The 51828-nt window shown below is 34.1% G+C and overlaps 8 protein-coding genes across 8 annotated transcripts; 2 read left to right on the top strand and 6 right to left on the bottom strand.

Moving 5' to 3' along the window:
* Nucleotides 1-1506: 1506 nt before the first annotated feature.
* LOC111019947 (uncharacterized) lies at nt 1507-4929 on the bottom strand. The gene is made up of 6 exons (XM_022296467.2): nt 4731-4929; nt 4488-4616; nt 2382-2638; nt 2016-2106; nt 1856-1922; nt 1507-1768 (listed from the first exon to the last, which is right to left on the bottom strand). Exons 2-6 carry the CDS (start codon nt 4490-4492, stop codon nt 1715-1717), a joined length of 474 nt encoding a protein of 157 aa, XP_022152159.1. The 5' UTR covers nt 4493-4616; nt 4731-4929; the 3' UTR covers nt 1507-1714.
* A 5924-nt stretch (nt 4930-10853) lies between these two features.
* LOC148208843 (uncharacterized) lies at nt 10854-12143 on the bottom strand. The gene is made up of 2 exons (XM_088117806.1): nt 11505-12143; nt 10854-11422 (listed from the first exon to the last, which is right to left on the bottom strand). Exons 1-2 carry the CDS (start codon nt 11689-11691, stop codon nt 11175-11177), a joined length of 435 nt encoding a protein of 144 aa, XP_087973932.1. The 5' UTR covers nt 11692-12143; the 3' UTR covers nt 10854-11174.
* Nucleotides 12144-13535: 1392 nt separating this feature from the next.
* On the bottom strand, nt 13536-17760 carry LOC111016045 (phospholipase D alpha 1). Its single transcript, XM_022291295.2, has 4 exons — nt 17499-17760; nt 17158-17256; nt 14428-16327; nt 13536-14129 (listed from the first exon to the last, which is right to left on the bottom strand). Exons 2-4 carry the CDS (start codon nt 17248-17250, stop codon nt 13696-13698), a joined length of 2427 nt encoding a protein of 808 aa, XP_022146987.1. The 5' UTR covers nt 17251-17256; nt 17499-17760; the 3' UTR covers nt 13536-13695.
* A 2074-nt stretch (nt 17761-19834) lies between these two features.
* Nucleotides 19835-22925, top strand: RBL5 (RHOMBOID-like protein 5). Its single transcript, XM_022291309.2, has 5 exons — nt 19835-20362; nt 21142-21305; nt 21849-22024; nt 22220-22476; nt 22580-22925. The coding sequence occupies exons 1-5, from the start codon at nt 20061-20063 to the stop codon at nt 22650-22652; spliced, it is 972 nt and encodes a 323-aa protein (XP_022147001.1). The 5' UTR covers nt 19835-20060; the 3' UTR covers nt 22653-22925.
* A 2436-nt stretch (nt 22926-25361) lies between these two features.
* On the top strand, nt 25362-28649 carry LOC111014776 (uncharacterized). Its single transcript, XM_022289598.2, has 8 exons — nt 25362-25820; nt 26100-26212; nt 26709-26780; nt 27012-27047; nt 27377-27422; nt 27646-27733; nt 28063-28120; nt 28299-28649. The coding sequence occupies exons 1-8, from the start codon at nt 25742-25744 to the stop codon at nt 28347-28349; spliced, it is 543 nt and encodes a 180-aa protein (XP_022145290.1). The 5' UTR covers nt 25362-25741; the 3' UTR covers nt 28350-28649.
* Nucleotides 28650-28702: 53 nt separating this feature from the next.
* Nucleotides 28703-31828, bottom strand: LOC111014763 (O-fucosyltransferase family protein). Its single transcript, XM_022289582.2, is given in 7 exon segments — nt 28703-29158; nt 29161-29675; nt 29825-30046; nt 30269-30357; nt 30465-30535; nt 30883-30962; nt 31556-31828. Coding segments are annotated over 7 exon segments (1323 nt in total). The 5' UTR covers nt 31687-31828; the 3' UTR covers nt 28703-28943.
* A 679-nt stretch (nt 31829-32507) lies between these two features.
* Nucleotides 32508-37235, bottom strand: LOC111014749 (uncharacterized). The gene is given in 8 exon segments (XM_088118019.1): nt 32508-32985; nt 33178-33240; nt 33854-34044; nt 34047-34115; nt 34867-35021; nt 35408-35679; nt 36257-36399; nt 36499-37235. Coding segments are annotated over 8 exon segments (1473 nt in total). The 5' UTR covers nt 36821-37235; the 3' UTR covers nt 32508-32727.
* Nucleotides 37236-38132: 897 nt separating this feature from the next.
* Nucleotides 38133-41432, bottom strand: LOC111015329 (BEL1-like homeodomain protein 7). Its single transcript, XM_022290329.2, has 4 exons — nt 40321-41432; nt 39737-40110; nt 39582-39642; nt 38133-38844 (listed from the first exon to the last, which is right to left on the bottom strand). The coding sequence occupies exons 1-4, from the start codon at nt 41062-41064 to the stop codon at nt 38410-38412; spliced, it is 1614 nt and encodes a 537-aa protein (XP_022146021.2). The 5' UTR covers nt 41065-41432; the 3' UTR covers nt 38133-38409.
* Between the last annotated feature and the right edge of the window lie 10396 nt (nt 41433-51828).

The following is a 51828-nucleotide window of genomic DNA, read 5'->3' as shown; positions in this document are numbered from 1 at the left end:
CATTGTGTAAATTTAGAGATAAAAATAGATATTTGTAAATTACATAAACTAAAATAAACAAAATTTGGAAGTACAAAAATTGAAATAAATAAAAAGACAAACATTTAGAGATCAAAAAATAGTATTTAAAAAAAATGACAAACTAAAATAAATAAATATATATATTGGAGATTTAACAAAAATCTTAAATTCATATTTAACTTATATGAGATTTTAAAAATGCAATAAAAATCTTAGAGGATAGAATACAGTTGGTCATGGAACTTTTAGAATTGTTTTAGAGTGTATGATAAATGTGTTGGAAATTTAATAGATACCATATTTAAAGTTTAATGAATTTATTACATCCAATATTAATAATTTAGTTGTTTTAAGCTCAAAAAATAAGTTAACAAAACAAAATCCATGCCAAAGGGAGAAAAGATATTCGGATGCAATTTTAACCATTAAAGATAAAAAGATGTAATGATTGAAACAAAACAAACGAAAAAGTAGATTAAAATGAGATGAAATTAGAAATAAAAGAAAAAAAAATCAATTTACTTTTTTACCGTAGCAGGAATCAACGGCGACGATTTTGAGATTAGCGAAGTTCCGTCATCATTATGAACGGCTGAGATTATGATCCTTGTAATCCGTGATTGAAAAGACCTTGGCTGCACTCGTTTTGTTGGTGTGCAAAATATTTTTTACTGTTCCAATCATAAGTAAGAAATCCAATCAAGATCCACGTGTCAGAATCGTGTGGCGAAAGTGGGCCCCATCCCTTTCTCCTGACATTGACAAGTCTTATTCTTTCGCAGAGTCTTTATTTGGAAAGATTGGGGCTATGGCTGTCATTTCTCAAATTGTCCTTGGTTAAATTTTCATTTTCAATTTGTCTAAAATTTATCCCCGAATATTTATTTGATTGATAATCTGTAAATAGAAATCAAAATAATGGCGTATTTGATCTCTACCTTCAATTTGAATCACAATTTTAAAAATTATTCAACGTTGTTAAATAATATATTTGTAAGTTAATTGTAATTACCAATAAATATTCAATTCAATAAAATATAATATTAATTTATTTATTAATATTTTTATTATAAATTTTGTGAAATTATTATCTTACGATATTATATAATTTATAATGTATTATATTTTACATGTATTAATTTTAGCAAAAAAAATTAAATATGTTTAAAACATGAAACACTATACTTATAAAAAAAATGTTATCAATTTAATCTAATAATACATTTTAAAATTCTAAAAACACTTAAAACATAAAAATAAAGGTTGTTTTTAGAATTTATATTATTTAAATGACAGAATTCGCATGCCAATTAGCCTCTAAAATATCGTCTATACTATTTTTACCTTCTTTTTTTTACCTTTTTAACTCAACTTGTCAATAAAATATTTTTATACCAAAAAATAACAGATTTTTTTATGTTTTGTTTTCGTGAAAATTTATGGTTAAGGTTTGTTTATCATCACTTGGAGCAAAAGGAAAAAAAATGCAAAAATAGTATTTTCCATCATAGCTGATTTTGATTTTTCTATAACAGAGTTATGATATAAAAACTCTACAGCAATATCAAACAAGGCATAAAGGGAACCAAACCAAGCATCAAGAATAGGCAGCAGGGAAAATGTTCATCTGAATGCGTTTCAGCAAAATACAAGGCAAAGAAAAAGGCCCACTGCAGCTCATTCTTCAAAATAATCAATCATACAACCCTTCTTGTTCCCATACATCCACAAGAAAATCTACCATTTCCTGCACGTTTTGAGCAAACGTCAATCTACGATTAGATTCAAGTCTGATTTCCAGCAAATGAAAGAGTTTAGATGGGTCGAAACGTACGCCGAGTGGGATAGGTTGACGGAATAGCTTGTTGCTCCCTAGTAAATTCTCATAGGTTGCATTCCAACTGCAAGAGGAACCACCCAAGTAGGACTATCAGATCGACATCAAAGTACCGATGTTTGATTTTATTGATCTGGAATAATAGAAAGAAGCTTACTCTAACTTGGGTTCTTGGAACTGCGATGCTCGGTTCTCGGACCGTTTATTCCCCGACCAGCATTGCCTAGTTTGATTCCACAGAAGAAGGCCTACCACCAAGATCCAAATATAGTTACTTAAGCCAATGTCATTCTTCAATGCAATGGGATAATCACATAGAAAAATTAAAGAGACTTTCGGTTTGTAAAAAGGTATAGCAAATGAACAGATTGGTGAAATATGCACAAGAAACTTAATCCATTAAATCAATCTATTTACGGTCCAATTCACAAAGTGCAGTTTGGCTCATGATTTTCGTTCTAAACTATCTTGTGCACAACCAATTGAGCGACTGAAGGTTCTGAGAGAGCAGGGAGAAAATCACCATGATTTATAAACTCCGAAGTATTGTGTACATTGCCTGAGCTACCGTGCGGATCGTGCATCTGGTTGATTGTACTCATTGATGACATACTTCCTTGTGATTGACCAGCACTGTTGTCCACATCAAATGTACTAGTAGTCCAGAAATCCTCTGATATGCTGGGTTTCTTTAGTCCACGACATTGAATCGGTAGACCTTTCAATGGATTATTCCGCTTAGTTCTTAGTTTCGGCTTCGTGCAGCTTCCAAGACAACCACTGTTCTGTTACAAACCAAACGTGATCATATAACTGATAAATACCGGCTCAAATATTCACAAGACACCTGAAATTACCTTGTTTCATCAAATCAGGACCAGGGAACTTGAAGACACTATTCATATTCATCACATAAATAACGATTTTACAGTGGAATTAATTCCTTAGTTCATCTTCGTCAAACAAAAAAGTCTTCCAAGAATCAAAACTTCTTCAAAGACGTGAAGGTAATACTAAAAGGCAGATATCTGCATTTAAAAAGGAAACGTTTGGGAAGGGACTGGAAAAGTTGAACCAGATTTGACTACATATTGTATTTTTCTGTTATAAATGATAGCATAATTATGATTCATAAACAAGTAATCACTTCTTAGATTTAAAATTATCATATGGTTAATGGGAAACCTGATGATCTATATTAAATTTAAAGCTACTGAGTATGATGCAAATAATACAAACTACCAGAGTATCAACAGATTGAAATGGTTTTGAATGAACAAAAGATTATTGATGATAGATGCATCCTCACGAACCAAGGTTTAAGCTTAATGTCCATCCGTGCATTGAAGTTAACAAGTGGGTAACACGGGGTCATTGATACTAGGCATCTCCTCAGAAACTAATTATAGAAAAGTAGCCTACCATGCAGTAGGTGATGTGTTAAGATAAATTAGGTGTGATTACTTTTTACAGCAGACTTGAATTTCACCTTACTGTTTTATTCATCTATTCTTAACCTTTCTCGACAGCTAGGTGGCAGAAAACTATTGGCCTTGCTTGGTTTTCTGTTGTAGAATCTTGTAAAGGTTATGTTCATCATTGAACCAAACATATATGATATACATAGTAATCTGGAAATTCTGCTACGCAATATTCTTATAGAACCTTGTCTAGATGGGTGGGTGCATCCGAGATATACATCTGATCTAACCTGCCAATCCCTTCCAAATTCCAACCATGTAAGCTAGGGAGAAGATGGCTAACAAATAGTTTGATGGGACACTCAGAAAATAAAACATGAATTGTATAGTATCTGAAAGATTTGAGAACTTTAAGTTTTTAAGATGACACAGCATTTTGCATCATATGCCAACATTCCATCACTATTGATATTTGCACAGCTGAGACAAAATCAATGAAAACCCCAATTCTCACATAGCAATAGTCATGGCAACAACTTCGTAAAATCATCACTAGATTCGAAAACTTTTAGTTTATACGTAAAGGTAAATTTAATATTTACAATACGTTCTCAATGCTCTGCCTCACATGTGGGCTTAGATGTTAACACAAAGCTCAACGTGTGAACTATTAATATGAAATGTGGAAAAATAACATTGAAGAAGTTTGAACTTGAGAAAGATACCATGTTAAATCAACACTACACTTAGAAGCTTAAGTAGTTAGCTTTTCAATATAGTCAACAAACATCAAGCATGGCCAAATATAATGGAGAATTTTTTTTAAGCAAATTTAAGCATAAAGTAGCAAAAAGTGTGAGATGCCTTATCCTTTAATCCTTTTAATTAAGCAATGGAGAATACAGCCGCACCAGGTAATCAGTTTGTACAAGTTCTTAAGAATCCTTTAAAATTGAGCTAAATTATTAGAATCTTAATAAAAGAAGCTAAACCAAACCACACCATTTCCCCCCCTTCTCTTCCGATCCTGTTTGCAGTCAAAAGCAAACTACTCAAGTGCTGAATTTCATTTTGATTCCTCCCAATACACCCAAGAACTTAATCTATTCTAAAAGTGAATCGGGCAGAAAATTACCCAAATTAGCACTGCAAAAACAAAGAGGAGTCGCCGAGACAAAATCATCAAAAAATATAATTAGAAAACTTACCCCATGAATTCAAAATACACAGAAGACCCACGACGCAGGAGCCTGGGCTGCGAAATTGGTAAGGATTTGCAAGGGAAAACAAAATCAAAGGAAAATTCGATTCCGGGAAAGAAGATCAAAGAGCAGCTCCTGACAATCAGAAGACCCATGGTATGAACGATAATGCACTTCAAAACCCCTCAATTGAAACAAAAATGGAAAATTGAGAAAATTGAAGTTTGTTCAAAGGAAAATAAGAAATACCCTTGAAATTATATGTCACCGTCTATCACTCTCCGACCTCCCTTCCGGAATCGAAAGCTCCCCACTCTTATCCCCGCTGCCTCTTCTTCTTCTTCTGAAACTTTCTTCTCTGTCAACTGGAAGGGAAAAAAAAAAGAAGAAAGGGAATAGAAAGGAGACTGGAGAAAGATGAAAAGCTTTACTTTTATTCCTGCAAACAGGGCTCGGCTCAGCTGCTCTGCAGTTTCCTTTTCTTTTTTTCTTCTTTTTATTTCCCCAATAAATTTTAGTAATTACCACAAGAAAAAAAAGAAATTGTATTACAAATAATTGTAATATTCGCACCAACGGGACTGATTAAGTATTTCGTCAACTAAAAGGTAGTGTGTTTCAAATGCGACGTTTCTGGATAAAATGATAATTCTTGATGGAACAGATTTCGATTAAGCTTGGAGAAGTAATAACTCTAAATAAATCTATCTTCTATGGCAAAAATTGATTTCAAAGTGGTGTGAAAATTTATTAGTGATTCAAGGAAGAAGATAGATTTGATAATGAAACTCAATTGATAATATTTTATATAAGAAGAAAATGCATAAATACGGAAGTAGAAGGAATCATTCTTATGTGACACAAGAAAAATGGAGTTGTTAATACTTTAATGGTTATGTAAATTAGCACTCAAAAATTTGAACCGAAGAGTACCTGATATAGGTGGAAAGAATTATTCATAGACCTTTCCATTTTGAGTTGATTTCTTTTTTTTTTTAGTGTGTTGAAACCCCACCCCTAAATATTTTGTACTAAAAAATTGGATTTATTTTTTATGTATACTAGAGATTTGAATTTGATATCTATTTGGTCTCTCAAATTCCAAAATCTAACCTAGTTAAATGAAGTATATTTTTATTAATTTTATATTATTTTTAGCTTAAAGTGTTTTTTCTCTCTCTCTCCTTTTCTCTCCTCTTTATCTTTAGGCAGGTCTCGCTACCCCGTACACATCCATATCGGGTTCGGGAGCCTCCTCAACGGGAACTTCTACTTCTTCCCGTGGAGGCAGATCGAGATCAATGTCCCACCAAGGGAAAGAGTTTGAGCTCGATGCGCCTGAACCCCGAACCATCTTGACCTCGGCTAAGTCCGGGAAGCCGCTTACCGTCCGTCCACTCATCCCAAGAATCAAAATCAAGTCCTTTGAATTTAAAGAGAATGCGAAAAGCTAAAATCAAAAAAGAGATTTCTTTATCATAAAAATGAATAAGAGGTTGAGCTCAACATGAAACCAAAACCTTTTTTTTTTATGTTGAGAACCCCAAGAAGATCTCGTACTCTTTCATGTGGAATCAGCTCGTCGAGTACCGACGTCTCCATTAAAATAATTTTAAAGATTAAGGGTTAAAATGAAACATTTGAAATAATATAAATATAATTGAAATATATCTCAAAGTTGAAGGGCATAATTGAAACCACTTTTATGTCATGTTGGATAAAAAAAAACTTCCTTCCTGAAGATGGAGGAGGAAGCTCCTCCTCAATTCATGTATGGTCCAATAGCATATAAACAAATGTACTTTTTTAATTTTGTATAATTTCTATATAATCCACTCGTCTATATACTATTATACCATATAGAAATTAAGGAGGAAGACCTTCAAAAGGGAAATTTTCTCCGTGGGGTAGTTCTTTATTGAGGGTTTCTCCGGCCTAGATTTAATCCTGCGATTTTAGTGAGAGAATAAGACTTCATAAAAGCAATCTTATACATGTTTTTCTTTTTCTTTTTAAGTAACAAGTACCTCTATTTAATACAACTTATTATCACTGTGTTATATTAATATTTTCTTCTTTACAATTGAAAGTAAAATGGAAACTTCAACATTATTATTATTATTATTTTGTTATCCATCTCTTATTTTATTGAGTTCATGTCACGTTTGGGTAATAGTGATAGCACAGTTTAATTAACAATCTCAAAAAAGTTGATTAATCAAATATTCCGTCTCTAATCTCGAGAATAATTTTTTATGGACTCAAATCATTTAGAATTTTAATTGACTCACACAACTAAACAAATAGTTGATCCCTTCTGCGCCTTTCGATTGTAAATTTAGTTTCAATGATTTTATGAAAAGTTAAATTTTATATTTAAAAAAAAGTAACTTCAATCGTTTTAATAGATAAATCATCTATTAAAAAAAATATTAATTAGAATATTTTTACTGAATTTTATTTTTTAATAAATTATAGGGGAAATTTAAAGGGTAATATGACGTGACAGGGAAAACATGGCATGATCGGATGGTTGACACCTTTCTAACTGTGATGGGTTTATCTTTCCTTTTTCTTTTATCTTTTTCTTTTTTGTCCACTTTAATTGATATCATGTGAACCGTCCAAATGATATCAATTTGCCAAATATAATTGGTGGGTCACATGCATTTTAATTTACTTATAATTTTATATACATCCACCATATATTATACACATAATAAGAGTTTACATTAGGAGAAAACGTACCTCTCTTGAATTGAGCATTACTCAGATGCCATAATCATTATTTGGGGTGGAGTAGCATATGTTGTTTTGACCAAGGGGTGAGCAATTTTCCAAGAACGAATCCACTTTACTAAATTTACGAGGTGAAGGAGCGATAACTTCGAAGCCTAAAATATTTAGAGCAGTTTAATATTGTTGAAGATTTTGTGTTGTACAATTCATTCAAATGAAAAAAAAAAACCTTAGGCACGTAACTCAAAAATCTCGAGTGTCAACTTGTTTGAAGAAAACTCTTTTAGAGCCTCGCACAAGCTAAGTTTGTAAATCAACAACAAAGTCAGTTATGGAATAGTCTTTTGGTTTGATTTCTCGTTCTTGAAGACTTTTGGTACTAGATTTTATAGCGTACCTGCTTTTATTAATAGAGAGAATATGAAATATCTCATTGTACTAAGTGGATGATATCCTTAATGTTGATAATTTCAATCATTTCATTCTTATGATTGTTCAACTTAAAAAGGAAAAAAAAAAGAAAGACAACATACTTCTTGATCATATTCTTACCATATATAATATTATCTACTTTAAAATTAAAATCTCTCTAATAGATATACTATTACTTTATTGACACGACCCGTCTCCAAACACCTACTAGTTCTATAACAAGTCGTGCCGACCATAAACCCCAACCCACTATAGAATCTATAGTTAAATTTCTTTCTAAATTTCTAAAACTAATTTAGATTATTCTCTAATATATATAAACATAAAGTGTAACATAATTCAATTCAGAAATAAATATTCGCTCATGACTTCTAAACATGCTGTACAACCACAACCAAACCGTGACTTCTTCCCCTTATAAAGAATTCTTTTTTTTTTCTGCAAATTCTACCACCCAGGTCTGTGATAAAAAACACATAAATTGAAGCTAACTCATCAATACGTATATTTATGGAAACCAGAAATCCAAGTTCAACGTCTATTTTAAGAGAGTTCACAGGCAAAGCAACAAACCCAAATACCATTTCTCTCCGACCTCTCTTTCTTCCCAAACCCTCGAATGAAAACAACTTAATTACCACTTTTCATTAATTATTGTTGTTGGTTCTTCAATTCCGATTCCAAAATCACCATCAACTTCTGATTTCAATCTCTGTTACTTCAACCATCAAAATCCCTTTTTTTCGTAGCTCTCTCTCTTCGATTTCACAACTCATAAATGTTTTTTTTTTCTTATTACTTCCTTTCTTTTCTTTTCCTTTCTTTCTCTTTTCTTTTTCTTTCTTTTCCTTTTTATTCTTTCATTTCCACGTGTTCCTTTCCACATCTCACACACAAGCACCTTTTTTTTTAGCGGGTCGTGTCAGAATGGTATCAAAGTGGAACCTCTCCCAGTAAGATGTGGTTCGGGGACGAACCAAAGCAAAAGCTGGTGGACATGTAACGCCCGAATATAATGAATCGATACCACATCCGAATAAGAGGGATCTTGAGACCATATAAAGTATGGTTAAGAAAGCTTAAAAAGCATCTTCCTTTTTGTAACTCAATCGTAAGAACTCCAAAGTTAGGCGTGCTTGACCTGGAGCAATATTCGGTTGGGTGACCTCCTAGTTGCTTTACTAGGAAGCATGTGAGTGGGGATGACAGAGAGGTGCCAAATCTAGATTCCGAATTTTGAGCTCGGAGCGTTACATTTATATACTACGTATCAATTCTAACGTAAAGTTGGTGTGGGATTACACCTTCACATTATTGTCACATATATTAGTGTCTCCCTAGTGAATGATAGAGTTGGATATATTCTTTATTTTTTGGTATGTAATATATAATACTTTAGAGAAAAGTATATTTTTCTTGCTTGGCACAATCATCTATGGTCGAGCCATCTTCTTCCACATAGGTACTCGTCTATCATAGGATAATCGAAGGTTAAACATTGTCCAAGCATTGGTTATTTAACCCATAGTTATATGCATCTAAGACGAATTATCTTAGGCCAACTTGAACATAACTCAATTAGTAATGATGAGATATCTTGGAAGCTCTTGCTATTCATAGTTATTTTTGTAAAGATTTCAATACGATTTGATTGAGCTATATGTGGATAGCTTCTCATTTAAGTGATCCAGGTGATTTTACACTAAATAGGTATCTTACTTATCAAAGTTTATTCAGATTAATATACAAGTTTATAATATACATACATATATATATAGTGTGTGTATATAGTTTTTAATAGAATTATAGAATCTTAGAAATTCAAAATTTTCAACTGCCAACCACTTTTCAAGAAAGAAAATTTTAAAATACAAAACACCAAATATATTGACTAAAGAAAAACAGTACCAACTACATGACATGAGACCCATATTCTCAAAGTCTTCCACCCTACCAAAATTATGAAATGCATAATGACAAAAAAGCCCTTGGTCCATCCAAGCATTAATTATTAGAAGAAAATGGTCATGATATATCCTAATTTCTTTCCCTTTGTAGTATAACATGTCGGGGGAAGAATTTTAACTTACGATCTTTTGACAGGAGACATGAATAGGTTCTCATATTCTTTATTTTATTATTATTTTTATCTATCATATTCTTTATTCAATCTTGGAAAGCGAAGGAGTCTAGTTTCTCTATTTTTGTATTCTTCATTAATTTAAATACTTAAATATTATTAAATTCTATGGCTAAAAAACCATTTAATTAATTAGTGCGTTTTACTTTTCCATGTCTTTTCAATAATGCAATTAATACATCATTTGAAAATTTTCTTCCTACCATTAATACTTTATTTAAAAAAGGTGGTCCATTAATTAATACGTGCTACGCAAGTAAGGTTTGTTTTTTCCTGAAAATTTTACAAAAATAATATAAATAAATATGTAAGTTTAAATATAGCAAAAGAATTAAAAATTATATAAAAATAGCATAATGCAAATTGCAAACTAAACATTTAGGTAAGGAAAGTCACGCATGTGCTATATATATATATATATTTTTTAGGACAAATTTGTAACTATGGATTGAAATTTCTTTAACTTTTTTAGACGAAATACTTTGTTAAATGATTTACCTAATTAATTATAATTTTTTTTTAAAACCAACTATTCAACTAATTAACAAAATACTAAAATATCAAAATTCATTCAACCACAAAAATATTCTAAGATAGCCACAAAATTAAAAGCACCAAAATATTCAAACTTTGACTTAAAACAACACCTACAAGAATAATCTCATCTATCCTAGTAAACAGTCACATTTAAAAATTAAACTAATAGAGGGAACTAATTTTAAAACTAAAAATTTTAAGTTAAATTTAATTCGCTGAGTTAAATACGTGAAGTTTTTCTCAAAAATTAAAATTAACAAAAGAGAAAAAAAGAAAAAAAAAAAACGCAAAATCAAAGTCAAAAAGTCCAAGTTCAAACACAGCCTTCAATTCTCAGTCAAATTCAAAAAGTTCAATAAATAAGAAAGAGACTTTTTTTTTTTTTTTTAATAAAGAGTAGTGTCAATTACAGCTGATTTTTCTTCTTCGATTTCCCATTTCTTCTTCTGCAACATTTTCCGGGAAAAGAAAATTCCAACTTTCTTTCCACGATCGAAAAGAAAACCATAGAAAGAACCAAAAAAGAACCCAACTTTTTTTTTTTTCAACTTTCCGATCAACCAAACAACATAATTACAATTTACACCTGAACAAAACCTATCGATTGCCCAACATCCGACCCAAAAAACGAGGCCAAAAAAAAAAATAAAATCAAAGCTTGGGCAGAAGACCTTCACTATTTACAAAATTACAAATCCAAGATCAAAAACTATGAACAGAAAGGAAAATTACAAAACCAAAAAAAAAAAAAAATACAGAAGAAGAAGAATCCAACCCACCAAAGTTTCGTCTTTTTGTCTTTTGTCCTCTTTTTTTTTTGGTTTGTATAATGTTGTTCTTCTTGTTCAATATGAAAACCCCACCCTCTGAGATCGATCTCTGAGAATTCCATTATAGAGAGCCACTCGATTTTCCGGCATTCCTCGGACTTGAATTCCGGCAAAATCATTTCTGCATCGTATTCTCTTCAATTTTCTGTCGGTTTTTTTCTTAAACTCCTCAACATTAATAATCTCTCCCTCTGTCACCTTCTTCTTCTTCTTCACATTCTCTGCAAACTGTACTTTCTTCTTCTTTCTCTCTTTATTCCCCCCTGCAACAAACCCCCAACAAAAAAAATTCAAAATTTCCCCCAAAAAATTGAATATTTTCCCTTTTTTGTTGCCTAATTGTACCTGAAGAGAGACATGGGCGAAGAATCTGAACATCGGGCTGGCGGGAAGTGCGGCCGTCGTGGAGTGGCGGCGGCGGCGGCGAGATGTCGGGCTTATTATGCCGGAAAAATGAGAGAAGCACCGCCGTGCTGGAGACGACCATGGCGGTGGCGAAAACCAAATTGGAAGAATTCAAAATGGACGACATGATCGGCTCAGAAAAGGGAAGAGTTTTTTTCAGACGGATTCCGTCGGCATAAATAAAGAAGAAATTAAAAAAAAAAAGAAAAAGAAAAAGCTCTGTTTCTTGTTTGTGTTATTGAGAATGTAGAGAGAGAAACAATGAGGAGAGAGAGTAAAATGGTTGGATTTTGTTGAGAGTGCACCGAATGGGAGAGTGGAAGAGGGGCTCAAAGGGTCAACTTTTAATGGATTTTTAAGTCCAAAAATGGAAAAAAGAAAAGAAAAAAGATCAAAAAATTAAAATCCAGACAGAAAAAACAGGGGATTGCGGTTGAAATTTTGAGGAAAGATAAAGAGGGACAATGATTCGTCCATCGGCGGAGGATTTCCAAATATGGGCATAAAATAAAAGAATCTATGGATCAACTTTGAGATTTGGAAGAACAGACACAAATCTATCTATTTTGATTTTTTTTTCTGGGGGGTTGTTTGTTGCTGCTTTTAAGTTTTAAGTTGGTAGTGAGATTGTGGGGTGTTTGGTAAATGTCAATGAATTTTGTCATTTTTTTTAAAGTATTAAGTTTTTTCTTTATTTAAAGTTTCAATAGATTATTTTGAACCAACGATTGATGTGTGACGTGACAATTAATATGAAAACTTGTTTTGAAAAAAAGAAAAATGTGGAAGATGCTATCATTTTTAAAAGAGAGATTAAAGCAAAATTGGGTAGACAATGGAAGCAACTTTGTTGATGATGGACGAAGAAGACTTCTAGAGTAAAATTACATAGGAAATGTGGAAGAAACTTCCGTGTTAATTACTACTTTGTTCCAAATTTTATCATGTCGACTTTTTGTTTAAATTATTAACGAATGTTTGCAATTATACTATATTTTAAACGTTCGTAAAAGTTCAGGGATACATATATATATATTTTTTGAATAAACAAATATCGAAAATTTTGAAATAATATAGATATCTTGTAAACAAAGGCAAAATTCATGGTGGTTTTTTTTTCTTTTTGTAATTTAGCCTTTTTATTTCTCCATCTTTGATATTTTAACCAATTTCTATTTTTATCTCCTTAATATTTTTTCTTGTTTATTTGTTGACCTATTTTATCTTTCTCTTTTAGTACAACCATGGTGAGGGTAAAAATCCAACAATAAAGTAATTGATGCTTATTTACTGGATGTTTTTTTTCCTGATAATTTTTAAATTTGGTTTATGAACTATTAGAATTATGTCTATCTAGTTCTATACTTAAAAGTTTGTTCAAACTAACTTATTAGCATATAGCATATCTCACATCAATCCGATCTCAATTCAATCATTTTTGCAATTTTGTTGTTTGGTATGATATTTTAATAAAACAAATGACTAGTTGATAAAAAGAATGTGTAAGAGTTCAAATCCTCCGCCCTTAATTATATTTTAAGAAAAATCTCTTATCCAACGTAGTTTTAACAAAGTGAAATTTATAAGACGTGTACCGTGATGTAACTCTAAATTTGTGTAGCCGTGAAATGAACAAATCCATTTACTACGAGATATAGTATTAATGTAGATTCAACTTCTAGAGACAAATATAGTCTCTAAACTCTGGCAAATATTATCTAAAGATCTTGATATTAGGATCATAAACGGCCAAGTTTATCTGGAATGCATCACAAAAAAGATAAAGAGTTTGTGGGAAAAATCCGAAAAAAGAATCCACCCCAAGAGATGAGCTAATTTGGGAGTGGCAAAATTGTCCTTTGCAAAAGGGTCAAATTTTGCATATAAAAACAAGCATATTTGCATCATCACTCCCCATAAGACTCAGAGTCTGGGATTATGAGAACGAAAACAAGGCAGCAACAGCAGCAATACCACAAGAAAGTTAAACTAAACATTAAAACATCAAAAGACACAGCCAAAGTTACATTAACCAGTATTGAAGAATAGAACTCAAAGTCTATAAAATGTCTTCGGAAGTTACAAAACAAGATATAAGTTTCAATAACCTGTGGCCGAGTAGGAAATATGACTAGGTAGTGAGTATAGGAGGGAGGAAGTCAGATTTGGTTCCGAGTATGCGGGCTTTTGTGTCAGGGAAGAACTCAAATCCCGGGAGCTCAGTGATTTCTCCTTCACTGGATACGCCTATGGGGTAGCGGAGGAGGTGACCGGGTAAGTCCCTCTCAAGTGTCTCGCTTGAGTATAGATCCCAATATTTGTCAGCAATTCTGTTAACCTTCGCGGCACACCCTTCACTTTCTGGCTGGAGGAAAGATTCATCAAGCATACCAAGGTGTTCGTACCATAGGGCCATACGGAATCCATGAACTTGACCACGAGCGGGTTCACGGATTGACAGATGATATGGCTGATAAGCTCCCATTGCTATCTCAGAGTCCCTTGCACCGTCCATGGATCTCTGGTTGATATTGGCTGATCCAACGATTATGTACTCGTCATCAACTGCAATAGATGTTTAACTCTTGTCATTTCATAAAAGGAAAGCAAACATGTCCAGAAAACAAAAATAACTCGTAGTTAAGTAGTTAGCAAACTTCTGCATTCCACATTGAAGAGTAAGTAGTCACCAGTCAAGATTAAACTTCTTATCCAAAAGGGATTGAAAAAAAAGGAGAAAGATAAATGATTTTATGATAAAACTGAAAATTTGGTATGGAAGTTAAAATTGATGTAAAGCTTTAGTGTTGAACTGAGCTACTTAGGAATCATGTTAAATAACACACATATCAGCATTGCTTACCAATCATCATCTTGGTATGAACATAAATCATGAAACGCCTGGCCTGCTGAGCTCTCAAATAATCAGAATCGTCCTCCGGTGTTTCTGAAGGTTCATATTCTCCAGACCTCTTGACTTCTCGGTTGCCAAGACAGAAGAATGTCAAGTAGTTACGAGGGTCTTCATCGATACCGTGATCTCTAAGAGCCTGAATCACGTCTTTGTACATCATTTCCATTGTTCTCCTTTGCCAATCTAATATCGCCTGAACGGATCCACTTTCTGGAATTCCTTCTGGCCACATTGGGAGAACTACATAGACAGTGAACCTTTCACCTGCTTTAATCTTACTAACGATCTTAAGGGAAAGCTCCCTTGGGATACAATGCAAAGCACCAATATCCTCAGGCTTGATATTATCAGGAGACCATCCAAAACAACTTCCAAGGAAATATTGGTTTTCAATATAAATAAAGTTTTTAGCTCGCCGAATAGCATTAATGTAAGCGTCCTGAATGCTTCGATCAATAATGTTATCTTTCCCACTGATAAGCCCAGCCCTAGCAGCATCTTCGGGAGTTTCGGGGAAGCCAAAAGCTGCCCCACCATCTATTGATCTAAACAACTGAACATTCCAGGTTTCGTGGTCATCTGGATACATAACAGGAGATGGAGGAATAATTATTTCATCAAGTTCTCGAAGCTGCACAAGTACATCCTTCCCACCTTGTTTCTTCCACCGTTGCTCAAAATTGAACAAGACATCCCAGGCAATGGGCCCTTCAAGCCGGGAATGGATGTCGTGCCAAGGTTCCCTTGGTCCACCTTTTGTGATTAATGCACCAGGAAAATTTGGTTGATGGAAATCGTCATGATGTGCAGTATCCAATGTCCTGAAAAGGGAATGGAATGGTGTGTCATACCTGCCATCGCAGAGATCAAGACCACCAATGAAACTTACAATTCTCCTCCTATCCGATTCTCCACTAGGCATTGGGCTATCCACCACAACAATCTTCTGATGATGAGTGAACATGGTAGAGATTTGTAAATCTTGAACAATGCTTCCACCATCGTCAGGATTTCGAGGGCACAAGACACAATGCACATCAGTATCTTGAAAGAAATGTTCAGTTTCTTCATCATGAGTAGCCATCAGACCATCCTTTTTTAGTAAACCGACAGATGTTCTGTCATCCCAGACAAGCATAAGAACTCTGACACCTTCACTTGCTTTCTTCTTAAGCAGCTCACCAAGCATGATGTCTCCTCCAGGCTTTGGCCTCCTTGAGTCCCTTACTAAGGCAATTTCTGTATAAACAGACCATCCTGTGATGTAGATCAGGTGCTTTGCGTTTTGTATGGCATCAAAAATATCTTCCCAACATCTGTGGGGTGCATAATGCTTTCCTCCAGCAAGAGGTATTTTAGGAACAAAATTATCAGGGATATGAGCATCTTGATACAAAGAAACCTTACAGCCTTGTCTCAGTGAGTAATATGTATAAGGGACTCCAGGAAATCTACGACTTCTTATACCACGACCCCAATTGCGATCCTCAGAAACACTGAAGTATTGCATTTTGACACGAATATTAGGTTCTCCTTCAATTGGTTTTTTATCTTCATCTACAAGTGGAGTTGATCCTTCATATACCTCCCCATTTATGATGTCTTCCACAGGTATATGTGCCCGTCCAATCAAAGTTGCACCAATGGGATTATCATCCTTCACGGTGAAGATAACATGCGATGCCCTATGGGCACAGTAAATATGAAATGATTCGTACCATCTTGGGTTAGAGGGTTCATTTTCTATTATCCGTGTTCTCCCAACTCTAGCCTTTTCTAAATCTACTGTCGCATATAGTCTGGAAACTCCTTTGCCAAGTCCAACAGCCTCCTCAATGTTTTGCATTAACTGCAATAAGTGTTTCTCAAGTAAGCCATTTGAATGACAGAAAAGCAGAAGGATAGATTGGTAGATAAGAGTGCCATTTTTTTTAACATTATATAAATGTTGTCCCCAGGCTTACCATGTTGTAGGATAGATCTTTGGGCTTACACCATAAAAATGCATTACATTCACAATTCAACTAAATCGTAAACTGACTCTTAAAATACGATGTAATAATCAACCTCTTTACATATGCCAGCAGAAGAATATTAGAAAGAACATTTACCCCTCTGAAAACACAGATCTATTATCACATAAAAATTATGTATTATTTTTTTAAATCCCATAATTTCAACAAAAAAAAAAGGCAACATTTCAAAATTCATTTAGTTTCGCCATCAAGTATAAGCATGGAGCATAAACCTTTTAATGTTGAAAACCAAGATCCAGAGAGGAATGATAGGGAGGAAAATTCAACTAAAAGGAAAGGGTTGGAAAGACAATTTACAGATCAATAAGAACCATCCAAAAGAAGGGTTGGAGAGTGAAGGTAAGTAGGCTTCCTGTTCACTCCTTCCAGCTAAAACATAGCGATAATTTCCTCTCCTCTATTCTGTAGCTTTCAATACCTCTACAGTGACACAGTGACCACGCCCAAGAAATGTCCAAAATATTATCATCTCAGTAATTAGCCTAGAGCAACGAACTCAATTTCTCCGGAGTGAAGAAAGTCAAATTATACACGTAAGGACTGGGGGGGAATCGACAGATATGAACATCACAAATCGGCGACGCGACAGAATTTGAGATCAACCACAATACAAATATTTTTCAGTAAACAGTTAGAGATGTACCATGCTGAAGACATTGGATCCACCACCAGAATGCAACCCCTCGACTTCATAGATAGTGACGTGAAGCGTCCCGTGAAGCAAATCACCTTCCATTCTCACCTACACCACCGAAAACAAGTTCCATCCACTTCAAAAGAAGTTGTAAGAAGAAACAAAAAAAACATAATCCACCAATTTTCCAGTAAAACATAATCAGGCGAAAGGATCAGATCAGAAACACACACAAACAGAACATCCAACAGCGTGATCTGTTTGAAAACGAAAAGGAGCGGTGAATTGAACTGAAAATCACACAAAAAAAAAAACAGTAGACAGAGTAAGAAAGGGATTGGAGAACGAACTTGGATTTGCAGAGAGATGCAGTGAAATTCCAACGTCTGGGAGCGAAGAACCAACGAAGAGATCCGAGTAGAGTGTGAAGAGAAGAGATCAGATCCGATGGATTCCTTGGGATTAAATATGAGGAAGAATTGAATGAAAAATGATTGGAATGTGTGAATGAGAGAAAGTCAAGAGACATGAACGATCCGCGAAAGCAGCTGAAGTAAAGCTCCGAAAGTCCCCCACGAGGAGACGGTGAACGACGGGATCGGCAATGCGAGTGGATTTAATTGTTTATTTATTTAATTATTTTTTATCCTTTTTTCCCCCCTAAATTGAAAGGAACCGTGTCTGTGGGCCATTCATAAATGGAAATGGGCCTCCTCTTTTTATTTCTGTCTTATTTTTTGGGGTTATTTGTTACATTCCAAACCGGTATTTTCATTTTAATTTTGTGGACTATTTCAGAATAAAGAACGGCATAATATTTCAACTTATTTTTTTTCTTCTTTCTCATTTATTAGTAATTAGTAATTTTCTTTATATATATATATATATATATATATATATATATATTTAGTAAAATGTGTGGGGTGAGAGATCGAAGTTCAACCTCTTGGTTAGAGATATATTCAAATAACCGCTGAGTTATGCTCGTTTTGGTGTAACTTTTTTTATATTTCAATCGAAACATATTGTAGAACATTAGGTATTAATTGAAACATATTGTAGAACATAAGGTATTAATTGTTATATTCAGAGTTAGGATACCAATTTAGCATAGTTTAATAGATAAAATACATATTATCATTATAAAGTTGATGACTTAATCCCCACCACGTAATTATTGAAATTAAAATTATTGAACTAAAAATAAATTACGTTATTAAGAGAAATTGACGTAATATGTCTATAAAACTATTTTTTTTATTACTACAACAAATGTGAGAATGGGAGATTGAATCTCCTACCCTTAAGAAATGAGCCGAATATATTAGCGTTGAGCTAAGCTGATATTAATGTGGCTATTTTATTGTCTAACTACACCTCGTCAACTTTAATTTTTTTACAACGCAGTTAATTAATATTGATTTAATGGACATATTACGACATTTCTTTAATAGTTTTTTCGTAATAGAAATTAAATAAAAGTATATACTATAAAATTTAGTGACATAATTGAAAATAGTACAAAGTTGCCTGATAGAATATATACAAAGAAAAGTTTACTCAAAAGATACAAAATTCAAAATTGTTATGTTGGCGAGGATTCCTAACATTACAAAGTGAATTATTGAATAATTGAAAACTAATCATACGTTGAAATCGAATGCTTTGAAAAATAAATCTGATTGTCCAACTAAATTCAATCCAACACCCATCCACTAAATAGACCAAGATCGAACCTAAATAATCGACTAATGTTTTATTTTATGAAATTAAACCAAACAGACATATGTCGCTCTATCAAACCAACTCAATTTAATAGATGGTTTTGGTTATCTTTCATTCCTCTGACATAAAAGGGACCACACAATTCACAATATGATCGAAATATTTACCTAAGGCCTACTTCCCATAATATATTTATTTTTCTTTAAATAGTCGCAAAAGTATACTTTCAGTACATGTCTACATTTTCCTGGAAAAAAAGGGGTCCATATTAGCATTTTATTACACATAATCAAAGTCATACGACCCATTTATTAAAACAAAGTAAATAAATAATTAAAATAGTTATTTTTTTATAGTAAAGGACTAAAAATTAGACATTTGGAAAGTTGATGGATCAAAATATAATAAACTAAAAAATTAAAAGAATCAAAATAGAGCTTTTGAAAATTTAGAGTCTAAAATAAAATAATCATGAAAGTTCTTCAAAGGTTTCTAAATATATTCATAAGCTTATAAAATATATAGTTTCAAAACTAAATTGTTAGGTTTAAATCCATTTTCGTCCTTAAATTTTATAATTTTATTCAATTTTAGTCGTTGTTACGCAACCCTTAATATTGAAAAATAATTACTCCGTTCGGAACAATCTTATTTTCACCATCACTAAATGTTTGACAACTAAGACAGGAATGTAAAAATAAGAATTATTATTATTTTTTTTTTATAACGAGTCTTCAATTTTATAAGAAACAAGATTTGATCGGGAGTCAAGTATATTTTTTTAATATTTACCTATCAAATATACACATTAGACAATGGACCCGTATTTGACCCGACTTTATATATATATATATATATATATATATATATATATATATATTCACGTCCATGCATTAATACATGACGCAATAATCCATATGATAGAAGAGAAATCTTAAAAAGAGAATGAAAATGGGAGAAGGGAAGGGGGGCAATTAGGTAATATGAGAGTTTTCTATTAGCGGGAAAAAGTACCTAACTTAACGAACCACCCACACGCAGCATAGCCAATAGCAAGAATCGTTCGTTGGCTTTTGGCTATTTCCCCTCTTTCTCTCACTCTAACAACTGGTGCACAATAGCATCCCTCCCCTTTCCACGCTATTGTGCACTGCCTTCGATCCCCCGTCGCCTCCGCCGCCGCAGCAATGGGGAAGAAGGTGTCGCCGCAGCCGCCGTATGACGACATCGAGTCGATGTCGTTCGAGGTCCGGAAGCCCCTGTCGATGCCGCCTCCGCCGAGATATTACCCGCCGCCGCCCAAGCCCTGGTTCCCCTGGCTGATGCCCCTCACATTTATCGCCAACATCGCCATGTTCGCCTTCACCATGTACCAGAACAATTGCCCCGCCGTCACCGGCCCCCGCCGCTGCCTCTTTTACCCCGAACTCGGCCGCTTCTCTTTCCAGCCCTTCCAAGAGAACCCCCTCCTCGGCCCTTCCATTAATATGTAACTCTCTAATCCCTCTCTCTTTCCCATCAATTCTTCTTCGTTTTTATGCAATTTTGAAATATGGGTTTTGTTTATCTCGATGAAATTTCGTAACCCTTATACAGAAAACAAAATTTTCTGGTTTCTGCACAAGGGGGAAAGGGGACCAACTTTTTCTTGCTTTTTTGTTTTCATGAATCTGTTGGATCATTCTTATTCATCTAGTACCAAATTAATTGGGGGAGGATATGACGTAATTACTGTAGTTTATATATACAGAATCCCTTGCTCTTGTATCTATGTTAAATCATCTCTCGACCTGAAATGTTTCGTTGTTTAAGTTGGTAGATTACAGCAAATTTAATTCTTGTTTTTCATATTCTAAATATTTTCCAGGGTTTTGAGCTTGGAGCATTAACACAAAACTCAACAACTGATTGTTCGATGATGTGTTAAATTTAACTTTTTATTCATATTTTCAATACTTTCCTTGCTTGGGAGCTTGAAAATTAACACACAAGAGGATCAATATCAATTGAGGAGGAAATTATATAATTTCATGTATCGGAACTCCTGTTTTCATACTATATTAGTCGCTCAACCCAAAAACTTATGTTCATTTATTCATATTTTTAATACTCTCCATCGAACTTGATATTTAGCACAAGGCTCAACGCAAGTGATTATCGATATTGGTTGAGAAGGAAATGATGCAAGTTTGAATACCGAACCTTTTGTTTTGTTTTTTTTTTTCTTCTTATTATTGATATTTAAGCTGTTGGAAAATGGTGTTGCAGATTGAAACGATATGGAGCACTGGACAGAGAGTCAGTAGTGGAGCATGGCGAAGGGTGGCGCCTGATTTCCTGTATCTGGCTTCATGCTGGAGTTGTTCATTTACTTGCCAATATGCTCAGCCTTCTCTTTGTAGGAATTCGACTCGAACAAGAATTTGGATTTTGTAAGCACTTCTGCAACTATTGATTAAGATTTAAACAGTCATAGTTTCATTTTTCATGACTTTCTGCACCTCCTAAAGGGAAAACAGAGATGTCTCTGTTTTTAAGGTGGGTTTGGAGTAATTTTATAAAAAAAAAGTGCTTTCATGTGAAAGCAGTTGCAGCTTCTGACTTTGCCTTGTGTTTTTAGACTGATTTTGAAATGGATTTTGTTGGGTTTGCAAAGTGAATGGAAACAAAGTACTATATTGACTAGGTAAGGAAATGATCCATAGTATATAGATGAGGATAATTATCTCTATTGATATGAGACTTTTTAGATGAAACCAAAAGTAAAATCACGAGAGTTATGTTCAAAACGGACAATATTATATCATTGTGGAGATATTTGGGAGTACGATGATACCATTTTCCTTAACAGGTTTTAAAGAAAATGTTCGGAAAGGGATTTAAGGTCATTTTTTCACCGTTTCAAAAGTCATTCTAAACTTACTCTGAAAGAATCTCTCGAAACCGATTTGATGATTCTTTTTTGGATTTGGCAGTGCGAATAGGCTTTTTGTATCTGCTGTCTGGATTTGGTGGGAGTTTACTGTCATCTCTGAATATCAATCCAGTAGAAAATCCAACCATATCAGTTGGTGCTTCTGGTGCACTTTTTGGGCTTTTGGGAGCAATGCTTTCTGAGCTTATCACAAACTGGACAATATATTCAAATAAGGTACCAAAAAGCTTAATTTTCCATTCCAATTTTCTATATTATATCACAAAAGACTGCGTTACACATCGGTCAATAGGAGATTTTATTTGGAACGCAATAGTAATAGACCAATAAAAATATGCCACATCTAAAAGTAACTCGAAATGCTCTTAAAGATTTTGCACTCTCATGATCTGTTTGTTAATGGATCTTCAGTGTGCAGCCATGATGTCTTTGATTCTGGTCATTGCCTTAAACTTGGCAGTCGGGTTTGTGCCTCACGTTGACAACTCCGCGCACATCGGAGGCTTCGTCTCGGGCTTTCTCCTTGGCTTTGTCCTCCTAATGCGACCGCAGTTCGGATACGTTAACCGCAAGTACATCCCTGCAGGGTCCGACGTGAAACGAACAGCCAAGCACCAATGTTACCAGTACTTCTTATTGGTTTTAGCTCTAGGCCTCTTGATTTTCGGGTAAAAAACGAAACGGCTACAAGAAATTGTATATTCAATGACATTGTTTTCGGTTATTTTCGTTAACTTTTAACTTGCCACTGCCTTTTTTTTTGTTCTGCAGATATGCTTCTGGTTTAAGGAGGCTATACAGTAACAAAACTGCTCCACGAGTATTTGAAAGTAATATTTTCTGAAGGCTACCATTGGATTGAAGCAAAATACTTTGACTTGATAAATTGCTTCTCTGGTGCAAGTTGATGAGGGGAATGGAGAGAACTTTGTTCTTTTTAATTTTTTTTCTTTTCTTTTCTTTTTTTTTTTTTTTCTTTTTAAAGTGTATACGATTAAAACCATTTTAATGTGAAGTTAATTTCTTCTCACTCGAAGTAGTAGAATAATTGTATGTAGGAAAGTATTACCACTTCTTTGTTTACAAGTGAGGAATTTCTTTTTGTTTTTGTTTTCAATCCTACCATTCTATTATACCTCTATTTATTTATTTATTTATTTTCTGTTTTGAATCTCTCAAGAGGAAAGATCCAATTTTTACTCTGAAGTTTCAACTTTCAAGCAATGGAGTGGAGCCAATGTTAGAGATTTAGTAATAGATTGTGATAACTTTGTTAGGTTTATGGTTCCTCAAATTTTTTGCTTTTGAATTGATGACATGGAAAGAAAGGGAAGGAAATGGATTAACTGGATTTTGGTTCATTTTGTAGTTGTGTAATGTGTGACTTTAGTAAGATGGAAAGCTTCAGGGAGGAGAGGAGAGCACCGAACTCTGATTCATCCACTTGATCTTTGCTCAATAGTTGGAACACCCGAAGGGGATCAGATTCAAATTGGAGCGGAAGAAGACCAACACCAACCGCCAAGAATAAGCCCTCCTGTAGCCGGTGGGCACCTCTAATTTCGGGCATTCCAAATAGTCCAAAGAAAAATAGAAACCTCTTCAACACTAAACCACAGATACACATTGCTCCACCAAGTCACGAAATAAATTAAGCCCATCAACCACACCTCAAGGAAGAGGGGAAGCCAGAAGAGGAAAATGACTCCTAAAGAGGCCGAACTTTCTTACAAAACCATAAAATATGAAGGGTAGATTCCCCCTTCATGCCACATAAAATACAAGTATTCAATATATCCACGCCTGAACCAACGAGTCTAATTGACAAACGGTTCAGACATAAATGTCACACAAAAAATTTAATTTTTACTAGGTGTTAGGGGTCAAATTAGGTAGACTAAAGCCTAGAAAAATAAAGGAAGGTTTGGTCCATAAAGGCAACTCATCACTCAAGACCAGCGCTAGCCTTTCGCATTGTGTGGCATTAACTCCCCCAACCACAAAATGAGGGGCTGGGGGAGGTCATCTGCAGCCCACCATCACCTTGAGTTTTAGTGCTGTCCAAACGGCCATCAACCACCTTGGGGCACCGTTTTGGGCCACCACCAATATGGTACCACTTTAAGCCTCACCATAGTGCGGATTTTAGTCACGAGGGACCCTTTCCTTTTTGTGCATCCATTGGTCTTATTATAGAGCAGAATATAGTGTGGGAGTTGACTTTGACCACCTCCCATAACTTTTCAAGAACCCGTTCACATTGCCACCAAAAGCTATAAATAGAAAGGGTCTCTAACCTTTCAAGGTACATCATTCTCTCTCAAACCACTCTTACTTCTCTCCTCTTAAGCTCATATACTAAGCATCGAAATGTGATAGGTTGGCATCACGCCGACATCTACTCACCTTCTATTTTTGTAGGGCACTTTCGCCTCAACTTTCAAACGGTAAGATCTCGTCCTTCTCCTGCTCACAACCTACCGGGTCTCGACTTCTCCCAGCTAACCCAACCTTTCTTTGGTCACTCGACGATCGATCCGATTCATCAACTCCAAGTCCGACCAGCTTACCAAAAATTGCATCAACACTAGGGATCTAAATCTTCCAAAAACCCTTCCACTATTGTAGCAAATTATCATCAGAAGAATATGATGGATTTTAATATATATCAGGAAGTTGTGCTAGCCTATAACTGTTCATTGTGTAGACACCTCGCGTTTCAAAATTCCAAATGAGTCGATTAACTGAGATAATATTGACTGAAATATTCGAGATGAAAGGAGCATCATCTTCCCAAAGTGAGCATGAATTTTGTCCCGATCCCAAACTCCATCGGTGTTCGAAGATCAAGGGGAAGAGTCGGGCAGGATTGAACAAGAAAGGACCCGCCATTTGGAACCCATTTATTAAAAGAGACGCAAATGTTCCCTCCAAAACCCACACGCCACCGAATTCCAGATGGTATAAGGTTTCTACCTCATAGGAGGTTTTGCCAAATGAAGTATTAAACCTCAACTTAGTGCCAACAAAAATCACAATGCTATAAAAATTTATGCTTCAACAGATGACCAAGAGAGAGTCCAAATCACTCGAAAGACACCGACATAGCCAATAATACTGGGTTAAAATGCTCCCGATCACAAAAACCAAAACTTCAAGGCAAACAGATAATGTTAATTTTCCCCAGGGGCCATCCCTGTGGGGACCCGCCTAAATGAGGCGGGAATCCCCATTTGAATTCTCCACGAGGTGGGGATGGGAAAAGTTTTTTTCCCGTTCCCCACCCCGCATTTTTTTAATATATATATATTAAAAAAATTTATTATTCTTCCTATATTTATATATACTAATACAACTATATTCTTTCCTACCTACCAAATATACGGAGGAGGATTAGACTATATAAATAAAATTTTTATCGTTGAAAATTAATTAATTAATTAGAAATTTTGTTAAGAAAAATGTTGCATTGACAAATAATTTAAAAGTAAAAGAATAAATGGGAAAAAATTCCCACGGGGATCAATCCCCGTGAATTCTTTGCGGGGAATCTCCATCCCGATAGCATGAAATTTCATGGGGAATTCGCGAGGATGGAGAATTAAATGGATGGTGGAGATAGAGATGGGGATGGAGATGGAGATGGGGAAGCCTTCCCGGTCCCTCGAACATCCCTACTTCCAATCGACCTAGCCTATTTTACATCTAATTATTTTTTTTTTAAATTTTTGATTTAACATAGTCTAGTTATTACTTGGAAAATAAGTGCTCATAATTGGAGGAAAAAAAAAAAGGAAAAGGCAAAAATTAGATTCAAAGTATCCTGCATTCGTCTTCGAACTCAGGGTTTTAGGTAGGCGTCCGGCAGAATCAAATCGATTATCCAGAAGCAAGAACTGTAAGAATCAGTAGGGGCTCACCAAAAGCACCGCAATGGGGTGGATTGGTGACACCGTCGACTCCGTCAAATCTATTCAGATTCGTCAGCTTCTTTCGCAGGCTCTCACTCTTGGTGCGTATGTTCTTAAGGTTACCATTTTTGTTCTTTATCTGTGTCGTATCACTTGGAATTGAATTCCCGCTCAGTTTCATCAGAATCATACTCTACGGCTTTCTGTATCAGTTAATTTCTTCATACAAGTAGTTTCAGCTCATTTTTTCCTTAATCCTTCTTATTTTCGAGTGGATTCAGCACATTTGAGCATTTTGCATCATGTCAAGTTTAAATTTCTGTGCTAGCGAACCGTTTTACTTGATCCAAATACTCAGTACAGTACAAATCCATTTTCAGGTTTGATCGTTACATCTGCTCTTATAATCTGGAAGGCGTTGATGTGCATTACTGGCAGTGAGTCTCCTGTTGTTGTGGTCTTGTCTGGAAGCATGGAGCCTGGCTTCAAGAGGGTGAGTTACCATATAACCTTTGATAATCCATCCACGAGGATATTTTTTCCTTGAATGTATTTTTTGAGAAAGGATTTCTTTGGAAAAAGGAGGTGGGATTGGGGAAGAGGGGCGTTGAAACCGTTTTTCATCTATTGTCTACTATGCACAATGTTTGGAGCAAGGTTTTATGGTCAGTGGATATGACTTATGAGTTTTGTGGCCAATGGTCAACCACTGGTGTGTAGGTGTTTGGTAAATTCTAAGTTCTTTTCTTTAGGAGGTGGAGGATTCTTTGGCAATTAGGGATCTTTCTTGGAGAGAAATAAAAGGATTTATTGTCAAATGTTTACTGATAGATTAGGGATTTGAAGCTGTATTCTATAGCTTTGCTTTTGACCTCTATTACTTCTGAAGTTTTTTCGTACAGCTCTGTGTGGGGATTACTAGTCTTGTGAGAGGAACTCTTTAACTTTCTCCTTACTCATCTAATTACAATTATCTAAATTGTGTTCAGGGTGACATTTTATTCTTGCACATGAGCAAAGATCCTATCCGAACAGGGGAGATTGTTGTTTTTAATGTTGATGTAAGTACTTGTTAAAATTTTGTTAGTCTATTAATACAGACAGTTCTTATGTGCATCGGACAGTGATCACTTCGTTGGTTATCGACCTTAAAGAATTCATAAGTTTTAGCATTCTCACCTTCCTGGACACTATCAATAGCTTACCAATTGTGGATTTTCATTGTCATGCATTCAGAAGGCAAAATAACTCCTTTTCCACTGATGTGTTCTTCTGTTGTCTATCTTATTCAGGGTCGTCCTATTCCAATTGTCCATCGTGTAATTAAGGTGAATACGATATGCTGACTATTTTATTGCATCTCAATCCCCCATGAAACCTGTGTTACCATTATATTCAAGCATATATCATCTATTCCATCACATGTCACCCTCTCCAGAAGTAAGCACTATGAGTTCCTGAAGGCAGACTGTAGTTCCATCTTTATTGTCCACTTCCTGCTCTTATATGGAGAGGAGTATTTTCAGTAAAGCAGAATATGTTAGTTTTGTTGTTTTTTTTTTCCTTTTGGTATGGGAATGTCAGCCAAGTCATGCTGTCGGTGTTAACCAAGAATTAAACAGTTAGAGGCTAATCAGATTTGTTTCGTTTTTTTCAGGTTCACGAACGTCAAGATGATGGAGAAGTCGATGTACTCACTAAAGGTGCCAGCTTGTAGGACAAGATAGAATAATTTGTTAGAGTTCAAATAGTGATTATCAGAAAACCTCTGTGAGGAATAAACTGATATAAGGGTCTGGGCTACCAGGGATGTGACCTAAATCTGATATCATGATTCGTATTTTTCTTTTGGAATTTTCCCTTTCTTTTTCATCTCTTTCTTCTCCTGCTGCTCCCTTATTATACTTGCCTGTGTTGATTCATCAGGAGATAACAACAGAGATGACGACAGACTCTTGTATGCACGCGGTCAGCTCTGGCTTCAACGGCACCACATCATGGGCAGAGCTGTCGGGTAAAAGTTTGCGCATTTTCCATTTTATGCAAAATAGCACACCCCACCAGTATCACAAAATGGACCAAATTAATTATTTGTCAAATTATGAAATATAGTAGAGCATCATATGAAATTCCAACATCACCAGAAATCTTTACGATTGCAATCGTTTGATTGTCAAGTAAAGTTACCAGGAAGTGATTTGAAGATGATTTTTTTAGCTTAAAAGTGGATTATCAGCTTCAGCTTTCTCCACTTCTATGTTCATGTAGCTATGCATATAGTTCCTTTCTCCATTTATGAAGCTTTGCACAGAAGTGAAAGATCCTCATGATTGTGATTCTCAGGTTCTTACCATACGTGGGATGGGTGACTATAATCATGACTGAGAAGCCAATTATAAAGGTTTGCACCAAATTTAAACCCCCCTCTCCCTCGCTCTTATCGGTTTATTTTTATGCCGCCTCTTCAGTAATCATTCAAAACACTTCGAACCATCTTGTATTTCACTTGAATAGTAAAAGGGTAAGGCTGTTTCTTGAACTTCTGTGCTTAATTTATCCATGATGTTTCTTACTTGCAGTATATCCTCATTGGTGCACTGGGTTTGCTTGTGATGACTTCCAAGGATTGAGATTGAACCAAAAGCTACGAGTTTTGGCAGTTACCACAGAAAAGTTGATGAGAATCATTACCAGCAGCAACTAGCCCATTACCTTGGTTTTCACATTCTTCTGTAGGAAGAACGACCAAATTCCATGAAATAAATTAGATAAGATTGTTTCTCTTTTTGCATTTGAGTCAGAATACCAACATTTACAGAGTTAGAATCCTTTTAAAAAAGAAGGCTTCTGATGAGTATTGTAATCAAAGCACTAGCAATTGCCAAGCCAACCTTAAGAAGAGAAAAAAAATAGGACATCCAATTTTGATATGCTATAGCACATGCTTATTCAATGTATGTAATCAACATGATGTCCCACAAGATTGGAAAATTGAGATAGATTCTATCAAGAAATGGGTTGCAATTTTAACTGGTAAAAATATGAATCTATTCTGCCTCAGCATGAAGGGGTAGAAATCTGGAAGAGCAAGAACTCAAGAGTCAATATTGTAAATGTACTAAAGCACTTGTGAACAGGAAAAGAAAAAAAAAACAACAATGAAGATGAAATAATAGAGAGGGAAAATGGTTACATACAAAATGATAAACCTGAGTTTCTTGAAATCACAGTTTGAACTCACAAAAACAGTCGGACAATGCAGATCCCCTGCCCATGGCAAAATCATCTCTATGAGTCTTCCATAAGGCTTGCTTCAACTCCTTCCCTTTCAGGCCCTTGTAAGTGAACTCTGCAAAAGCTCTTCTACTTAAAAACAATGTCCTCTGCTTTCCATTGAACGTTCGCATCGCTGCAACCATCTTGTCCATATTTCCAAAAATGTGGCTACATAAGAATCACTATTAATAGACACATAATAATCCAATGCAGCTTTTGTGTTGCCATGCATTCTTGAGAAATCGTCGCTACTGAGGAAGCTAGACTTGGTCACTACGTTGGTATAAACCGATGTGAATCCTTCTAATTCCTTCAAACCATCACCAGCAGCCAAGTAAATATGCGTATTAGTTGGAATATGGAGTGCTTGAAGGATGAGGGCTGTCTCATGGGGTGTGAGAGGACATTTCCCACGCTTTCTCCATGTTTCAGCCAACTCCCCAGTCCAGGGTTTTCTATCTCCCCGAGCCGCCTCGATTGCTTCGAGAGAAGCAGAAGAAAGCCCTTGATATTCACATTGGCTATAAGCCACCATATCTGGTTCAAAACGAAGATGAAGAGAGAGAAAGGGTTTTGGAATGGCCTCCAGAAGCTCCTTGGCTTTCTCCTCTATAGATTCAGCAAGGCGCAAAGCATTGTAACAAGCTTGACAAAGGGCAGCTTTTGCATACTGAGGATATCTGGAAAATGTTTCGGGAGGAGAATATTTTAAAATATGGTCAATGAATCACACGCACGCAAGGCCAAGAGAATCAACTGAAAGCTCCTAAATACAATAAACAAAATACTTAACTAAATTAAAAGGTCAAGAAATACAATTCTCAAGTACCTGTCCCTTCTCTGGCTCATTGCTGGAGTTATTGAAATGTAATGATGTTCCAATAATGATGGAAGGACACTTTCAATATAGTCAAACTGTCCTTTGCGTTTGCTACAATCCACATGATAAGGCTCTTTGGATGCAAATTCAGACGGCAACTCTTTGACAACTTTTACATAACCATTCATCTGACTGATGAAATAGTCGACATCAAATACATCTGCAAAACCACTGGAGAAACAGCAAGGTTTAACCATGCTAGCAGCTTACTAATATTTTTTTTAGTACATGGAAAATGTATTCCAGTACATTGGAGGAGACCCACAAGCCAGTAAATGAACATGTTATTGACATCAACAGGCAAAGGCCAAGTTTAATAGAATTACAATGGATTTATGAATAAAAAGTTGCAGCTAGATCAATGCATAAGTGAAAGATATTATCATGAATTACCTCGATTCATTCCAATATGCAGCCACTTCAAACTTTGGCAGAACCAAGGTTGCATTCAACAGCCGTGCTATGCCAACTCCATCACACAACTGCACACATGATAAAGGGCGACAGCTGTTAGGTAGAAAGTTTTAAGTTTTAACAAAGTAATAAGCAAAGTTTAGGTTAAAATTATGAAAAACTCGTAGAATATTACATCTCTTCTCATCTGATTGAGCCCACCATAGCAATCCACACGTATATATCCATTGGTATCAGCGGGCAGAGCTGCAGCATTTCAAAAAACCAATCCAAATGTCTGCAATGAAAGCCAATTAACACTGACTCAGACTATCAAAACTAATCAGAAACCCCTCCCAACACTTTGTTACACTCTAACCCTTTTTTTCCTGGAACAACATACAACATAAAGTCCGTAGAACCTTTTATCTATTATTCCATGCATTTTGTCTAACATGAATTCCAACTCAAGGATTTTATAGTACCCGAATCATCACAATTAGTCCAAAGGTATACCAAACGAGGAACCTTGCTATTATTTTATCAACGAAAAGTTGAAAAGTAAAAAAAAAAAACAGGTCGAGAAGTTGTCACTGAAAATCAAATCAGCTTACCAGGTAGGTAACCTTGAAGCCACCACTTGCAAGGCCTCCACTCTGCTATCCTTCGGACACTCCATATTTCCGCGTTGCCTCTGCACGAACGTTGGGTCAAATTAGTCTTCCGTCTTATAGAAGAATTATTCACAGTATTTCAACCGGAACTGTTAGATATGTTTTCAATTCCAGAAAAAGAACTAAGATAAACCACAGAGGTTAGAATGAGCTGTCCCCTAATAACAGTGTTTGATGCACGTTCGAAAATCTGCACACCCCTAATAACAGTTAGATAGTTCAAAATGTTTTTGGGTGACCTCTCTCAATAATTTTCCGAAAGAACGGGGCGGCCGGCGATATGGCCTCTATCCTATCCTACTATTAGATCTGGGGGAAAAACTACTAATCTAACTTCATCTTATCAAGCAATTCCAATTTCCTATGGATTTCTCCACTCCCTACGCAACTACATGGCACGAAGTAATCAACAAAAACTAATTAAAAGGCGAAAAATAAGAACACATTCTTAAACAGTGCAAGTTCAAGTGGGAGTTCCACCATCTCTTCGAAAAAGAAACGCCAAAAACGAGCCGTTCTTCATTCTAATTTCAACATTTAATTTCGTGATCATCGAATCGTTTGCTCAGAAGCCAGAACACAAACATAATAGATGAAGGAAAGTGAAGCGTACCGCTTATGAGTAGATGAGAGTGAGGAGCTTGAGAAAAGCGAAGAGGGCGGCGACAGGAGAAGCACCACCAAGAACAAAGAAAGACTGAGAACTAGAATGCTAAAAAATGGCTTCACTGAGACAACAAACATTTCAGATCCGCCAAAGCCTTCTTCCTCACCATCCACAGGAACGGATCTGGCCGTAGATCGTAACCGGAAGATTCGCCGAAGCCTTCTTGTTCGCTCTTTCGGCCTCAGATTGATCTGATCGTCGACGAACTGTACAACTCAGAAGATGAAGATCCTTAACAAGAATACGATTTCGTTGAACCGGATAGAACCGGATAACGGTCGATATAAACCGGGTTCCTTTCTTTTTCTATTTGGATTCTTAGCATAACTTTTCTTTTTCTTTCTATTTTGTACCAGTTAATTTTGTATAAAAATTTAGGTTAAATTACGGGCCTTAGCATAACTCACTGATTGATGTTTAGTTAGGTTAGAAATTCAAATCTTGTACCAACAAAATTCAGGTTAAATTATAAGTTTAGTTCTATGAATTGGACTATGGTGATATTTATATTTTAAAAAGTTTTGAGTACATCTCAAGACTTTTAATTTTAATTAATATTTATAATCTCAAGACTTTTAATTTTAATTAATATTTATCAGTAGTTACTTAAATATTAACACATACTGATCACATTTTCATCGATATTTAAGGATTATAATTGATATTTTATAGATATTTTCATAAAATTGAAGATATTTTCATAAAATTGAAATATCAGTGTTATATCACCACCATTTGTTATTCTAACCAACATGACATGTCAATATCGATATTACAATATTTATTTTTTCCTTAAAAGACTAAATAGATATAAAGAACCACTAATGCTTTATTTTTTGCTCCTTCGTCTTCTACAAGGATATCTTCGGTACTCCAAAACACCACAGAGAGAACAAAATTTGAACAAGAAATAGGAACCTGAGATCGAGTTGCATAAAGAAACACCACTGGGGCAACGTAATTTCCTGCTACAAACTGTACCAAAAAAAAAAAAAAATTGTAATAGAACAAAAATTGAAATATAGCATACAATCTCCTCCAATAGGATGCGATTTGTCCATATTCTCAAGCATATAGGGTGTTACAACTGAGGCGATAAGGTCCTGTTTCTGCTGAAGCTAATAACTAGAGTGGCTCTTTGCTTTGTGCAGAACATCCTTCAAAACTACACCAATTCTTTGGGCCATGTGCTGTTCCATAAACAGCTGCCTCACCCTCTCATACCCTTTCTTTCCAATGGTCAGCCGCCTCTCGACGTGCGTTGCTAGCTTCACAATGTTTTGTGCCAGAGGAGCCACGCCTTCTTTCCCAGCGGGATGTAGCAAACCCGTTGTCCCGTTCACTACGATCTCCATAGTTCCTCCAGCAGCCGTGCCCTTTACGTACATAATACAGGTATCGGAAAATGCACGTGAGAGTTTGTCAGATATGAAGAGCGGATGATGATGTTTCCAAGAGGGGCGAAATTTGGAATGAAGAGATCAAATGCACAGAGCAATAAGATTTTTATGTGTTTTATTTGAAGGAGATGGAAATTTCAATAATGTACTACGAGGTAGTCATCTTACCAGCACAGGCAGCTGAAATGCCATTGCTTCAATAGTTATTCTCCCAAAGCATTCTCCCCTGCCCTACGCACAAACAGTAAATTGGAGATTTAGAGGCAAACAAAGATTGATCTAACGGGTTTCCATACCAAAGAATGAGAAGAAAAAGGAAAAAGAAAATATATATGGTCCCAAAATGCAAATATAAATCAAGAACGTAACATTATACTATATTATGACTAGAAATTTATTCGGATTACAATCTAGTTCAAAATGCTGGTTCCATTGATAAGTGAACAAGTTCTAAAGACAGCTTGAATGTGGGGACTGAAGGGTTCGAATTAGCCAACGCCCCCTCCCACCTAGGATAGAAAATCTGTCTTTTCAAAGCTATCGGCCCACTAAAAAATGTGTTCTTGTGACAGTGCCTGCTCCTGGTCAGAAAATATGGTGTAGGTAGAAATAAGAAGTTACTGCAGAACACTAAATTAAAATAGTTCTAGCAAAAACTGACGGTTCGGTGCAATACGGAAGGTATTTAAAAGAAGAGGGGAAGAAAGGAAGATAGAGAAGAGAAACAAATGGATCTACTAATGCCATTAGGCAAAATACTCCATTCCCCTCTACGAAAGATGAAACAAATAATCTCGCATAGTTTCTCTACAAATTTCTGATGTATGTTAAACAGTTGTAGTACCTGAGAGTTTTGAACAAGAACATCAATAGAAGCTAGATAAGGAGTCACGGACAGGGTTTTGTTGACAAAATGAACACGATCCTGAATTTTATTCTCAGTCACAAAGTTGCGCAGTTCTGTTTCAAACTTCGTCTGAGCACTCATGTCACTGCCAACTACCACGGCATGTATCCTTGGTACCCGCATTTTTTAACTTGGATCATTTGGAGGCTCTGATGAAATGCTCGGAGAAATAGATCTTGACCTTTTCCACGTGAAACACCTAGAACCACATCGATCATGTGTTGCAATACACTTCATATTAACATACTTCATTGAAAATTAAGGAAACAAATAATCAAATTAATTCACATCGTACAGATCATGTGTTGCAATACACTTCATATTAACATACTTCATTGAAACTTAAGTAAACAAATAATCAGACTAATTCACATCGGAAAAAACTGCACAACTTCGTATAAAGGAGAGAGTGCCATTGTTCTTGACAAATTAATCAACAGAGCGTATCCCATATACAGGAGAGAGTACCATTGTTATTGAGGGAAAAGTTTGCTTTTATATCAGAGAAAATCCATATTCTAAAAACTGATGACAATTTCCTTCGATGCACAAGAGACAACTTTCTCTTGAATAGGTAACAAAAGTATGTGTGGCCTCCCTGGCAACATTATATATCATAGTATTAAATTTCATTAAAATATTATATCAACAGCTGTTTTCTTATTCGCCCGAATTACCAAACTCAAAAACATCAAATTGAAGAGGTAGCAGATGCTATTGGCAACAAGATGCTATTAGCTTTATGAGGGCTGTAGTCAACAGAAGGCACAGAACCCAGAAACTCTAGGAACAGAAAATGTCAACATGTAAGAGTGAACTACCAGAACCAGATAGCCTAACTAATGCATTATATGAAATTAAGAACTACAATTTTCTTAAAAAAAAAAAAAAAAACAGTAACAGATAAATGGAGATTAAGTAGAAGCATATCATCAGGAATATGAGCTTACTATTTATAATTGCAAACAATATATCTTCATGCCGAACTCCAAGCCTCTCACGAATGTGCTCCCGAAGAACCCTCTTGGCCACATTATTTTCAGCGACTTCCATAAGGTCTTTACTATTTCCAAGATGCACGACATAGGTTTCAGGCATTTTAATTCTGAAGAACATAAAGAGAAATAATTTTTAGAGTATGACTGAAGGATCTAGGAGAGTATACAAGGTGCAATTGTGAAATGATTAATTGTTAAATCTTCCTCACAACATGGGTAGTTTTGGAAGGTACTATCAGGGAAAAAGGTGGCCTGGGGGTCCTTGATAATCACAAATGATAGAGAGAAGTAGCTAGTGGAATATTCGACACTTTAAGATGGACCAAAAAGATAACCATAGAACAAACATGTTGTGGAAATAAATCAAAATGCCGAATAGACAAAATAGAATCCGAAGGGCGATAGCGCCATGCTAGCTTACAACTATACTCGTGAAAAGCATCAGCTATATCTGAAGGAAAGGAAAATTATCATATCATTATCGAAATCCTACCCTAATCGTTCCCGTGTTCTGTTTTTCCAGTATTCTGCAGTTGTATGTGAATCAATCATTGCACCTGCAACAAAAGGGAGGTGCTTCACATACTCAACTTTGAAATAATTCCCTCGCATCTCATGAATCCACCACAGAACCTTGGGAAGAACACGGGGGACATTCTCCTTGAGGACAGCATCCAACCATTTTCCAGCAACAGCAGTATTTAGAACAACCAAATTAGCTTTTAGAGCAGTCTCAACAGCTTCTTGTCCCTTAGCAGATAAAACCTGAACAACCAAAATCTCATACTCAATCACCAATAATATGACAAAAAAAGACACAAGTGAGCACTTTTTTAAAGACAAGGAGACATAAATATGTATATAATTAACTATAAAACATGTACCATTTGCTAGCATTCCACTAATTTTACATAAGTAACTACATGATCAATAACTGAATCATTAATTGAGATATATATAATATGTTAAAGGTCCCAACTTTGCCTTAGCAGCTAATTATGGGAGCCAAAACAATATCATCGAGCAAATTTTAGTCCTCCTTTGAAATTTTAGAACATATCGTATTTAATCACATACCAACAAGTACTCCAAACTAATAAACATATCACGTGATATGACCTCTACAGTGCCTGAGACATAACTTATTCCGGTTTCATAAATTACGCATTACAGTAATCAAAGACTTCCCAGAGTTAAATCCTCGATTTCTATGGCATTCCTGATCAAACTCAAGATTTTTAATTGAACAATAGTGCAAGAGTAACATTGAGAAACATTTTCGTTGATTGAACACAGCTTTATTCATGATTACGTGAATAAAATTTAAGAAAATGAATGTAACCTGCACTCCTCGATCTAACATCTTGCGCTCCAAACTGTATACTACTTCATCGGACTCCAATGGCTTTTGATTAGTGATCCAAACAACTTCAGTACCGACACCTCTCAACAAAAATGCAAGCTCCATGAGTAAAAGAGGCCCACCTGTACCCAAACTAAAAGCTCTTAGTCAATTTTCTATAAGATTTCCTTCCAGCTGCAATTGTCAGGAGGGTTACAAAGAAAATAAGATTCCAATAATACCAGAAAGAGAGAGCTCATGGGAGACCAATAGGACGAGCTTCGACTTCATGAAATCAAGAGGATTTGGAACTTTTCTTTCGATTTGAGTGGAGCGAATCTGTGAGTCGATACCATTTTCTCCCACGAAACGTCTATTCCCAAAACCACTACACGAATCGAATGTAGTCCTCATGAAGAAAACCATTGCCGTGGATATGGAAACCAAAGCCAAGATTATCAAAGGCCATCTCTTCTTCGCCATTGTAATAGTTAAAAACGGACGTTTCATCATTCGTATCGCACGAGATTGATCGAGACGGTGGGAATTCGATTCAACACGCATGAGTTAATCGCAATTCAGCGAAAACCCTCGATTCAGCGAACAAATTTGCATCGTGGGTGGGAACGCGGAATGACAAATTGAAAATCTTGCAAGAGGGGAAAGAACCCCATAAATCCTACCAAGTGAAACGACTACCCTGGTGAATTGGGACTGACAAATCCAACAAAATTCAAGAGCTGGGATGAAGATACCTCATGCCGCCACTTCGCCACGAGAGTGAAGTGAAGTGAAATTAGTGATCAGGAGGAGGAAGAAGTAAGAAAAATCCAAAGAACCATGGCTCCGCCACACCATTTGCAGACCAGTTAGTTCAGTTTAGTGGTTGCTTTGGAAGAAGACGAGACCGAGACAGATCCAGGGCAATCGATGGCATAAATAGTGGAAGAAAGGCCCAAAACTCTGCAAAACATTTGTATGAAAGGACAAATTATTCCATCATAATAATGAAATTTTACTCAAATTGGTTAAGAAAAAAATATTGAAAAATGAAAATTTCCCTATTTGTTTTAAAGTAAATTGGCTGGTCACTCTTGGCACATTTGCAAGGGACAATACTTGTGACCCAAGTTTGAATTTTCGCATGCCTCAAATTAAAATTATGTACTAAAAAAAATTGGCTGGTCACGTGCCGGACATCCAAGGAACAGGTCGCCTTGGCATCACTAGATCTATTGAGGAGAAACGAATTAGCCCGACTTCGTTAGGCTACTCTCATCATTAGCATGCTAGAACAACGGGATTGACCAGGCGTAGTCAACGCTACCACTAGCAAGTCCATCCCAATATGAAAGCTAGAATCATGAGTTCCTTTACCAAATTCGTTCGCCGTAGGACATTCATCTATCGAAAGAGATAAGTCACTTTGTTTGTGTAAATTGAATTTGTGTACGAACACACGTTAAAGATGTCTGGACCGAAATTAGTGCTGTCAAATTTATATTGTTTTATAATATAACATAACAATTGTCATCGTTTTGGTATCTTAAATATCACATAGGGATAGATTTGGACTAACATGATTTTCCAAACCACGTGACCAAATAAAATAAAATATTAAAGTTTAAAGATCAAAATAATATTTAAAAGAAAATTTAAAATTTTAGTGAGTGTTTGACTAGTTAGATTTGTGTAGCTTGAAGTTGAATCTTTACTTTATATGTGAGTTTGTTTATGAATTTTTCAATCCCACAAGTGGCATGAGTTCGTGTTATCTAAATTTATGTATACAAAACCTACATTTTATTTATACACTAACCTTCATAACGTATTATTTTGTCAAATCTAAATATCAATTAAACAAACTCAAACTTCATAAATTCAGGCTTGTTATAATGGTATGAAACAATAATGAAACAAGTAAAAAATTACAATTATTTTCTATTAGTATGAAAAAACTTGAGTTCTTGTGTTACATTACAAGCTTCCTTGTATGGAAAAATCCAAACAAATTACACTTATTTGCAAGTATATCCCCAGTTCCCCAACAAAATCTATACCTTTATAAGTACCAATTAGTTGGCACCATACCATTATATACACTATATTAAAAATTTTATCTTTTCCATGAAATGAGATCACAAAGTTTCAAATTAAACTACAAAATCATGCAACATATTTGAACTGGTGAGCCTGCATCGATGAGGCCTTTCTGGCTCTAGGCAAGGAAAATCTTGTGGCTCAAGCTCTACAGAACCAACCATTCTGTTGTTACTGCCAAACATGCCAAATTCATCACCTTCACAGTGCTTCAACTCTAGAGCAAGCGAAACGTCTCCCCCGACCGAGAAGTTACTGGACCTGATCATGTCGTCGTTGGAACATGGGCGGTATACGACTCGCTCGCTGCATTTCGTGTTGTCGTGCAACTCGTCTCCGAGAAGTGAAGTGTTCCATGATGCTTTGGATGCATTTTCTGGTGAGGATTTGAGGTCTAAGTTTGAATCTCTTCCGAATTCTTCTTTGTACATCTCCTCGACCATCGGTTTCCATAGTCGAACACGTGCATTTATGAACCAATTTGCAACCTAAACAATATGAAAGGAGGGTACTAAGTGTGTTTGGATGACTTTGGAAATTTTTCTTTTTAAATAGAATTACTTTTTCTTCAAACGCCTTTGGAAAATTACTAATTTAGCTGTACTTTATAGTATAGCCTTTTAAGTAATAAAAATGCTTTCTAAAGAATATAACAAATTTGATAATAAATAAATAAATAAAACATTTAAAAAAATCAAATTAATTTTAAAATACTTTTTGAAGAAACACTCAAAAATGACTTTAAAACGATCAATATTTGTGATTAGTAGAATCACTCTTAAATATGTAGTACAAGCAAATAAACTTGTTACCATATTGGATAAAAAGTGCTTTATAAAGTGCTTTTTTAAAGAATATACCATATTTAATAACAAATAAATAAATAAAACATTTTAAAAAATCCGATTAATTTTAAAATACTTTTTGAAGAAACACATGAAAGATGACTTTAAAGCGATGGATTGATAATCATTTTAAATGGTAGAAAAAAAAACATAAATATTTGTGATTAGTAGAATCACTTTGGTACAACCAAATAAACATGTTACTCAAAGAACTTCTAATAAATTATAACCAAATGCATTACTAATAGCATTTTTATTAAAAGTATTCTAAGAAAAGTGCTTAAACTAAAAGGTATGTCAAATTCGTTCGTATTTGCAACCAAATGTTTCGATTTAGAGGGCGAAAATCGAGTTTTTTGATTGAAGACTAAAGTAAGTACCTGATTTCTAGTCAAGCCAGTCTGTCTTGCTAGTTTAAGTTTCTCTGAATCCTTGGGATATCTGTGACACAGTCAAAACAAATGTAACAGTTAGACCTTGGTAAGCATACAAACCTAAATTGTGAGACAATGTACTAATAGTTTAGAGGGCATACGGATGGAGGAAGTGTTCGAACAGCCAAGCGCGAAGAATCGACACAGAGCTTTCGGGAAGCCCCCGTTGAGGCCTCCAACTATGTGGCGTGACACCGAGTTGCTGAAGGGCCCTCTGTTGCCTGAGCTGTTGGTCGACAAAGCGGAGACGGGGAATGCCTTCTTGACCAGGATGTGAGGCATCATGCTCTCCCAAGGCTCTCTTGGTGACCTCAATCTGTGAATTGATTGCATCCTGCAAGCGGCGGAAGTGGCACGAAATAGTTCGGTGCGCAAGCGCAGTGTAGAACTCTGCAGCCCCACGACCTGCTACCATGTCGAAAGACGATGCCAAAAACTGCAACTGTTGGTAATATTGCTTGTATCTTCGATCAACCTGCAGATCGACCGATGTCGAATCATTTGAGATAAACTTATGATGAATTGCAACATGTAAAGAAAACAATTCTGAAGAGATGGTGGAAGAATGATAGTAAATTCAGCAATGTCAGCCAGTTTTCATAAGAATAGTATGCAAGATAAACAAATTGAGAGAGAATGAAACACAAACACTGATGCTAGAACATTAAGAACCTATTTGGATTACCTCACCCAACAAGGACATAAGCTTTGAGTTTCTGTTCTTCAAGTCCTGCCGTTCGGCAGGCGATAGATCGCTGGACGGATTGGCGATCGACGACTCCCTCGGATCGGAAAACATCTCCCCAGCCGGATCATTAGATCCCCCATCATTCTCTCTGCAGCAATCAGCACCCAAACCATTGGAACCTTTGAGTTTCCTAGACCTAAGCTCCTTCAAAGCTTCTCGGATGCTAACCATTTCGTCGAGCAACTGCTGTGCAGCCTCGACGTATACCGAATCCAACGTCAAGTTTGCCGAACCCGCAGCCATATACACGCCGTGTTTCGCACCAGATACACAAGCCTTCGGGTTCGGCCTCTTCTCGAAGATCAAAGGAGGGGTATTCATGAACGAGGAAGCCAAAGCAGAGGGGTGATACTGGGGAGGAAATGAAGGCATGGAAGCAACAGAATTAGGAGAGTGGGTGGAAAGGCTAAGTGAAACGCCCTGACATTGGAAATTAGAGTCATCCAAAATCCCCACAACCGGTGGAACAAAAGCCATTTCACTTCTCTCTCCCACAGTTCCAACAAAATTTGAAGAAACCCCAGAAAAAATCTCTGAGTAATCCCTGCAAGAAGGGTCCTGATTCATGAACATCATCAAATTTCCAGAACAGAGAGGCTGTTCTTGGCCAGAAGAACCAAGCTTCTGGTCTCCCAACATGGCGTCTCTTCGATTATTGCTTAAACTTGGAAAATATGTCATCTCAAAGCCCAAAAATCATCAGAATTTCACAACCCCACTTTCAGAATGAGAGTTGAAAGTACAAATTGCTAAAAGAAAGATCAGAGAAGGAACAATGATGTGCGATTGTAGTGGGGGGCAACCTTGAAGTAGAAACCAGAAGATTAAAAGTGGGTTAAGAAGAAGATTTGAGGAAGACCCAGATTCCCAAAAATGGAGACAAACACTAATCCCGAGAGATTGATGAGGCATTAAATAATATCAATAATTACGAAAGCCCTAAAGAAGAACACGGCCAGAGCATCCCCTTTCTCATCATTGGAACAACGACTCCAACACCAACTCGACAAAAAAGCAATAAATTATTAAAACGACATATTTTAAAAAAGGGGTATATAATAACGAGAAGCACAGCAACAGAACAGAACAGCACCAACTATGAATATTTTATGGGTTAAGAGTAAGAGAAAAAGTCATCGTCAATCCCAATCATTCATAGAGCCTTCTCTCACGTGTGGAAAAAGCTAACTAGGAAAAAATATATATATGGTTCACATAGAAGAAAAAATAAAAATGACTCTTTTATTTACCAAGTCTCTATAATTTTCAAAATCTAGAACGTATCAATATGATTTGTAAATATGGAACAATTTTTTCAAAAAATTCATCTATTAGAACTCCACGTGTTCTATTTTTTTTATCGTTACGAACCTTTATCTTGCAAAGTTATCATATTTGTAAAATCTTATTCTTTGTGTTATGTTTGTTAATATGACAAAATTATTTGTCGTCGATTCTTACGCGACAATGAAACCTATCTTAATTGATTATATATCAGAGTTAGAGCTAAGTAAGAAAATATAAAGAAATATATAGATTTTTTTTTATGGACAAAGATGATTAAAAAAGATTTGTAAAGTTTAACCAAATCATAGAAGATAAGTTGAAATAAAGTTCAAATCATACTATTAAAATTGAAACTTTTACAACTATGCATACCAAATTGGAGCTATGTTTAGGGACCATAGGAAATTTGTCATTTAAAAAATATTTAAATACTATTGTGGTATGCATATTTTTTACTTTTTTAGTTCATTTTCGTCTGTGTAATTTCAATACGTTCATTTGATTTATGTACTTTAAATTTTTATTCATTTTAGTCATAAAACATGTTTCTCTTACTCAATGTGCTTTTAAATTAATTAACAATTTAGTCCATATTTGTAAATTTTTAACACAAATTTATTTAATACAAATATATAGTTATATTTCAAGAAACTTAGTAAGTGAGGTGTTAGACTAAAATTATGATGAATGGAAATGAGATAAAAAAAATGAGGGAGACCAAAATAGAAATTTTAAAAGTACAAGAGACTAAGATGAACTTGAACTAAAATAAACAAAAACCGAACCTACACGAACAAAATAGTATTTAAACTACCAAAAAAAAAAAAGAAGAAAGAAAGAAAGAAAATCTTAAAACAAAAGGAAGAGGATGAAGATGGTGGTAGTTGGTTGCTTAAAAGGATTCTTCAAACCTTAACCACCAGTTGATAGACCTAAAACCTCCATTACTTAACCCTTCTTTTGAAGCATAAATTTAACACCAACCCTTTTATTTTTATTTATTTTTTCTTTTTCTCTCCCTTTCTGGTTAGGAGAATTAAAATGTGAGGGAATTAATCAGGGCATCTAATCAAAAAAGTGGTGGGTTTTCAAAGCATTTAATTTCTAAGAAGTCGGCTGCCTTCAGAAAGAAAAAAAAAAAAAAAAGTGTAAATTAGCTGCACTATCACAACATTGCGTGAAAATAAAATTATTATATATATAAATGGGGAATTTTAATTTCATCAAACGTTTTGGAAAATAAAAATATAATTAAATAAATTAGGAGTTTCTTTCTTCTGCTGCTGGTCTCTTAAGATCGATGGTTATGGTTGGAGGGTCGACTTCAGAAGAAGCCAAAATCTTGTAAATTAATCCTTCCAAACGAAACCCATGCAAAAAATATATATTATTCTGGAAATGTTGGTAAAAAAAAATATTAAGTGGGTTCTAATTTCTGCTTAATGAACCAAATTTCATTGCATATTTTGAGAAACCTTAAAAATTTTCATTTATGTGTATAAATTTTTAGATGAAACCTCTATTTAATTAATGTACATTGCTAATGTCATAAACGTAATCGAGTGATATACTTTTATGTTTTGGTACTCTATGAAATTGTTGGAAATATGATAAAAGATAAAGTAGCTATTTTGGTTAAAAAATATGATCTCGTGATATAACATATCTATTTTTCGGAATATTTTTTTGTTTTGCTTTTTTTGGGAAATTGTTAATTTTCCAAAAACTAGGTTTTCTTTAATCTCCTAATAATTGAACTATTGAAGTGGATTTAGGATACCTTTTCCTTTGATTATATTTGGAAAATAAAGTAGCTTATTTTATGGGAGATGACATTTATTTAATACTAGTCTAATTAGATAGTTAAATAACATGTTGATAACGATAGTGAAGAAGATTCTGCATTTAATTTAATTTTGGTATAAGGGTAGGGGTAGGTATTCCATTTTTTTTGTCTATACCTTTAAATTTAGTGCACGATAAAATATAAATATTATCTTCTCACCACTTTCAAAGGTGTTTGCCTCTGAATGTATTGATGTTCTGTTTTAAGTTTTATCTCTTTTTGGTAAAAAAAATAATAAAATAAAATTATTTCCTCACAACTCTTCGATTAAAAAAAATTAAATAGAATATACTTTAGATTATAACATGATCTTCTTTAGTCTAAAAGAGTAATTTTTTTACACAGTTTTGATTATAAAAAGATAACTATTTTTTTTTTCCGGAAAAAAGGATATCAATTGTACATAATTTCCCAACCTAAAATTTGCAAAAGGCCTGAGTTTTATAATGGGCCGGGATTAAGGCCCTTTAAAATGGATCAGAACTGGTACAAAGTCTAACATGCCCTTAAACCCACTAATCAAATAGTTCTGCTAAATTGGGCTAATTGGGCCTACAGCAGATAATATTTGAAAATGGATTGTTCTGTATTTTTAAATTAAATCATTTTTCTTAATTTAAAGAAAATTGCACAAAGTGCCGATCAAATTGTTAAAGTTTGGCACATGGATTTTTAATTGCAAATATTGAACCCTCAAATTTTCATAATTACAAAAATCAGACATTGTCTCAATTGGGCTCAAAGGAAATCTAAGTTTATTATTAATAAAAAATGCACTAAACTTTCGACCATGACACTCCTAATAGATAATTTTTTTTAGTACAATATGTGGGGTGAGGATTCAAACTCACGACCTTTTGATCGAAAATAGATGTTTTATCTAATTAAATATGTTCAGATTGACTCCAATGAAAAATCCTTGATATCTACGAAATATTTCACTTTATTTTCTCTCTCCCTCTCCTTTTTAAACTTTTTATCAGTAACTCTTCTAAAAGAACGTCTTTTCAATAACTCGTAGAGATAAAATTATAGTTTTACTATTAATACTGTTAAAAATCAATTAAAAAATCTAAGAGGAATGGTTTCAATGGATCAAAAGATTTTCTTCAGTCAACTGCTCTTTGATGTCATATTCTAACTTGAGTGACGTGTTAGTATGAGTTCAAGGAAGATATTTGGTCGACTTGAGCTGATACTTGTAAAGACAGAATCTAACATCAGTGTGATGCTCGATCAAATACACTTCGAAGCTTAAATTAGAACTCATATCCGAAAGAATGCAGTGGCAAGCTAGAATTTAGTGCAAGATATTGCATAGTTTAATTCCACATTTTATAGAAGGAGAATTTTTGGAAGTGTACTGTTCACGTTGGCACCATCTTGTTAGCAAGCGGATCTTCCACCGCCTACAAAGATATGCTGACAGTGCAATCATACTCCCACTGAATTCCTAATAAGGAGAGTAATATGGATATTGAATATGTTGAAGAAAAAAAGGGACACAAATAATCATCAAAATTAAAATTTTATCCAAAGTCTCATTTAAATCATATAACGTCTCTAGATGTTTCTAAATAAACTATGATTGAAAATTTATTTTCATATTTGATTGTTTCATGAAGAGTTGTTTTCTTAACCAGCCCAAATTGATCCATTTGTCAACTCTTATCTTTTTTTTTTCTTTTTTCTTTTTCTGAAAAACAAACTCTTATCCATTTTTGTGTCGGTTACTTCTTATGAAACAATTAATCCTCAATATTGACTTTTGGGTAATACTGTTCACTGTTGTACCTATAATTCATGATCTGGAACATAATATTTTTCTCTTCAATAATCACGCATAATATATTTTTTTAAACATTACAACATTAAATAAATTTAATGTTTCTTTATATATAGTATACATCTTACTATGGAAATCGTGATAAAATTTGTATTACTTCAAAATATGGAGCAAAACTTGAATTCAAAAATTTGATCCAAATCTTAAACTTGAATCGTCAGGTACATCTCAGTAATCGTAGTTTTTTATGGATAATATTGGAGAGAAAGTGTCTCTCAAATAAAATTTATAAGAATATGAGAGCACGGTGAGATATATGTGAGTTTTAAGGGAGCTACTACTTTAGCTTCTTATTTCTAATTTGAGAACTATATCGTTCCAATTGGAAGTCAACTCTCAAAAAACCGTCCGAATAATATAAAATTTAAAAAACAATATTCCCTCCAAATCAATAAAATTTTTCTTTCTAACTTTTTTGAGATTCTTACTTGTGTGATTGGTCAATGTAAGTATAATTAAATTGACGTATAAAATACTTATTTTAAATATCTTATTGGAAATCTTAAATTCATCCCACAAAAGACAAAATATATACATTCAAACTTTTGAAACGTATTTTTTGTACGCAATTCAAATCTAAAAGGTCCAAATTCAATGAACGAAATTGAACTATGCTCTTGAAGGAGAGCCTTCTATGCTGAGGTATTGTTGGGAGAAATGCCCTACAGATTAAGACACTGTTGCAACGTGGCACTCCCGTATATCGACACGTGGACTAGTCTTTTAAAAGAAAATATAATTACCCACAAAATAGAAAAAGAATTTTTGCAATTAATTCAACCTCACAAAATAGAGACATATGGCGGAACCAACGGACTAAATTGTAATTAATGGGAACTCACATTATTCTTTTTTTTCTTTTAATTATAAATTTAGTTTTAATCGATTCGATTGGTAATGTTATTGTTTCTCGTTTCTTGTTTCCAATTTTCTTAAAAAATCTAAGTATCTTGCAATCAACTATATTTGTCGTTTCTCATTTTCCAAGAACATTCTCAAAATTATATAAAAATTTTGTGAACAACCAAAACAAGTTCTTTTTTTCTTGTTTCTATTTCTCATTTGCTCCAAAATATAAATACGAAGATTATATTATCATACTTGAGTTCATGGATGTGAAGAAACAAAAATGTTATCAAACGAGATCTACCGTTTAATTCTTAAATTATCATCATCAATAAGTGTCAAAATTAATTAAAACATATATCGGGGACTATGAAAAGAGCCTTCAAACCCCACTTTTCTTCGTTGGACAATGCTTATAATTTCGACACGAATATAAAAAATGGGCCAAGCTTACCAACTCAATTGTTAAAGAGAAAAATAAATTTGAACACGCAATTCACAATCCATTTAAATGAGAAAAGAAAAGTACGGTTCTGTGACCCACGAGTTGTTCAAATAATTTAAAATTTAAAAGCCAAACATTTCCCTTAGTTTATAAATCTTATTGTATAACCATATATTACGAATTGGCTAAATCCAAACTTTGGGATAAACACCTGACACCTCCAATACCACACTCAACCTTTATACCCAATTATAAGCAAACAAATCTCAAAAAATTATATATTTCTCTGCAAAAATCCAAATATAGATGGAAGTTTAAAGTTTGTCGAGAATAACAATTACATTTATAGTTTCGAAAAACGTAACGTTTGAATTAATTAGGTATTTAAACATTTCATTGTTTTTCTTTTTAAAAACAATTCTGTTGGTTTTATTTGTCGATTTCATTCAGCTCCGACGAGTGCAGGTCTAAAATCGAAATTGTGTTAACTTTAGATAGCAATCGACGTACTTCAGCACCCAAAATTACTTTCAAGGTATTAGTGGTTCATCCACGACGCAACAATTACATTTTCATCTAAATCTCTTCTACTCCTAACAAAGTTCGTGTATATGTCACATTTAAGAGGACAAATAAAGATATACGTGCTTTCAAACCAATCTTGCAAATCAAAATCTTCACCCAATAATCAACTTAAACTTAACAAATAAATCATACATCTTTATTTATTTGAACTATCGCTGCACAGAAAGAGTAATCAACAAAAAAGAAGACCTCCAAAAAATTTTACACAATGATGTGACAAATTTGGAGTTGTTTGTTGTTCAAGTTTGTTTTTTTTTTTTTTTTTTTTTTTTTTTTTTTTTGCTTCCATATAAAAAGCCAAACCATGTGGGGTGTGTGGTTTTTGGTGGTATGGAAACTCCCACTTAGATTGGCCTTATTCTCACCATTTTAATGGAATGTCTACTCAGATTCAATATTGTTTTTTCCTAAGTACATTAGTTTTAAGTTTTAATTAATGAGTGAAGTTAAAATGTGTGGTGATTATTTTAGCTCAACTTGCCTAACAAATTTCCCTTTAATTTCCTTTGGAAAAAAAAAATTCCTTTAATATCTTCGGGGAAAATGTTGTTACATCACCTTCTTTTTCGTCGTTCAATTATTATTATTTTCTTTCAATCTTTTTCTTTACTTTGCCTCTAATAATTGAGGGGCATTTTGATATTATTGGTCTCCATTGAGTATGTTAACAAAATTTAAATTATTTATAGACTTCAATTTTTTAATTTAATGATAGCTTAATACATTATTATTTGCATAGAAGTTCGCTAGTGAGAGAGTATGTCGAACTTTATCATATGTTATAAAAACAAGAAAATCAATTATTTGATCGAATTACTTAAGGGGATAAAGACGGTTGGGGTGAGTGTTTCAAGTCGAGAATAACGGTAGGCATAGTTGTCTCTCGCATGCAAGGAGATGTTGGTGCTGGATGTCATGGTTCTGGAACACCATGATCCTTTTCTCCTCAATTTAAGCTAGCGATGGGGAAATGCTAGGTAGCTGGTTTTCTTGGGATTGCTCGTTGGTGACTATGATGATTGCCCTCACTCTCAAGCCGCTTCCAATAAGATTGTTTTCAACATTCCCCCCACGACGCTCCCAAACCGATCGCTATCGTTTTCTTGCTTTCTTCAAGTCGTCGAATTGCTATCTGTTACAATAACGAATCATTGGTTTAACTAAATAACTAAAGAAAATATCTCGACCTTTCTCTTCGTCTCAGGTCGACGGATATTCTCCATTGAAAGATCCCCTATATGGATAATACACATTCCAGTTGACCGACCTAATTCTAATTATTTTGTTTCGAAGCAAACCACAGGGAGATTCGTTCTATTCAGATATTCACGACCAAGAAAGACTAGATTCTCTTTCGGATAGGTTAGCTTAAGATGTCATACTAATGTTGCATCATATTTCCTAAATCGACACCCCAGACATAGGTTTTTAACTCAAACTTCCCAAATCCTTCATATATAAACTTCGAGCTTAAGATGTTTAATTCATGCTTCAAATGCACCCTAAGAGTTGGTCTAAATAATTTTGTTTTTAAAAGTTAATCTTATTTTAGTAATATTTTTTATTATTATTATTGTACTTGTACCATACTTGTACACAAGGAGAAAAAACAAATTAAATATCAATAATCACACGTAATTATTAGAAACGTGAAACCTAAAAGTAAAAAGTAATCAAAGAGAATCCGAAGTATTTGAATAAATTTTTTTATAACAAAAAGTGACTAAAAAAGAAAGAACCTTTTATTGATCAAGGTGGGCAAGGCCGCAAGGGGACTTGTGGAGAAGCTTAAATTATATTTAGTGTGGGACCTTTAGAAAGTTTGAGCCAATTAATTAATTAAAAGGTTAAACAAATATCTTGTATTTTTTATTCAACAACGATTTAGTCTCTGAATTTTAGCTTATAATGATTTAGTCTTTAAACTTTATAATAATTTAGTCTTTAAATTTTAATATTTATTAATTTAGTACATGTAGTTTAATGTTCGTAACGATATAGTCTCTATTATAAAAAAATATTATTAAGATTTTATAGAACTCAATATATTTCTAGATCCATAAATTGAGAAGAGACATGCGTGTTTATAGGTTACAAAAACTAAAATGTTATATTATAAGAACGACACTTAATTTTGATGTGTTTTTTTTTTCCTTTTACAATTGGGATTAAATTATTACACTTCTTAAATTATAGGGACTAGATTATTGCAGTTTAAGAGTTGGATTGTTACTAATTTAAAAGTACAAAGACTAAATTGTTATAAACTAAACTTTGAGAGTTAAATCGTTACTTCTCCGGTCAAATCCACATCTTAATTAAGTTTATCTTCTTAATCATCAAGGATTGCTTTTTATTCTTATTATAAATAACATTTAGATTTTTATATTGAAATATAAAATTCCTCTATCTTACTATATTTCTCTATCATCTATATAGTAGACGTAGGATAAAGTTGTAGAATTTAAGAATTGTTATGAAAATATTGATGATATTAGATAAGGTTTTGATTTTGAATTAGTATGGAACAAAATTTTATTCGTTTTGCCCTATGTATTTCTGTCATTTATAATGTATAAAAATTGGATTCAAATTTCATTTTAATTTTTAAAAATTTTTATTTTATTTTCTTTTGGTCTTTTTACGATTTTAAAAGTTCATAACACCTGAGCTAACTATATTCAAACATGGCTCAAATAGTCAAATAATTGAGATAATTTATCTCTAATAAAAAAGTTATGAATAATTTGTATTAATATAAAAAAATTAAAACAGAAATTCAAATAGTCATTTCAAAGCCCATGACAGAATTTTTGGTACATAATTGTCCAGCACATGACAAAGACAGTCTATAATTCTTTCATCAACAACCGAACAATATCAAAATTTCAAGATAAGTCACTCTATAATTCAAAAAGAAATAAAGTTTTAATAGGCAACTAAAATTTCAATGCCCTTTTTCTTTTTCTAAATAATTGATTGAAAATGTTGGAATAAGTAATAGAAGAGAGCAAGTGAGTTAGTGAAAAATAAAAGAACCTACTGAATTTTTTCTTTTTTTTTTTCCTTTATAAGGAAAGAATGATAAAATAACGTTGATGAAATATCAATTTGACCCTTTTACTTTATAGTTTTCATTAAAATATACTTTTTGCTTCTGCAGTTTTAACGATTAAGTAACTTTTTATATAAAGCAATGATTTAGTCTTTTAAACTTTAGTTTATAATAGTTTAGTAATTGTACTTAAATAACAATTTAGTCTCTAACCATTTAATAAATAACAATTTATTCTATATAGTTTAAAGTTTGTAATGATTTAATCTTTATCGCATAAATTTTTTGTTAAATTTTCTATGTGGGGTGGATAAACCAACAATGGACCAAGTTTGATTATAAATCATAAAGACAAAATTGTTATTGGATAAAAATAAACACTTAATTTTGATGAGATTATTTCACGGCATAGACTAAATTGTTATCTACTAAAGTTTTAGGAACTAAACTGTTACTAATTCGAAAGAGTATAGAGAATAAATCGTTGTAAACTTAAATTTAGATGCTAAATCGTTACTTTAGTGAAACTACAGTAATAAAAAATGTGTTTTTTAACTATTACTTTATTTAGTTTCAGTGTATTTACTTTTCAATGTACAATTTTAATTGATCTTCTTTTTAGTGCCACATGTAGGGGTGAGAGATCGAATCAACTCTTGGTTGGAGATATATATCAGTTACCGTTGAAAAATGTTCGCTTGGCTACTTTTAATTAACCTTCTCTTTCCGACCAAAATTTAAGGTCTTGATTTTTTTTCCTTTTTTTTTTTAAATAATGTATTTAAAAATATATAATTAGGGTACATTTGAAATTATTTTTAGTAAATCATGTGAGCTGAATCCAATTTGGCCTAAATCGCATAGTTGAACACGAGTGGCATGTAAATTGTAGGCGATGCACAAGATTTAATATTGACGTGGCTCCAGCTGGCAATGCCAAGCTGACGTGGGGAACTTATTTTACTGATTTTTCTCTCTCCTCTGCCTCCCGGCCTAATGGCCAGCTAGCCAAGATTTCTCATCTGTGGCCCAAATTGGATTCCTTGTAAAAACTAATTTTTCTAAATTTAATTATATATATATATATATATATATATATATATTTTAACAAAATAACTTTTTTTTTATTTACAACAAGTGGAGTGAGAGATTTGAACCCATGATTTCTGAATCAAAGACGAGTGACAATTACAGTTGACCTAAGTTCGTATTAGCCAAAATAATTTATTATTTGTATTTATCTTAAAAAATATCAAAATACATTTCTATATTTAAGTAGAGTTATATTTTGTTTTAAAGAAAATCAAATCTATCTCCAAAATATCTTAATAATAATAAAGATGTAATATTCTACTTTTGTTTTAGCTTATTTTTAAAATTTTAATTTTTATATAAAATGTAAATAGAGAATGAATAAAAATATTTTATATTTTTAATAAATTATTTTAAAATATGATTAATTTGTTGTCAAACATTTTTATTTATTTATTTTTCTTTTTATTCTTTCTCCCTCCCATAAGTTGAATGGTCTTTAA

Source organism: Momordica charantia, assembly GCF_013281855.1.
Source record: "Momordica charantia cultivar OHB3-1 chromosome 9 unlocalized genomic scaffold, Mcharantia_2.0 BLBB01000009.1, whole genome shotgun sequence".
NCBI lineage: Eukaryota > Viridiplantae > Streptophyta > Magnoliopsida > Cucurbitales > Cucurbitaceae > Momordica > Momordica charantia.
The sequence above is the reverse complement of the archived record's forward strand: the minus strand, read 5'-3'. Positions and strand labels throughout refer to the sequence as shown.

Bases quoted from the DNA above. Each gene is read 5' to 3' on its own strand.
- RBL5 (XM_022291309.2), top strand. From the start codon at position 20,061: ATGGGGAAGAAGGTGTCGCCGCAGCCGCCGTATGACGACATCGAGTCG. The intron at 20,363-21,141 runs GTAACTCTCTAA...ATGGTGTTGCAG, and splicing joins CTCGGCCCTTCCATTAATAT to ATTGAAACGATATGGAGCAC. The intron at 22,477-22,579 runs GTAAAAAACGAA...TTTGTTCTGCAG, and splicing joins CTAGGCCTCTTGATTTTCGG to ATATGCTTCTGGTTTAAGGA.
- LOC111014776 (XM_022289598.2), top strand. From the start codon at position 25,742: ATGGGGTGGATTGGTGACACCGTCGACTCCGTCAAATCTATTCAGATT. The intron at 26,781-27,011 runs GTAAGTACTTGT...TATCTTATTCAG, and splicing joins TTGTTGTTTTTAATGTTGAT to GGTCGTCCTATTCCAATTGT. The intron at 27,423-27,645 runs GTGCCAGCTTGT...TTGATTCATCAG, and splicing joins AGTCGATGTACTCACTAAAG to GAGATAACAACAGAGATGAC.
- LOC148208843 (XM_088117806.1), bottom strand. From the start codon at position 11,691: ATGTCGTCCATTTTGAATTCTTCCAATTTGGTTTTCGCCACCGCCATG. The intron at 11,423-11,504 runs GTACAATTAGGC...GGTTTGTTGCAG, and splicing joins TCGCCCATGTCTCTCTTCAG to GGGGGAATAAAGAGAGAAAG.
- LOC111015329 (XM_022290329.2), bottom strand. From the start codon at position 41,064: ATGACATATTTTCCAAGTTTAAGCAATAATCGAAGAGACGCCATGTTG. The intron at 39,643-39,736 runs GTATGCCCTCTA...ACTGTGTCACAG, and splicing joins TTCGAACACTTCCTCCATCC to ATATCCCAAGGATTCAGAGA. The intron at 38,845-39,581 runs GTACTTACTTTA...CATATTGTTTAG, and splicing joins CTGGCTTGACTAGAAATCAG to GTTGCAAATTGGTTCATAAA.
- LOC111019947 (XM_022296467.2), bottom strand. The intron at 2,107-2,381 runs GTGATTTTCTCC...TCTTGGTGGTAG, and splicing joins TTCGGAGTTTATAAATCATG to GCCTTCTTCTGTGGAATCAA. The intron at 1,923-2,015 runs GTAAGCTTCTTT...TTCCTCTTGCAG, and splicing joins TTCCAAGAACCCAAGTTAGA to TTGGAATGCAACCTATGAGA.
- LOC111016045 (XM_022291295.2), bottom strand. From the start codon at position 17,250: ATGGAAGGTGATTTGCTTCACGGGACGCTTCACGTCACTATCTATGAA. The intron at 16,328-17,157 runs GTACATCTCTAA...CACTTATTGCAG, and splicing joins GATCCAATGTCTTCAGCATG to TTAATGCAAAACATTGAGGA. The intron at 14,130-14,427 runs GTAAGCAATGCT...CATCTATTGCAG, and splicing joins TCATACCAAGATGATGATTG to TTGATGACGAGTACATAATC.